We start from the raw sequence: 60,273 nt of genomic DNA on the forward strand, positions 1-60,273 counted from the left end.
TACATAAGATACATAGCAGACAGCATATCATATAAAAGAAACAAACAAACAAACAGTCAGGAAGGAATGTTAATTTTGCTTTCTCCATCTTAAAATGTATGGCAAAAGATCCCAAATGTAGGAGGAGAGCCTACACTAACCAGTTTCAAGTAATCTCATCAGTAGAACAGTGGCCCTTCACACGAATTGCATTACACCTTTACTTGTGATCGAATTGCAAAAATAATACTGTGTACTTAAACCAATACACTGTAAAATATCCAATAACAAGAATAGCTCGAAACGAAACATAAAAAAGACGAGCTGAGAAAGGCGGGTGACATACCCTTGGTGACACAAGTTGCTCCAATAAAGACAGCCTAGTCATATGGATCTCCTATCCTTGGAACTTCTATCACACAACACAAAGATAGCGTAGTCATACATATTACTAATGAAGACAAACAAGAATCCAATCTTCGGAAAATAATGGTTTGCCCAGTACGGTTGTCCACAGAGCAAGAAGAGAGGAAAGTTCAAAAAGCAGAAGATTCTCACAACACCTATTTAAAGGTAGATTCTACATTAATGATCATAAGTAACTAAATCAAGATCACTGGTCATCTCCTGATTCCTTCTTTGGGACTTCCTTGACCTCATCAACATCCTCCTGTCCAGATTAATAACTAGTTAGAAAAAAACACATAGTTCCGCACCGATAAATGAAATAAACTGACCGTCATATCAGACGTCCACAATGTCAAGTTGTCTCGGAGAAGCTGCATAATCAACGTACTGTCCTTGTACGATTCCTCACCTAAAGTATCAAGTTCAGAGATAGCCTCATCGAAAGCCTGCAATTGACACCCGAGTATTAGCTTCAAACAAGATGAACCAGTGAAATAAAAAAATTACTTGTTTCTCGAAATTAACACTCCTTGAGCTCAAATCAGCAAAATTCATGGCAACAAGTCCAATCACTGACGGAATTGTAAGTTTAAGGAAACTTGAAGATTTTAGTAACTCTAAGAAATAAACATCATGTCAAAAATGACCGACAGAAAAGATTAGATATAGCACATGAAATCTATCCGTAGTAATCAAACAAGAACTTTCTGTTACTGCAAGAACAAGTAAATATTCTATATGTAATCACATCGAATATGTGTCATGTCTTAAATTTAGATGTGTTCCAAACATAATATATACAAGATAAATGAAGCTTTTGGTTCACTACAATAGTATAGAGATTCACTGCAAACATTACCAATTGGTCAGAGGGCTTTCTTTTGGGTAGAATAAGCTTCCAAATGCAATCTCAAACAATTTTTAGATCCATTACTACCTTGTCTGTTATTGCCCCACAATAAAGTTGAAGACATTAAGTGCATTTTTCAGCCTTTTCTATAACCAACTCTTACAGCAAAACACCTTTTTTTAGTTGACTTGCTAAAATTGGAAGCAAGATTTTTGCCAAATACAAGTCCCCCGAATAACTTTAAAAGGGCCAATGAAACTTCTGACAGCATGTGACTCATTAGAGAATTTTAGACGAATTGTGAATTTTAACTCATCCTGCCTACTGGTCTACGGAAACCAGTCCTTAGCATTCACCTACATGGAACCAAACTTCACAGACACATAAATGCAATCAGATAATCCACAAAGTATATTACTCTTGCAATAATTACAAAAGAAATTAATACTAAAAAATCGATTATTACACGATTACTAACACTGTTAAGAAATTCTGCAACTAATATTCATGTGTATACAAAGTCAATGCACTAAAAGGGCAATCTGAATTCAGTAGTTGTAGTTTCATATCTCATATTTCTACTACATTTTAGATTGGACTTATTTGAGAACCAGTTTAGTTTTACGGAGGCCTCTATAAAACTTCCACAAGGGGACATTTAGATGTCAATTAACATCACATTAACTCAGATAAAGTAATGAAACATGCATGTAAATCAAGCGAAGGGAAGTCAGAGACAAACCTGCTTTGCAAGGCTGCAAGCACGGTCTGGTGAGTTAAGAATCTCATAATAGAACACAGAGAAGTTAAGTGCCAGACCAAGCCGTATCGGATGAGTTGGGGCCAGTTCAGCTAAAGCAATATCCTGTGAAAGATTTCTTGAATGTCATAATTTGAACCTAAATTTACAAGGATGACTTAGAAGAAAATAATAAAGAGAATTTTAACGTGGAAAATATGCGGCAAACAAACAGCGATGTAATGAGTTATCAGTATTACACTCGCATCCATTTATATCTAAAGCAAAAGAATGGCCTAGTACACATGTCTCCTGCCAATGCAAAATGTGAGAGTTTGATCACAATCTTAGGCCTGCAATCAGACAGGCCATTTACATAACTTGAACTCAGGTCACCAGGTTGTAACATTACATTATGCCAAAGCTCACCCTGACATTCATGCATGTATGGTATCTATGAAATGAAAATGATTTTGTTAAAACCAAGGTAGTTACTGAAAAGAAGCATCTCAATGCAGGTGATGGGAAATTAAAATTAAAAAAAAAACATAAAACACCAAAATGAAGACTGAAAATAAATGCTTCCTCTGCAGAACAGATTCGACTGTAGTTTATCCATTAAAAAGTCTTAGCCTAGACCTGTTTTCTTAGCATTCCACTAGATTACTTCAAAAGAAAGAGAATGGAAATTGAAGAATCAGCAAAAGATTAACACATTACGAGCACACACCTGCGAAGATTTGTAAGCCAACAGAGTGCTCTCAGCTGCTTCTTTCCTCTCAGCTCCAGTCTTGAACTCTGCAAGGTACCTGAGCACAGCCCCAGAACAAAAATCATAATTAACAATAAATTTAAACTTTGCGGCAGAAACTTATTCTTGGCATGCTTCGTCTAACCTGTGGTAGTCACCCTTCATCTTAAGGTAGAACACCTTGGACTCCGCCGCGCTCGCAGAGGGCACCAGGTGGGAATCAAGCAGCTTCAAGATCCCATCGCAGATCTTGCTGAGTTCAGCCTCGACCTTCCCACGATACTCCTTGATCAGCACGACATGCTCCTCGTTGCCGCGGCTCTCCTCCTTCTGCTCGATGGAGGAGATGATGCGCCACGACGCGCGGCGAGCTCCGATCACGTTCTTGTAGGCCACCGAGAGGAGGTTGCGCTCCTCCACCGTAAGCTCCTCCACATTAGCCGTCTTCACCACCTTTTCCATGAACTCCACCATCTCCTCGTACCGCTCCGCCTGCTCCGCTAGCTTGGCCAAGTACACATTCTCCTCGCGCGTCGATTCCACCGGAGACATTTTGCTAGATCTCTATCGAAGAATATACTCTCTCTGACGAAATCACAAACACCAGATCGACATAAAGATGATGCTTAATTTAATCCATCAAAAGGACCGTATCCTAAAATTTCTTCCCGAGAAACGAAACTTCCCAACTTAGCATTGAAGAAGAAATTTAGCCCCAGAAAACACAAATGCTATGGTAAAACGATTCCCAAAAGACAAAATTGTCCGGATCCATCGACGAGGGATCAAAAGAAACGAGAGCAAGCGGAGGAACGGTACCCTTTCCCGGAAACGAGACGCTTAGGGCTCCTCTTTGCTTCCCGTGTCTTCCTCTGCGAGGACGAGTTGCGCCGCTGGATCGGGTCCGTTTGTTTCCGTCACGTTTTTCCGGTTTCGAAGGGGACTTTATGGGGGCAGAGTCGAGGCGACCAGAGAATAAAGAGCAATACTTCTTCTACTCGCTTGCGCTACTCGTTCCGTCACCTGTCTCACTATTGGCTAAACATACCAATAACTTGGTCTAATCGTAGATGGGTTGGGTAAACGAGGAGGAACTCAATAGGTCGAGCGCCCATTTGGGGTCCTTTCCCGGAGGACGGCCGAACACGTGGTTGGAGCGGAATGGCGATAACCATGTGGCCCACCGGCCGCCCATTTGCGCAGCCCGATGCGCTTCGGCCAAATTGACCGACCACGCGAAGAGATAACGTTGCGATGACATCACGAAGCTCTTTATGACGACAACCATTGGGTCCGTCACCGTGTTCCGCGACTTGGGCGAGCCACCGGGATCAAGATCTTACGCGTTGTGGATTAGTCCGTTCCAGATCAAATCCAAACTAGACATCATTATCCGGTACGATCGGATCCAATGTTCAGTAAACGAATCCTACTTTATCGTACGTAATAGGGGTTGGGTGCGGTTAGATCAAATTTGGGCCCATTCAATTGTAAATCTTTGTATCTATAGCAAGAGTTAGATTACAGATAGATTGTGATTGTATCATAAAAAGCTAAATATTGTTGCTGATTTTATTAGCAAAATTTACATATTGATATCATATTGTCATAATATATTTTGGGCATATGGATGATGAAACAAACGCATCCATCAAGGTGAATCCTTCACGCTTGCATGAAAAATCTCAATCGTATCACCTGGTCTCACATCATGCCATCTGAATGATTTATCTTCCTCCATGGCATTCTGCTTGTAGATGAAGAAATAGCCTTCGGGTGGCAAATCGAAGTTAAGAACGCCATGCAGTCTCTGCACCTCCTTCCGCAGCTCGCTCACGTTGTCCGACGCGTTCACCTCCACTGGTATCGTCTTCGCGCCGTGCTTCGGCAGCAGCATCAGCCTCAGCCTCTTGGTGCCCAGCGACGGCCGCATCACCAGATTCATCCTCGAGTGGTCGGCGACGACGTAGTCGGCCAGCCTGCGGTGGTCCTGCAACTCGACGCCGCCGTGGAACAGCACGAACCGGTTCGGGGGGACGCCGCTGAGGTCGCGGACACGCTCCTTGAGGCGAGCCACGGTGTCGGCCGCGTCGGCCTCGAGCGTCAGCTGCCGCCGCGACGTCGGGGTGCTCACGGCCACGGTGATGCGGGCGCGGCCATCGCCGTTCTCCGGAAGCTTGCCGTCGGCGGCGTCTGCTGCAAGCGCGAGATGGATGCGGGAGTTCTGGAGGATGTTGTAGTGCTCGGTGTCGCGGTCGTCGGCGAGCTCTTGGCCTTGGAACACGAACTTTTGGGTGGGAACGGGGTAGCCTTGATACTTCTGCACCTTCTCTTTGATCTCCAGGACCGTGTCGAAGAAGCCAATCTCGATGGTGAAGTACCTGCCGGTGGATGTCTCGAAGACGACGTCCATGTTTCTTTGGCTTCTTTACGTGGGTCAAAGATGGTGCCTTCGTCCTCCTCTTGTAGACTCGCTCCTCCCCTGTGTACTCCATAGCATCCCGAGTAATCCGGTCTCTTGCCTGATCGAATCCTCTCTTTCCTATCTATCAACATTACCAATAAAAGAAAGAGAAAAATAAAATAAAATAAAATTCAAACTATTTCTTCCTCATCTTTTGTCTCCTCGAGGCTCTCATCAATTCATTCGGGATCTGCGGAGAATTGATGTGCAAAACATTAGTCATAGAGAAATTATTTATACGCTTCACACTTCAAAAACAAAGGAAATAAAACCCCCAAAGTATTTTCACGATGAACAAAATTCATATAGTCGATCTCAATTATGTAGAGTATCAAATATGATAGGTACCATGTTCATCACTACTGGGATAAGATTCCAATGAGTAAATTCATGGACAATATATTTGTAATAACCCAGTGTTTCTAGATTAAATGGGTTTTTTTGCATTTTTTTTCATGGGCTGGTATGATTCTACCTGCTTGGATGACTCCACATTTACCTCAACATACACATCTTTGTGCCAGCAAGCTTTGGATCTGCCATCCCTAGATTGTCCAATGTTCTGATACATTCATTTCTAGTATTATAAGCATCAGCTTCATCCACGTCTCCTGCAAGTTAAATACAAGATCTAAGACAACACAAGTATTAGTTTCTGGAACTTCATCCATCTGTGTCAATTATACCTCAGATTCTTCTCCTGATGCCAGTATAATTGCATCTCTTGTATGCTCCCTCAGCCTTAATCCCTGCATGGTGAAAAACCTGATCCCAAGTCTCTCTTTAGAAGGAAAAGAAATATAACTTGAATGAATAAGCTCCAAGAACAAAGTGGATTTGCCACCACATATGAATCTTGAAAAGGTGCTGGAACATGCTCAGCTTCAAGCTCATTGAAATAGTGAGGTTTTGCCATAATGGTAGAAACTGAAACTATTGAATTCCACATTTTATCCCAAATCTATTGACTCCGCATTCAAAGTTCAGAGATAATACACAAACAAATTATCTGGACACATCGAACACAGGAGCAACTACCATGATCATGATCATTCAATGGCAAATGCTTGAGAGTCTTAGCAAAGGACCGAAGTAAGGATCAATGTGCACAGTATCACCCCTACAAGCAGAAAAGATCAATGTTCTTAGTTCTACCAGCTAAGAGGTTAATTCAATGACTCCAGAATCAATCACTCAGGTCATACAACAACAACATATGAGACCTAACGTTAAATGGATGGCTGCCACTTAGCTTTTTAACACAAAAAAGCAGCTTGTACAGATCACAGTAGTTTCATAGTGTTGATTTACTTGAATGCATTTGTGGAATTATAGTGACATGAATTCCTTCGGTAGTTCATCTCATGCATCACATGAACACTCACCTTACTGGCTTGTGCAAAACATGAAAGGAAACCACGACCTGCAACCCAACCCTTCTCATCGGCTTGCTTCCATAACCAAAATGATCAGCATCAAGATCCCCGACTCCGTGGCGGCCGCCCACGTTCGACAAGGGGCGGAATCGAAGGGGACGGTGAGCCTGGGCTTCGGTTTTCGGAGTCAAGTGGGCGGCCAGCAGAGAGGCGTGCAGTGAGAGGAGTCGATGTACTCGGGGATCGCCAACTCGCTCCTCTGCCTACCACCGGGCGCCGAGATCGCGGCCAGTATCATCTGAATGAAGGCAAAAAAACAGAGCAACGATCTGAGCGAAGACAATTACTAGGGTTAGGGTTGAGCGAGAGGGGGATTTATGGATTAATTGCTACCTCAGCGTACGAAGCGAGGCATCGAGTCGGTGGATCTCCTACTGCGGCCATCAGAGTGATTCTGTTAGGTCACTCTCGGAGCGAGAGAGCGCGAAGTTGGGGATGATTCGTCTTTGATTGATATATATATATATATATACTCAATTACGTGGCGTCCTACAGGACACACGTGGTGGTGACCCGAATAGTATCAACGAAGGCCCATTAGTGAGTTGGGCTGAATTCATGGGACTCTATTAGTGGTTTATTAATTGGGATACATAATTTCTTTCTGTTTTTTGTAAATGTTTAAATGGTATAGATGAAATTTTTAAAATACGAATTTCTTATTCTGTATTAATGGTTTATTAAATGTGATTATCATCATAAATCATAACACCCTAATTTAGTGTTATGATAAAAGTATTAGGATTAATAAGTATTTTAGAATTTCTAATTAGATTTTTAACTATTTGAGTTTAAAAATCTAATTAAATTTAATTTTTTTTTTATCAAATTAGAATTATAATTTAGATTAGAGACTTAAGATAGGACATGTCCTTAATTATTAAGATTTGAATACAAATAAGAAGAATCCATACATACTTAGAATTATTCCTATAAACATATTTGAGAGGATATACAAAAAAAAAAAATATGAGTGTAGAAAACTCAAAAAATTTATAGTTAAATTGAATTATAGGTTAGATTAGTATCCTATTACAAAGTAGGATTTAAATGTTTTGTATCAGTTTCTTTCACTAAGGAAAGCCATCAACTTACTTTAAATCCACAATGGAGTCGACACAACTAGGAACCATTTGATCATCATTTTACTGTTCTCATCAATCACTACCAAAGAAGAACAAATCTCTCATCCATGGAGGAACCACAGTGGCCTTTGGCTCTTGGAGGCACCACAGGGCTGTTGTATCTCCACTGAGACAACAGGTGGAGAGGTGGTGTACACACACCATCAGGAAATGGAGAATCTGGTGATGTCAAAGGAAATCCAATTTCCAGATGACACCAAGCTCCATGTCCTTCTCATTCAACTTGAAGATCTTGAATAAGAACAACATCATATACATGTCTATCCATTCTTCCACCACCACCAGATGGACTGACTGTGACTTCTCAGCTCCATCACAGGATTGGTGCTGAGCTTGTTGCAAGTGATCAGATTGCAGTCAATGTCAGATTTCATTCAGCAGCAAGCTCTCTAAATCTCTAACCAACATTCTAGATGACTTTGAATCCCTGCCTTACTTAGTACAAGTGGTATGATATGATCATTATTATACTACTAAAACCTTAATACAAGTAGTTGACATTGGATCACACCTTCATAGGACAGACCTCTAAAACAAACCCTAAAAGAAAAACAGATTAGATTGGATCAGTTTTTTAATGTTGAGTTGATGATCAAAGCTAACTATAAGACAGTTCATAGTAACTCACGTCGTTTTTTTCTGATTTGAAACCCTAAAAGAAAGCATCCAAGTAGGGAGCTAATCATGCGCTATCGCAGGAAAGCAACTTCGTCGACCACAACGACATGACTAATCGAACTCCAGCTTTCCATTGTTACCTCCCTTCTCTGAGCTTTAAGCCTGCTCACATTTCCCAACCTGTTGGCTGCGTCCAATGGGGTTGCCCGGAGAAGCCCCCCCCAAGGCGACGTGGGCGATCACAGGCCTCGCTCTTCTTGTGGCCATCTCTGCGAGTGACCCGAGGCACATGAGAAGGGTCACGAGGGACGAAGCTTACGTCCGTGCTCGTCCTTCTCATCGACTCTGAACTGCTGCTGCTGGCTTCTTCTGCTGCAGGATGTTTGAGAGCTGGCAAGGTTGCAGGACGCCATGAACGGATCAGTCGCTGGCCACCACCGCGTCACATCATTGCATGAGTTTGAAGAAGATAAAATGCTTGCATGAGTGGGTAGCTCTCGTTCTCTCTCTCTCTCTCTCTGTGTGTGTGCAGGCAACTTGAAATTTGTCTGGCAATGCATCACATCACATCATGAGTAGGAAATAATTTTTTGGTAGTATCAGAAAAGAAAAGATTGTGAGATGAGTGCTCTAATCCAATTGAATATTAGAAAATATGATTTCCATCATGCATTTTGATTCACTCACATATCAATCATTTTGTGACAGCATAAGGTTTTAGATTGCATTGATGTACAGTGAGATGATAAAACCCAATTCCGAAATCAAATTAAAGAACATGAAAGAATTTTCTTATTATGCTATTAAATAAAGAATTATAACAATTTATGCCATTCAAGGCTTCACTATCTTATGATGGACGGATACACGATGTGACGAAATAATTGACCTATTAATTTTATTATTATTTATATAAATTAAATAAAAATAAATTAATAAATCATATATTTTTCTTGTTGATTGCCTTTTGAAGCATATGGTTACAAAATTCAAAACAAATTAATGGTTCAAACCAAAATAATCGAGAACTAAACCCTCGACCAATTCGATCAATCATAGAAAAAAATTAATTTTCTTTTGTTTTTGAATGGTATATAATTTTTTTTATCATAAGAATGAAAGAAAATTTTATTCTTATAATTGCTACTCTTTTATTCCCACAACGCATATCGCTATCATCCGTTTTCACTATATTACAAAAATTATACGAGGGTGAATTAAAAAATTCATAACTTTATCAATTTCTTATATAACAATCTAACTTTTATAAATTCATACTTAGGAATTTTTTTTTTCAAAACGATCATTCTATTCCGATCAGCCATCACCCTTTGCCCGACTGACTGTTTGCCTTCATATGCAGGTTGGCCCTATCGATCTTGCCTATATCTCCATGTACGTGATGTCTCTAGGGTCTAATAAGGATGGTAGAGAAAATTTCAAAGTTAAAGATTCTTTCTAGCAATTCACTCGATTATATATATAATATTATTCTTATATTATAATAATTTTTTTTTTTTAAAGAAATGATATACTAGACTCATTCATCAGAGTTTGAAACGTTATCCGATATGTTCACTAGTGGTGTACTAGACTTATTTATCAAAGATTGAGAATTTAAAATCTCATCCAATATATTTTTCTGTAGGCAACAACTAACTTATCATTTGCAATATATATATATATATATATATATATATATATATATATATATATATATATATATATATATATTACTATCAGACTAATTGACCTCACATATTCGACTAGTAATCCATTAATATAATACATGAGAAGATTGATGTCTCATGGATTATGATAACTATGTTTTGAATAAGAACATCTAAGTCAACATTCGGATAGACTTATGACCTTAATAAAGAGAAAAACAAATATAAAAAAAAGTTTTAGGTGAGACTTTCAACAATCAGATAAGGTTCAACCACGTTGGTTAATCTTCCGACTGTTGTAAGGAGCAAACAGACATCACCTCTCTCTTTCAACCTGATGGATTATGTCTCTTTGGCTTTCAATCGAAGGAAAAGATGAGGAGGAAGAAGATGATGATAATGATGATGATGATGATGGATGCCTTGTACATAATACTCCTGAGGACCCCATCCAACCGTTCGATCAAGGAGGCGAGCGGTCTAGATGTAACTAAAGCAAAGAACGCAGGCTCTCCCTCGTATCAGCCATCAGTCCGTGCAGCTGCGCCCGCCTTCTACCAGGGGAGAGGAAGTGGTGGGAAGAAGCCCGTCGACGACAAGGCGGGGCCGCGACGGGGACGCCGACGCTTTGTCCGGTTCTTCCCCTCGGCGGGCCACCAGGTGAAATCCGGTGAATGGACCGCTCGCCCAATGGCGTTCGGGGAAGCGGATGCCCTTCTCGACCTCCACCAATGCCGTTCGAGATAAGCCCCTTTGCGGGCCCCGCAAGCCTCTTCCCGGCCTCTCATAGATCGACACGATGCCAAAAGCGCATTCCACGGGCCCCCACGCGCCCGCTTCCCGTCCCACGAACATATACCACTAATGCCGGTGCTGCACCTGCTTGGGTTGTCTTCCCTCGCTTGCCTCACTCTCTCCCTCGCTCTCTATCTGGTTGGGTAAGGAGAGCGCTGGCTTCTTCTCCGGCGATGGGATGCACCGAGAAGCAGCGCCCGGCCAGCGCGGTGGGCGCCAAGACGGCGCGACCCTGCGATGGTTGCCTCCGCCGACGCGCCCGGTGGTTCTGCGAGGCCGACGATGCCTTCCTTTGCCAGGTTTGCGACGTGTCCGTCCACTCCGCCAACCCTCTTGCCCGCCGCCATCGCCGCGTCCGCCTCAAGACTGCCTCCTTCTCCGGCTTTTTATCTACGACGGAGGATGGGTTGGGCGATCATGCGACACCCGCGTGGCTTCATGGCTGCAAGCGCAAGCCCAGAACCCCTCGTGGCAAGCCGGGGGTTGCCGGAGCACCCACGGCGGCCAAAGTGGAGCCCCTCGTGCCCGACCTCGAGGCGTTATCGGCGGAGGAGAACCAATTCAACGAGGAGGATCAGCTCCTCCACTGCGTGCCCATCCTTGACCCTGTTCTCGCCGAGCTATTATCCCAGCCTCACCAAGACCACGCCAACGGTTCGGACACAGAGGCGAAGCCGGCCGTGCAGCTCTTGGAGCAGGCTCACGTCTCCGCCGTCCCCACCGCTGACGGTCTTGGGGGTTTTCATGCCTCGGACTTGGAGCTCGAGCAGTTTGCGTCGGACATGGAGGTCTTGCTTGGATCGGGGCTCGACAACGACTCCTTCTGCATCGACGGGCTGGGTTGGATGAACGGCACGGTGGAGGACGACAGCGACGGACAGGTGAAGGTGGAGGTGGACTTGGACGTCGCCGGGACGAGCAGCAATTTCAGAATGGAGATGGACCTTCCCAAGGGGGCACTGGACCTCGGTTTCGACTCACAGATGATGGCAGTCGAAGTGGACGAGCATAAGCCATTGCAGCAGGCGGAGACGGCTTCAAACAACTACAGGGCGGAGGCAGCCGCGAAGAGGAAGATGATACTGAGGCTGGACTACGAGGCTGTCATCGCCGCTTGCTCTTCTAATGTGTTGTCGCTGTGGATAGATGGGGTGAGACCGGATTTCGATCCCAACGATTCATGGCCAGACGTACCAGTAAGAGACCGCACCCTTCATGTAATACTAACCTCTTTATTTAGATGGCGATCGATCTTGAGATCTGTGTCACGTACAGGCGATGGCAGGAGGAGCAGCAGCGATGAAGGAGATGCATTATCAACAGGAGGTGGCTCACGCGGCGGACGAAGGAAGGGAGGCGAGGGTGTCGAGGTACCGGGAGAAGCGGAGGAGGAGGCTCTTCTCGAAGAAGATACGGTACGAGGTGCGGAAGCTGAACGCGGAGAAGCGGCCGAGGATGAAGGGCCGGTTTGTGAAGCGGCCGGCGTTCCCAGCCGCCGTAGCCTGTCGATGAAACAGGAGCTGTCGAGCCGTTAGACTTGTAGAATACCTTAGAATCGTTAGTCGTCTCTCCTTTCTTATGCTGAGAAAGGGCAGATCTACTACCACATGCAACCTTAGAGCATGGCTACGTAGTTATCTGGAATTGCCTGCAAGAAGAGTACTAGTTTTTGTGCTGTCAGTGCAAGCAGGAATTAGCGTAGAATTATCAACGGGAGTTGATATGTTGTATAGATATGAAGAAATTTGGGACTCTCTACTACAGTACTAGTACCTGAAATTTGCTGAAGCAACGGTGAAGATTGAGTTTATTTGGAGTAAAGGTGTGACAGGAAAATTTATCTTTATCATTTTAACTTTGAGGTACATTTTATGACTATGAACTGTTTAAAAGAACATTCAGATTTGAAGTTAATGACAGGGTAAAAAGGAACAATAATTATTAACATCTAATTGGATAAGTGCAACTAAGTCCCACAATAATCAGGATTAAAAAGTTACTATGAAAGAAAGAAATACCTACATGATTATAAGAGTGTTGAAGTCGCTAGCTAGCTAGCTTATCCAATAAAAGCTTGGTTGGATCGTCGTATCAAAATCCACCTTCTTTGTTTACCCTTTATAAAAAAAAATCATGTGAACATTAAAAATAAAACAAAAACTTATGATATCATAGACGAACATGTACATTCATACATACATACATACATACATACATACATACACAACTCACAAAACATAAAGATATGTAAAAACAAGGCATTCACGTACAAAATAACTGCAAAAGTCACAAAGAGAGTAATCTCGACTTGCAAGAGACATTAGAGTAAAAGGACATGAGATCCATTCACCAATGATGGTCCATTTGAATGCCAAGGACCAGTTCTCACACTCCTTTCTTTCTCTCTTCCTTTCTTGTACAACAGACAACTATTCCATCATCGCAAACAGGCAAATTAACAGAGAATTCCAATCAAATGGAAGATTTGTAATTTCCCTCTTTGTATAGCTGTTCCAAGTCATGGTCATTCGATGGAGAATGAACAATAACTAGAAAGGACTCACCGTTCCGCTAAAATTGTAGGCAGCCATTGGGAAACTGGCCCACAAGGTGAAAAACACCAGCCTGGAGTTGTCCTGAACCTGCATCTTATGAAATGAAAAGAATTTAAACCAAGAGTCAGCAACCAGTAATAAACCAAAACCAGATTTTCATGAGATGTTTTTCACTTACATTTACAAGATGTACATAAGACGAAGTTCTCTAAGAAATTGTCCAAATGAAACAACTTGCAAAGGAACACAATTTAAGTTCCGGTTTTTGGTAGTGGATCCTCCTTCCAACCTTTGCTGAGTAGATCATAGTTGATTGATGCAAGCTGTGATAGATTCTAATCACCAAAGACAAAAAAAAGTTCAGTATCAAGTTAATGGAAAATGCATAAAATATATATACTAGAATGGTTCTTCTTTGAAAGAATGCAAACTTCAGCTTATTTTGTTATTTTCACTAAGGCATCATACCAAATATTTGCAATGCAGATTTATGAGAAGCAGATTCATGTAAATAACAGTTCAACTTCATGGAACTTAAACAGATGTCAATGTAATATATATTAAAACAAGTCCAAAAATATTTGATTACCAAATTAAAATAATCCAAACCTGGCCCCTCCAAAAACAGTCCAAACCAACAAATTAGAACAAGGTCGATTACCAAGTCAGCATGGCTCTTTCCATCCCCATGTTTCCAAAGAGGAGATTACATATAAATACTGGTGTCAGCTGCTTTTGCAGCAGAAGCCAGTTTCACAATTACATGCAAGATACTATTGGCAATTAGAGTGCTTGATCATATAGTAGGTCACTTTTAGTACCTAATTTTTCAAGAAACAATTTTGCAGAAAATGGTTGCAAGTTGCAACAGCATGCACAGTTTTTTTTTTGGTTAACTACAATTTAGGGTTTTGTTGTCATCAAAAAGACTGAATATTAAGGAAACTTTTACTATATAATTTTGAAGAAAAATTGAAATCTTCTTCCTCTTGATGACAAATGGAAAGATAACAAGTTTATTTAGCTCAAGCATGTCAAAGATCCAGGAGAGCATACAGACACAACTGTTGATATCATTAATGGATAAAGACAGCATGAGCTTTTTGAACCTGTCATATATTTCTTGGTCAAATGAGTTTAGAAACAGGTTAGTCCAAATCCACAACCTCAGAGCTAGTGTCCAAAACTTGGACCCAAACAATACTTGTCTGACCTGAACCCTTCTTATTTTGTTAGGCTAAGTCAATCAGATGGGTCAAGCAAACTACTGCCACCACTACATAAAGAGATCGAGACAACAAAACACAACACACTAGCAAAATTTAATACATTGACCAGCAATGTCTGTTGAATGTTAAATGTCAAAAAGACTACGAGTAACATCTCAACCGAACCAATCATATTTAAAATGAAAATTCCAGAACAAAAGTTTTACTCTTTATCCCAGAGTGGCCAATTCTAGCACCTCACAAATAAATGTATTTACTGCTCAAAATTAGAACAGAAAATGATACCGCTAGCTACTAGCATCTTGTATGATTCTAGGGAAAGATTAAATAGGCAGCCAGACTGGACCATAAGCATGGTACCACTCGAACCCCAAAGAGAGAGAGAGAAGGAAATGATGCATACCAATAGTAGGCAAAACATAAAGGCAGGATGCAGTGGCAACGAGGAGTCGGAGAAGAGCAAGAGAAAAAATATGGGGCGGCAGTGGAAGTAGAGAGAGAAATATAGAGGGAAGGAAATTTAAAAAAAAAAAACTTGTCAATAGCTGTCTGGTAAGCCCAATATGGTGTATGCATTGAGCTCTAAAAGGAGCTTCTTAATATGTGTCCAGGTTATAAAAGAAAATAAGAAACTGCAGAAGCTTTCAGAATCGTTCACTAGACCCCAAAGCATTAAGATGATCAAATCTTCTTCTAGTGCCCCCTGCCCCCCCCCCCCCCCTTTCCTTTTACGCTGCCCCCCCTTAGATCAACACTTTGGGGGGATTTCATCAATCAAGTTCATTCTTTGTGTAGCTTTTCAATGGATGTTACATCTGTCAAATATATATTTATCCGCATCTTCTATGTCTTAGTTCCTCTGCTGCAGCTAGATAATGATGTATGATTTAGCTGATTATCACAGATCTTTTGAACAAATCTATATAATTGCTTTCTTCACCTGTTTTCCACTACCTATTCTATTTGTAACACCACAGAAAGGAATCAACACCAGAAGAAATTAATATGATTGTGCTAATTACCTTGAAAGAGAAGTTACTAAATGAATAATTGACGGATGTACTGGAATCAAACTCAGCAAGACCTCCACACTCATCACCCTGTTTGTCATTATTTACAAAAAAAATTTATCAATGTCCATTGTAACAAAAAGACATTAAATAATCAATAACAAAAATGATTTTGGAAAATGGCAGTAGAAAGATTTTTAGTGTACAAAAAATGACGAAACCATTATTTTCATGAACAAAATCATCAGTTCAAAAAATAAAACCACAATCACACTTGCATACCAGTTCATCATGGGGGTTGCTTAAGCAACTACTGTTTCCACTTATGCTTCCATTATCACTAGAATCTTCAAATTCACTGGTTTCATATATCTGTTCATCTGATGGATTCCAAGAAAAACGGCTAGTGAAGTAGCTGGTATCAAAGGCATTATCCGATGAAGGAACAAATGCAGCCTGCAAAAGTGGCAGCATTAGTACACTTAATTTTAAGTATCCCATACAGCAAATAGTATGATTGTAATTGACATCACCTTCTGCCTTGCAAGTGTGTCCCAATTTATATCTTTGAAAAACACATGTTGCTTGACCTGGAAATTTTGATTTAGAATATAAGTCTATGGACCTCACCATACATTATCAGACATGCAGCCAATAATTGCAGTAATTATATAAAGTCAAGTTAACGTACTTCTGATGCACCATTGGCTCCAAGTCTTTGATGAGGATCTTCAGTCAATAAGCTGCAAGGAGTTGACAACAATAGAAAATCAACACTATGTCAGAACCGTGTGCAACAATCATCTCGAGGACCTTCAAATGAATTAACAAACTACTAGAGGACTTTGATAGCTATGCAAATATTGCTTGACAGGAGCATGCAAGAGAGCAAGCAATTAAACATTTAATAGTCTACATCTTGTATATGTTTATATTACAGTGCAACTGTTTTAGAAGAAAAATAGAAATAAGCCGAATTCTGTAGTGAGATAAGACCTAAAAAAAACTAGTTGCAGCAACCATTTTAGAAGAAAGAAAGTGACACGAGTGATCTGATCAAATATCATATCAACAACAAATAGTGATTTTTCACTAGGCAAGATCTTGTCATAAGGATTTGTGGCAGGTAAAGAAAGAAAAGGATTCATATCAGATTTTACAACAACCAACAGTTTAACAATTAACATGAGAAAAAGGTTTCTGTCTAATGCAGGGACATGACGTTAAAACAAACAAGATTGCAGGCCAGAAAACAGCAAACACTTTTCACTGAGAAACAGGACCAGGGTCACCTGAGCAGAATGCGGAGCAGAGTCCAACAGTACAGCAAGTATTAGGAAAATTTAGGAAGGGATAGGAAAATTGATTTATGTCTAAGTTCCCAGTAGAAGGCCCCCAAGTAACATGTAGAAATTCAACCTAATCAAATTAATAAAGTTTATCTAAAGGGGCTATTCAATCGTAGTTCCCTATTTACTGGATCCAATTAAAACGATTTAGTAAACATTGAATACGTAAAAAGCATAACACTTACATAAAGTCAATTACTATAGAAACAAGGCAGGAAAACAAAGAATCTGCAACTACATGACTCCAGTTCACCTGGACTTATAAGCATCACAGAACCATAGAGCTTCAGACCCTCCACCAGTTTATGAAATTTAGTACAAGAATAAATGACAATGCAAGATTTCCTGCTAAAATTTTGGCAATCTATGCAATGAAAGGTCTATCAATAATATACACCATAATCATTAATATCATAACAGAAATTGCAAACAGACCTCAAAAAATCAGAAATTTCTATCCCCTGAGTTATTCAAAGAAGTGGAAGACATTAATTATAAAAGAGCATACCAAGTACACAAGGCTCTCGCCAATAGAGGGTCTGGGAAGGGCTAATGTATGTAGTCGTACCTTTAAATATTAAAAAAAGACTATTTCCACGACTCAAACCTTGGTTTCCCAGATCGCAAAGGAGCAACCTAACCATTGTACCAAGTCCCGCCATCAAGTAGAAGACATTAATCATGAACAATTTTAATGATGACAAATAACATTGAGATTTCAAGCTATATTAAGTGTTAAGCTTTATTATGTACATTATTTCAAGCTATATTATGATGTCAAACAATGATCAAATCACTATCCTTCATCACTAGAATACACTCGGGAAAACTACAAATTAAGTCCCCGAGCATTAACTTAAGAAGCATTGTGTCCTAGGTATGGTAGGTGCATGTGAAGTCAGGGAACAAACCTAAATGAAATAAATAATTATAAACATTAACAAGTTTCAAAAAACTTCCATATAATCAAGAAGAACAATTTCTGCAGGAAAGTCAACTACAATTTTGCTTAATCTAATTCACAAGGTATATATAAATATAACAGCATGCTTCTCTAAAGAGCAGAATAGGTTATCTCTTACTTGTCAATAAGATCTTGGGCCTCAAAACTCATCTCTTCATGTACTCGCGGCCACGGTATTTTACGATTCAGAATATTGTCAAAAATTTTCTACAAGCATAAACAACCAACAAAGAGAAATTGGTAACTCTCATTTAGGGAAAAAATGATGAAGAAACAAGGTGTTAACATATTCAATTCAGTATATACTCAAATAAGTGTAACCTCGATTTTCAAGATGCAGAAGAAAATTCTACATCCATAATTTGTTAGGAGACCTAATAGTCTTAAAATGTTTTATTAATTAGACTCAAAGAAGCTTATCTCCTATCACATCTGAGCCACAATAAGGCTAGTATGTGGTTTTAAAAGAACCTGTGGATGTTCTGCATTGAAGGGTGGAATTCCAACAATGAGTTCAAAGAGAATGACACCAACTGACCACCAATCTGCACTTGCACCTGCAGACAAAATAATAATAATAATATTATTATTATTAATGTGATCAGAAACAATCAAATAGTATAAATTTCACCAAGAATTGCATAGGTTATACAAACCATGCCCTGTTCCCAGAAGAATCTCCGGTGCTAAATAATCAGGTGTACCAACAGCAGACCGTTTCTTCCTACATTCTCGCTGATTCAATTGCTCAGATGCAGATACCTGGGGTTCATCTTCTCCATATAATGATGTCCCACTAACAGCAGGACCAGATAAATCATCCGTACTGTTAATGAGACCAACCTTGGAAAGACCAAAGTCAGTCAGCTGTGAAGACAAAAATAGATTAGAATAATGAGAACAATAACAAACAAAATGAAGTTTAGAGTGTTAAAGCTAAATGTGATTTAAAGAGACAGATCCCAACATTAAAATTACTGAGATAGCAATGTTCATGCATTCATATCCATGTATGTATGTGTGTATGTAGAGTGAGGGATAAGTATAATGAAAACCTCCATGGAATATTGGATAATTTAGATACATAATCCAAATACAGACACATGGTAATGTATACCATATATGCATGCTTAATTCAATTTGACTAAATAAAAAGACTGCCAGATATGCAATGCCTCAAAACTTGCTGTCCTCATCTAGAATGCCAGATATGCATATAACTACATATGCATGTATCGCATACATTTATGTCATTATAGATAAAAATGGCCCATGCTAGTATTATCATGTTTTCTTTGTTCAGTTTAATTGCTTTACAAACCATAGTATATGTTAATATCACAGCCATCAGAGTCAAGGTACATTGATAGGTACAATTATCTAAAAATAGCAATCAAACTACTTAACACATGCATTAATAAACTCAAAAACAATTACGTGATTATGCATTGATTTTGTCACTTGCACTACCACCTATGTGCCTAGCCTAACACCACTGTACTTGGTAGGTCTGCTACCTAGTGTTGCCTAGGCTATTTAGCAACCATGCATCAAATCTGTGACATAGATATGATAATGTTGACAACTAAAGGTGGCAAAGAATAAGGTGGAAATGGGTCTCAATTGTTCAAATTTGTAGTTCATAATAGGATTGAAGGAAACTGATTTTATATATGGAGAATAACACCATTTTTTGAGAACTAAGCAAAAGGAGTGATGGCCTCTGATAACCACATATAGAAGATTACATTGGCAGTAAAAGAATTGAATCTTCCGAGATGGCAGTGCAACCTTCAAGAATTTTCCCGATCTATAAGGCTAAACTCTTATCCTCCATTTATAAAATCTTGACTGAATCAACCATATTTGAGGTTTTAAATCAGCTAGACTGTCCTACATTGTCAGCAATGTGGATAACAGAAATCTGAATGTAATCCATCTATAGTTGATTGGTTTCAGCAGGTTGGTGGAAGCCATGGGAGAATTCCACCTACATATTACTTGCCAAACTATAAGTAACAGAACCTAGTACCAGAGTTTTTCATCAGTGGCAATGGTAGGAGGAAGACACTTCTAGATTCATTTCAGCTATATAACCTGGATCGTTATTAATGGTTTTAATAGACATGCAATGGATCTTGATGAGGATCGAGATATTGAAATTTATTATGAGAAACCACATTCAAAAGCTAGCAAACCAATAATCTTGATATATCAGCAAAATTTAAGCAGTGAATATTGTTGAGCTCACATAATAAAGAGTTAGTACAGCCATTTGCAGTAGGTTCACCAAGACAAGACAAGATGGGTCTGTTTTGTTGCCAATGCCTACTTCCATCTTGCTGTACAGCCGGAATAATGAAAAGTATGGATGGATGGATATAAAATAGCTAAATGCAACTCTGTCAAACATTAAGTTGATTCTTATTTGAAGTACTTCAAGATCCAACTGGGTCAAGCAGGTAACATATTCACCTGCTGACCTGAGAACTTACACATATGGATCAGTGATACTTAAACCTGACATTTTGAACAAAACCATCACCATTCATAAAATCCATGGGAAAAGGTAATTCAAAAGGTTGCAGATTTAAACTTTCCAGTTGGCTACTTATCTGGTTTTGAATATTCCAAATTGTTTGAAGCATAAGGTATATACTAGTTGAATCTGGAGAGCATATTTTTTCCTTCCATTCGATTATAATGATTCCTAATCTACAGTCAGATTTATAATGGTTCCACGTGTTCTCTACCTTAAGCTGCCTAACCATTGGTCATCAAAATGAACACAGGCCACCACCATTGCCACAATAGTCACCTTAGTAACCCCTCTATGCAAGCATGGCTTGCCTCAGCCACCAACCACCAAACAGGAGGCCCCGGCCAGCTACGACCTCTTGGCACATGCGCAACCATAGGTCAACCACAGATTGACCAGTGATCAAACACAAACCCATGGCCCAGAGAAAAAAAGGTTGGGTCATATTTAAAAAACTCATATGTTCAAACTTTAAAATATATTAGTCATCTGAGAAACCCTAAAGACATGCAAAGTATTTATCTTTAATACCTTGATATGACCATCATGAGCAATTAATAGATTGTCAGGCTTCAGATCACGATGCACCACACGCAAGGAATGCAGGTATTCCAATGCAAGGACCTGCAGATTTATACTCCAGTTGTAAAAGAATAGGCACAAAAATTTAAAAAAAATGAATGCAAGAAATAATTTCTCAAGGAGTACATACAACTTCTGCAATGTAAACGAGAGCAACATCTTCATCCAAGCAACCCAAATTTCTTAGTAGCGAGTACAAGTCTCCCCCATTCAAGTATTCCATCACAAGATATAAATTCTCCCGTGAAGTAAACGAATAAAAAAATCGAACCTTTCAGAAGGAGCATAACAGTCAGAGAGAAGTCATAGAACATTAATTTTCAGATACATTAATTTCCGGATAGAAACTTTAAGAAAATCACTCACCACAAAAGGATTGCGAACCGTAATAAGAATGTCACGTTCAGCCAAAATACTCTCAACAGCATTTTTGCGGATCATATCTGCCTTTTTTAGAACCTGATAAAAAATCAATTAATTTCCACCCTAACATGCTAACAATATATGAACAGGACTTGTGCATAACAAGAATGTAAACATCTGGAGAACATAGAACGAGGTAGGTTTCAGAAACCAAAACTGAATATGGGAAATAATAAAATAACAATAACACGTAAGAATGAAATAGATTCTCATATGATGGATTACCCATGAAACTGTGAAAGTAGAATGGTATTGTATTGTGATACAGTGAAAATATTGTTTAGGCATCCATCCCACTATTTCCATACAAATTTATCAACCTAGACTATCTGTATTTCATACGGTCGAGGTATGAAAGTGCTACATGGGATCAATGGGTCTGTTAAAGCACTCTCAACGTATGCAATGCTAAAAATGAACAGTGTGTGTGGAGAAGGATATAGGATACCAACACTTTGCGGAACAGTTCTTTTCTTAGTCAACAGAGAGGAACAAAAAAACACAAGTTTATGCAATAAAAGGTTGACAAAGAACATATTAACTACATCAATGGGAAAAGGCAACATGGTTTTAATATTTGGCCATGCACAACACCAGTGACCAAAATCCATGTAAGGATTTAAAGACATTCATGTTTCTATATTTCTATGTTCCTTCAATATTTGATCTTCTAAGTTGACCAGTCAATTAAAGGCTTCAGATTAAGTATGGAAGTTACAAGGCACAAAACTTCATAAGGTGTTCTCTGAGGGCAAATATCTCAGCGTAATTACTTACAAACGTAGGTAGGCCCTAGATAGATATTGGAAGCCTGCCTCTCTCAGGGCAAATATCTCAACGTAGTCACTTACAAATGAAGAAAGGCCCTAGATAGATATTGGAAGGCGCCATATAAGACATGATGGCAACAAACCATGGAACCAAAAAACAACCCAAAAGAAAAAAATATTTGTCGTAATAAAAATCTTTAATATGAAGCTCAGGCATATATATATATATATATATATATATATATCTGTGTGTGTGTGTGTGCGCGCGCGCGCGTACCTTTATTGCAAAGAGATCTCCTGTAGTTCTTTTCTTGGCCAAAAAAACCCGACCATATGCCCCTCGACTGATGGGCTTAATAATTTCAAAATCGTCTATAGATGTCCGATCCTTGGTGGTAGGGTGAACAGGACTTGCTCTCAAACTGCGAACTACATCATCCTCTTCATCCATTACAGAACTTGTTGCAACATCCTTTTCCATGTCAAGTGAAGTTACTGAATCACAAAGCTGCAAGTACTTCTCACTATAGGATGGCACATAGCAAAAAATGGAAAACAGTCATGATTATAAGAGGGGGGATTAAGAGGCTACAAAATGATCGATGGAAGTGAGAATATCTCCGGTGTAGATCATTTTTTTTCTTGAAATGTATGAATGAATTATGAATTCTCAAGGAAAAAAGGACAAAAGTCAACAGTAATATGTACAATTGATTGATCTACCTACCGATGAAGCTTTTCTATACATGTTCCAAACGTTTGAACTGTAAGTGCCTCAAGCTTCCGACGGTTCATAACTTCTTGTAGATCTTCCAAACATGAAACTAAATAATTCAAGGATCTTTCTTCATCCACTGGAGTATTTGCTATGCATCGAGCAATATCGGCAAGCTCAATCATCTGCACCATTTTAGAGAAAATAGAGTGCTCATGATGAATGGCATGATCATCAATAAACAACCTGTTAAGCTACAACAAGTGCAGTTGGAGAATCCAAGAGAAGAATCATGCTTTTACAACTACAGTTTAATCTTTGGATGAATGACTTGGCATTGTTCAACTAGTGTCTAGCTCTGGGTTTTGTAGCAATCAATTTCACTGTTTGAAGTGACATTAGACAGACTGTCTTGTTTACACAAAAGTAACAATGACATCAACAACAGCACCCAAGAAAAAACGACGACGTCAACAACTATTCATAACAATTCTTTAATGATATCAGATCATACTTAATTCACAAAGCCCCATATAAAAATTAAGTCTTTTGTTAAGATTAAAACATGCAAACATCAGTGATTTCAGAAAAATACTGCAACTAGTACATTACAGATAGAAGACCAGAAAGTAACTGCAATATATACTTTAACAGCAAAGAAAAAAAAGAAGCCTATACATCTAAATTAAGCGTCATTAGTATAATTACGTTCCACAAAAACTGCTAGTTACAAATTAGAAAAATCAAGAAATCATGCTTTTCCTAAAAACTGATAACCAGTATCATCAGATAAGTACATTGACACAAGTAGATAAAGAAGTAACAAGATTGAACGTAATTAAAGGCACGACTTGCATGGATAAAGCCAAGAGAAAACAAATTCATAAAATTAAGCCCGATACAAGTATGCATGCAAGCCCAATACAAAAAGTGGAAATAATATGAATATAGCATAACTGTACACACATTTGTATGAATGCAAGAATTAGATTCATAATACAAGTCTGCATGCAAAAAAAAAAAAAAATTCCAAAGACCATAGATTCTGCCAAGGTAGTTTATTGTTAAAAAGAATTAAAGAATATCTACCAGTAAAAATGTTTAGAACAATAAGCTTATTGTGCTTAATTAGACAATAACCACCTGCGGAAGATCATCAGTCTCAGAAACTACACTCTTCCCTGCCAAAAGCATGTCTATATGACTAGCCCTCGGTGTCATTAAAGGCGACCGAGGAGTCATGCTGCCTATTGATGAGGTAGCCACTCCTTGATCAGACTTTGGACCAAAACGAGTCTTGCACGTCATCGATGGCAGATATTTTAGGTCATCTAAAAGAAGGGGATTCTCAGCCTCATGAAGACAGTCAAGCATATCACCCAAACCTCGCTGGGGCAAATCACATAATTTTGGAGAAGGAATATCAGATTCTTCAGTCACACTCGAATTAGATATCTTTGCAACATCTGGGCTGCCAGTTACATTAGGTAGATCTTTCTGTGTATAGGAATCAATCATCTTCTCTAGTGTCTCAGCTATTCGAAGGAGACGCTCATCAACACTTAAACCTTTTTGGTCACACCGATCCACGACAGCACAAACTTTTGAGTGTTCCTCCACAAACAAAGTAGGAACATACTCCTCACAGATACGACACATAATTGATCCTTCTTCAGAAATACTCTGCTGATCAGCCCAAAAGCCCCATGAATATTTGTGTTGATGCTTGGAAGAAACAGAAGGATGCACAGAGGCATCAACAGGGCTAGTTTGCTCAGCAAGATTAGAGGAAATCAAGTCTTCCTCTGAACTCTTTTGCAGGTGTAAGGAATCAACTTTCTCATTGAGTGATTCATCTATAAGGGGGCTAGATTTTTTTTCGTCCTTCGATGCAGGTGATGGTAGAGGCTTCCAAGAAGCCATGCATTCCCTTGTAGAAGGTGAATCATACTTTCCGATGTCAAGTTGTGAAAAATAGTCAACAGGCTTTATCTCCTGGCTTCGTTTCCATTTTAGATTATTTTGCTCTTGACTACGGGACATTCTTGAAACAACTGCTTCAACAGAGTTCTCTTCAGCCTTGGTAGGTTTACGATCTTTCATTGATACTGACGATACCTCAGCTAAATGCATGACTTTAGATCTTGGATCCATGGCTATCTCATCCTCAGCAAACCCACTTTCCTTGTGAAACTGAAGTAATCTAGTGCATCTAGTAAGGATAAATAGCATGTGAGTATGGAGTTTTTTTAGTATTCCTGAAGAAAGTTCCTGGCGACGGTCATCCAAATCCTGAACTATACCTTCACACTGAAGCCAGAACTCCCCAGCTGTCATAACACAACAGCTCCTAGCAAGTATCAACAAATCTTCCAAAACTTCTTTCCAATCAGGATGGTTCTCTAGATTTTTTTCCATTATACTAACCAAATCACCAGCAAAAATAGCTAGATCTGAGTTCACCTCTTCCTTTGCTTTCTCAAATTTCACCTGAATAACTTTCAAGATTTCCTGTACAGAACAAGCAGTACAAAAAAAAAACCAATCTTATCCAAAAATCACCAATCTTAAATGATTTTAAAATTCAGAAAGAAACTTATCGAAAGAAGTAATCACCTTCAAATTGAATATACTTCGAGGCTTCCAAAATGGAAATGGTCGTACTCCTTTGGAGCTTAGTTCATGTGAAAAACTCTTTACATCTCCAGGAAACTTCTTCCTGGGAGCACTGGTAGCCTGCATTATTTCTTTAAAGCGGGGAGATTCAGACTCCTTTGGAGTTTCACAAGCATCATATTGTGACTGTAAAAGCAACCAAATAAAGTTATTATTTGCATCTTAATAAAAAATATATTTAAGAGACGATATGTGACAAGATATGAATACCATTTGTGCACTAAATATAAAACGTAATTAATGTCTAACCTCTACTGCCGAAGGAAATGTAGCATTATTTTTTAATTTCTCAAATTTGTTCCATGATAAATTAGCTTCACCTGCAAGGCAAAATTTACTATACATATTAGCAGTGTAGGAACTCTGTCCTCAAAACTAATATCACCATGTATTTTACTGGTTGCAGTGAAAATAATAAATGATCGATGACTTCTCAAACAAGCAAATTTAGCAGCATTCCTATAACTAAGCGATTGGCAGCTCTGAATCATTTTATATAAAAGCAAAGTGGCATTTAAAAAACAGCAAATGAAAATTCAACAAATTCCATAAAAAAACCAATCTCTGCACTTAACCCAGTGAGATAGGAAGCTTCTGTACCACAAGCAACAAAAGCATTGATAATTACATCCAATACTTAGAAAGCTAAATGAAAAAAGTCACTAGAAAGTAAAACGAAAGTATACAACAAAATTTCACAAGGTTCGTAGGATCCAAAGCTAACGAAAGCTCATGAATGGAAGATAAAATCAAGCAACAACCAACTTCATAATCCCTTAAGACTCAATTCATAATCAAGAAAAAGAAATTTCTCCTAAACACCAATAATACAATAAATCAATTTATAGAAGGAAACAAGAAAATGGTTTTACATGTCCAAATGTTCACAAATATGGTGCAAGAAAGGGGACAAGAGAACAGCAGTCCCTTCCCACCTCCCAACCTAGACAGTACACAGAAAACTGGTCAATTTTATATCTTCCGCTCTTTCTTTATTGGTTGTTTAACAACTTATTTTCGGAAGTGAAATACCTCCAAAATTTCATTAATATGATAAGATTAGTGGAAAACACTACCACTAAGACATTGCAATATTGTAGGTACTTCATTCGTTATTTTCAACATAAAGCATCATGAAAAGTTCAACCACATCAAGGCCGGTTTTTAGAGACACGGAATGAAATAGTTAAGTATCTTCCAACAGGCCTGAGTTTTGTGATGTCAGTATTGTCAGAAGTAATCTGCATTCAGCCAAAAAGCAAGAATCATCATGAAGGTTTTGAAAACATGCATGTTTATGTAATAAGCCAAATGTTGGGTATGTCGTCAATTTATCAGGATGACCGCTATAAGTCCACCGGTTTATCTCCATTGTTCACATGATCAATAAATTCATCATAGCTGGCCTAAATCAAGATTAACCCCGAGAAAATTACCATCTCGACAAGAATATTAATGCCACATAGATGTATCCATCTGTACCACAGAAGCTTACCATTATTAATCTGCCACCCGAATGGAGTATCCGCGCTAGCCGTGGACCACTGCTTGGCACCACCACCACCACGATTAACCCAGGAGCTAGTAGACGACTCGGGGACCTTGTCTAGGGCCCTTCCATCCTTCTTTGCACCGCTACTGCCAACACCACCACTCTTTCCTCTGGCCATCGAAGTCGACAAAGCCGATGATGAGGCAGTGCCGTTGGTGCCTCTAGACAAGTTGCTACTCCCGGGACCCGACATCCCATGCTCCACGCGCAGACCCTCCTGCGGCAACGGCCCGGATCTAGTCTTGATCCTGTTTAGGCCGAGTGAGGAGGCCAGGATCGGGGAGAGGGACGCCGCCGCTGGCCCGGCCCCGTCCTTGGCCGCCGCCGGCCCTTTCCGGAGCTTGGCGGGGGCGGAGAAAGATGCGGCGGGCGGAGGGGAGGGCTTGGGGGAGGGGGCATGGACAGCCTCCTTGCCCTTGGAATCCTTCCCATCATTACCCTTCTTCTTCTGCTGCTGCTGCAGGTGGTGCTTCTCGACGGCATCCTTGATGAGGGTGTGACGGGGGGTGGAGGCGGCGGTGTCGTTGGACTTGGCCTTCTTCTTGTCGGATCTAGCTGTGGAGGGGGATCCGTCGGGGCTGGACGAGGAGTCCGACTTCTTGGAGGAGAAGAAGCGCCCCTTGAACACCATCTCCCCCTCTCCTCTTCTTCAAGAAACCGAGGGCTAGTCTCCTCCGCACTGAAGAGCGAAGCCGTGGATGGTCGGAACTCGGAAGCGCCAGTCGTGGGGGCGAGGGTGGCGCTTCGGACAAGTCTTGGGGATTACCTTTCGTTGGTGAGCGAGACAGCGACGAGCAAAAGTAGGAGAGAGTGCGGAGTGCGGAGTGCGGAAAGAACGATACTCGGTGACCTCAGGATTAGGTTAGACTGGGCTTTTGGCTTGAGTGCAGACCTAGGTTTGACACGTGTCCAGGATTGGGTCCCTTCATTGAAATTTGAATCTCGGAACGTTTCATATCCTTTCGCGCAACGCTGGTGATAAAAAATTATTGTATTATAAATATATTATTATGTTTATATTATAATTTTCTATGGGTGATTTTCTTAAAAAAATCTTTCTTTTTTTTCAGATAACAGTCTCTTTTCTTTTTTAAAAAAATATTTTTTATTATTTATAATTTTAAGAATATCCTTCATCTATCGTTTTCACTCACTTCTCATCACTAGATTTGTCCTTCCTCATCGACGATGACACGAAATATAACTATCACTTTTTGATCGGATTGAGGTGAAGAGCATGACAAGAAAGGGTGAACATTGTAATGACGGGACGTTGACGAGATGAATACGATATTATTTGTAAGATTACATAAAAATACTATCGAAAAAAGAATGAAAATAGTGGTACTATTTAAAATATATATTTTCTGATCTTCGATTATATATATATATATATATATATATCCTTCTCTGGCTAAAACCTTCTTGTTGGCCGCAGAATAAACTCAACGAGGACCACCCTGGTCCGCGTCAATGGCGAAGGGGACGTGCGGCAGCCCAGGATAGCTCTCACAGCGAATCGCAAGACAGCCTGAACTCGACGTTCCGAAACAAACCTCGTTCCACGCACGCCGCTGCCCTTGGTCCATAAAAGGCGGCGGCCTGCCTTCGTCGTCGTCGTGACGCCCCCCATTGTCGTCCCAAGCTGCGCGCCATGGCTGCCGCTAACCTCGTCCTCCTGGGCGGCGCCATCATCCTGGCGTGGTGTGCCACCCTGGCGCGGGGCCTGGGTGACGGGGTGGTGGTCGACGGGGACGTCACCTACTTGCTCCCCTGCATGGAGAGCCTGGCACCGTGCCAGACGGAGATGGACTTGGCAACGCCGACGCCGGCGTGCTGTGATCCTATGAAGGACTTGATAAAGCGCGACCACCGGTGCGTCTGCTCCATGTTCTTCGACGACCGTGTTCTGGCCTTCATCAACGTTACACGCGAGAAGGCCGTGGACATGAGGGTGAAATGCCGCATCAACGTCGACCACCATTACTGCGACGGGTACGTTAATGGTGAGCGTCTGCCCTCTCCCCTCTCCCTTCTCCCCTCTCTGCCCTCCAACTTCTCCATTTACCTGATCTTGCGGAACTCAGTATCCATTTGTGCTCTGTGAGCGTGCAGCTACAGAGCGAGCAACAGCATTGTCGCCTCGGGGCATGACAACGATAGCGGCTGCAGCTCCCGCGGAAGGTAAACACACAATAAGCCTTCAACGGTCTCTTTGCACGGAAGAGGAGATGATAAAAGGCCATCGGCCATTGCTAATGCTACGACGCATACTTCCTTGTCATATTTAAGATAAATATTTCAACGTGACATCTCTGTTTTGGCTTTCTCAGGAACAACAAACAGAGCAGCTGCTGAAGGTGGATCGGCGAGTAGGCTGGCCATAATTCTGCTGAGCAAGATGGTATTGTTGATCTTCCAGTACAAGATATGAGTTCCCTTCGCTCCACTCCCAGCATAGAGAGCTTTGGAGTATACATTCGATGTACTGGATCTTCCTTTTCTTCTCTCTCTCTCTCTCTCTCTCTCTCCAATCATTATCCATGTTTCCAAGGTTGAATCCTAGAACCGAGTTACAGAAGAAACAGGAGACAGACCACATCAACAGTTCTTGTGCCGTGGATCAAGAAACGATGCTTACCATGAAAATTCTGGGCTCTGATCGCTACTTGTTAAATCACTACACATCTAAACTAATTTGCGTTATCTCTTCAAAATGTGATCTTCGCTTCGGCTTCTATAGAATCATACATACCATTGTCTGTATGATTGTAAGGTGCTGTCTGCAGATGCTGTGCACAAACTGTTGCTGGGTTTGCACCTGCAAACTTGGGTAGGGGAGAGCTAATGCTGTAGACAAAAGGTGAAGTGACTGCTGCAACCCGGGAATTCATCTATCTATCTTTTGTTTTGATTGGCATGAGATCTCCCTCTGCAGTATGATTCTCTCATCTATTCAGGATAAATCCTTACTGCGTCATAAAAAGCGGGCAGGAGGGATCCACAAGCCAAATCCTAAAACACAATAATAGATCCATTTTAATTGATAGTAAGAGTTAAAACGACAAGGTGCGGTGCAAAATAAGCTGAACTCTGGACTCACTGCCTGTTCTGGTGGTAGTGGTGGATGCCGCAGCATCTGATTCTAGTTATACACATATAGACGACTCATATACATCGATACAAGTTTCCTCTTAAGACTCATAAATAAACAGGATATGTCAAGGCAGGTGCACAAGACTGACGATACTCCATATAGTTAGAGGCCGCTGGCGCCTGGAATGCTGACCCATTGCAGCTGCAGTTCCACTTCACCACGTTCGACATCTTTAAGGCGAAGGACGAGGTCCTGAAGCACCTTGCCATCTGACCAGTATATATTACTCTCATCGGCCAAGCAGTTTTGCCTGCCCAGCGCCACCTTTGTTATCATGGTGCCATTTGGAACGCCTTGCAAGTTCATCCTCACAGCTTCCACAAATGGACGTATGTCAAACTCGGCATTGCCCATAGGATCGTCCTGGCTGAATGTGTCCTTGTCATACACCTCCTGCATAATAACCAACATCAGTGTCAAGATGATTGATGATAACCATTGGAAACAATACCAATTGATATCCAACTTCAGCTTCTCCAGGTAAACACGAGTTGAGAATGCTCGACCCCGATATACAAGCCCAACCAGCAAAGACATTATTTTTTACATCTTTTGTTAGAAAAAAGATGGGGCTGCAACCAAGCAGTATTATCCGAAAATAAACTGCAGTGTTTCAAACTGGATGGCATCATTATTAATAAAAAGTTCTGTTCAAACATATGATACCAGAGAGCAAGAGCCTATTATCCCAACAACAATTTCATCATCCAAAATGCATAAGCTGATAAAATTTAGCAAGAGAATTCAGTAAACTTTCTTCAATATTAGGTTGAGTAAGATTTGAGTAAAATTGAGTAAACTTTCGTCAATGAAAAATTGAGTAAGATTGTGGCGGTGTTGTTCTGGGCAAACACCTTAAATTTTATCGTTGCTTCTGCATGTATCTCGTGTTAAGTCCAAAAGAAAGCTTTGAAATGCATAACAAGACATTGTGGCTTCTGGAATTCCCAGACACGTTTGCCGGTTTGGGAACCTTCAATGGGAAAATATGGATGCTCAAACATGATAGGACTCGCCAGTAATTACTGGTGATAATGCTAGTGCATTTGACACAAACGGCACCATACCAAATCAGCTAATGTTAAAGTACAGCTGCTAATTAATAGATGAACAGTTTATCTACCAATAAACCTAATTGTACTCACAGAGAGTGGTCAAGGTGGAGGTTGGATATAGATCCATCAAACAAATCCAAGGTGTACTCATGTAATTAACTCTCCTTGACTATCGATTATATGAAATAATGACTCATTCATAAATATTCATTTATCTTATTTAGAAGGAAAATAACCACTTCTGCACGTAGTTGCTTACAAAAATTTGAAACAACTGCATGAAGATAAAAAGATTTCAGTATATTGTGTCCAAATAATAGGGGAAAAAAAAATCTCCTGCTGTCACTGGATAGTGACAAGTAGCAAAGTGACAGAGAAACATACAAGTCTCACTGGAAGGGCAGGGTCTTCAACAGAAAGTGTCAGCTCCTCATTCCAAATGGGATTAGTATTACGCTTTATCACCCGAGTCTTCAGTTTCTGCACGAAGATGGATGAACAGACAATAATATAAATATGAGCAACATAGCAGTTGATGGACTAGACACATAAACTAGACATGGCATATGTAAGCAATTATACATCACGTAAGACATACTAGGACGATTTATCATCATGACACATAACCAATGAAGCATCAGATAGAAATTCTAGGCAAATATTACTATCAAGGATCCAGATAGAGAATCAAATAGAAGACATCAAAGACAATTGATTATATCAGAAAGTTCTCTTGCATAGAATTCACAACAGGATATACTAGGATAAAAACTATAGATATTAGTCCCAGAGCTAATACATAGGATCAAGTAATTATAATAAATCAAAATGTAATGAAAAAGTGCATTATACAATGGCAATCACGTGAGAAGATTCAGTATAACTTGAAGAATCTTAGGCGAAAAGAGCTAACATCAAACAGAAAAGAAACTACATATAACAGAAAATCTTTTACAATGTAGGTATATTCCATACAGTACTGCAAAAACAGCATGAGATTCAAGTGTAAGACCGAAAGTAAAAGAAACATACAACTTGTATGCATATGTGATCTCAATCTATCCTCCAGAAGACTGCAGATTACAAAAATACAACACGCTTTGTATGTACAGAATACAAGCCTTTAATATATAAGACACTAATACCAGATGATTATCCTAATACACAATATCAATACTGGAATCACAAAAGAATGTGACTATTTAGTTAAACATCACTTTTGCTCTAGGCTTACTAGAGCTAATGGTGCTTCACCAAGATCCATTTTTCAATGCTGCAATAAAGGGTTTTTGCGGAATTATCAACATGTATCTACCAAAATTAATCTAAAATCATATAATTTCTGAGAGAAGCAGAGAAAACAACAGAAATGATTTCTTAAAAGCCCAAAATAAATTCAAAACAAAAATAGTCAAAATGATGCCAAGTAACAAAAGATCCCCTTAACCAATTTGCAATCTATTTGAAAGTACAATTCAAATCACAGGCAGCTGTTCATGCTGGAGCTTACATACCAAATTCCAAGAGATACTACGACTAATGTCAATTATGTCATGGCTTATCCTGGTCTCTTCGCATGGGCATCCATCTCACAGCTCAGGACCAGAGAGTGTGATTGATGGCCTGATAGCCAAAATTGTGATAACCAAATATAGTCCCACATCTGGTGTGGATTATAGCTTGAGTAGCGTATGACTCACTACCTGTCCAAAAATACTTTTTGAGTGCTCCTTTTTGAGGATTTGACCTATGTGTAAACTAAAAGGAAAGACAGTTGATTTGGTTCAGTTTGTGATGTAAAGTCCCCCATACCAAATTCTGATGTTGACTAAATCTTGATCTGATGCTACTCCAAACTGACTTCAAAGAAACACTAACGGCCCACGATCTAGGATGCCAGACTTTCATCATTAAGAATACACCATATACACCAAATGTTCATTCATCTGCATATGCAAAATTCCAAGCCATGTGTAACAACTTTCACATCTCCTAACTAAAAAGACCCATAATCACCAAGCGGTTCCTCTTGCCAAAACCTAACAGGCAAGGTAAGCAATCTGAAGCAGCAAGACAATCTTTCTAATATTCTGTTGTTCTATATGTTGATGACTTCTTCGTAGGGAAAAAGTAAACAAAAACTAATAAAACATGTACATAGTCACCCCAAAAAAAAAAGGAAAGGGTAAGAACAACAACAAACAAAATGTTGAAAAGGTCTAAAAACAGGCATTTAACAATTTTGAATGTTTCTTTCTCATTAAAAATGTGTCAGTCAACAAAATGAAATAAATCTACTCAACCCACAAATACGTGTGATGTGTGTGTAAAGCACAGGGCTATAGAGAGCTGAGGCACAATAGAAAATTAAGTTGAGTCATGGAGCAGCTTCAGATCGAATCTCAGATTCAATTAGTTTACCGGTGAACAGAACAAGGATTTCTTTTAATTTTTCTTCTTTTTTGTCGGATGCAAGAACTATTAGTTCGTGAGGAACTTCTACGGAGATGAAATCTTTCTTTGTAGCAATGTCCGAGTCACAAAAGAAAAAGACACTGAAAAGAATCAACTAAGTTCAATTTATGTTTCTTCTTCGTAGCAATCAAGAATTAGTTTATGCTCCTACCTACCTACAGATGTCCGAGTGGAAAAGAGACGATCAAGAATCAACTAGTTTCTTCGTAGCAATGGCCAAGCAAAGAAATCAAGAAGCAACTAATTCGGCTCTGCGCTTTCGCGGCCCTCGAGGGTGCACCTACACACCTCATTTCCTAAATCCTAAATCCTAAATCTTCTTGTAATTTCTTTTCCATCCTTCGTCTCTTCTTTCCGGATCCGTCCTTCTCTTTTCTATCTTTCTCGGATCATCGCAACTCCTGACCGTTTCTTGGTTCTTGACATGATCCTCAGACACATGACACTCCCCATCCGAGTTCGATCCGAAGATCCCCGCCATCTCGGTAGGAACCTTCCCCGCACCGACCATCCAAAGGCTCGATCAAGAAACAAGCCTCGGGACGATCGACGCGAAGTCGCACGCCTCGATGCTACAAGAAGGAGAGGTGGGTGTAGGGCGAACCTGTTTGCCCATCTTGAGGATGACATAGGGGTCGCTGCTCCGCAAGTCCCGTACGGCGAGGTTCACACCCCGCAGCACCCGCACCTTGAGCAGCCCCAGCATGTGCTCTCCACCGCCGATCCCTCAACCTCTCCCGCCCCCCACCGTCGTCCGCTCTCCTCCCGCGCAGCAGAATGCGACGAATCGGCATTCACGGAGTAAAAGAGCCGGCGCGGACTGCCCCACCGCCGACCTTCGCTCGGCCGTACCAACTTTCTCTATTATTATTATTATTATTATTATTATTATTATTATTATTATTATTATTATTATTATTATTATTATTATACTATATAACATTTTCGTGTTAAGATGACCTTTGAGTTATTTTCTATTTTCACGCTTATTTTTCTTTTATTTTATTTTATGAACGTAAACTTGATGTGAGACTTCCAATTTATCCCCCCCAAAAAATCTTGAATTATTTTATTTATACGATCGATTATTCTATTATTTCTATGGATTTCGTATTAGATAGGAAGAGAAGTTCAAATGGAAACAATATGAGTTCTTAATATCACAATATTAATCTTACAATAAGTTTGATATATATATATATATATTATAATAATAATAATAATAATTGACTGAATAACTTGTCCAAAATCTAAATCCAAATTAACGTTAATACACTTATTGTTTAAAATCATTTTTAATATGAAACAAAATCGAGATGTTATGGTATGAATCAAAATATTAGCCAACATCGTGATTGACCAGCAATTTCCACTCCCTCGACGAACGGATGCAGTCGACGTCGAGGATCGAAAGCAATGCAAGAGGACGACGGTGGTATTTGGGTGCACAGAATCTATTGGATGACACCCCCCATGGAGTTGTGTGGATCGCATGGACTGGCCTTTTTCCATACGCTTCGGAGGAGATAAATGTTTGAATCGATCAAGAGAGAGTCGTCTCATTTTGTTTTTATCTATCTGCAGACCTTAAGGTAGAGAGAGAGAGAGAGAGAGAGAGAGAGAGAAGAAGAAGAAGAAAAAACCTACAACATGACTGAACCTTTAATACTCGGAAGAAGTGAAAGATGTTATGTCACCACTCGACGATCCAAGCTTAGGCATCCAAGGAGGCTGATAGAAATGGTGAAGCTAAGCTGGAGGAGGAGGAGGAGGAAGAACGAACCTGGTTGCCCATTCTGAGGATGACATAGGGGTCGCTGCTTGTGAAGTCACGGACGGCGAGGTTAACCCCTCGCTGCACTCGAACCCTCAGGAGACCCAGCAAGTGGTCCGCCATCTCTCCCGTCAGCTTCACCACCACAGGGGGAAGAATGATGCAGCAGTGAGGAAGGAGTCTCTCAGAGATAGATAGATAGATAGATAGATAGATAGATAGATAGATAGATAGATAGATAGAGAGAGAGAGAGAGAGAGAGAGACCACCACAGGGGGAAGAATGATGCAGCAGTGGGGAAGGAGTCTCTCGGAGAGAGAGAGAGAGAGAGAGAGAGAGAGAGAGAGACTGCACCAGTTGTGCTTTCCCCCTGGGAGTATCAACCGGTTGTATAGCTGAGGTAAGGAGGAGAGGAATAAACGAGAGAGACCTCGTAGCACATAAAAAAGCACAGGGTTGTGATACAAAGGCAATAATAATAATGATGACTTACGCTCGGCAGGATTCCAACTACCTTTACATTAAAAATAACTGTAAGATTCCAACTACTACTAATAATAATCTCATAAAACAATACAAAGATTGAATTTTTGTTATTTGTCTGATTCATCTCTATTCGATAAGAATATTATTTTCACGACTTCAATTGTGATCGCAGAGAAATAATGTTATTACAACATCGACTTGCTCCCTTAAAGTAAGATTCCAAAGGGGGATTGTAGTTAAGAATTGGTCAAATAAGAAAGAAGAAAATTGACATGAAAGAAGAAAAATACCGTAAGGTTGGAAACCAAGTCTTCGCTTGACCATTTCTACATAGAAAATAGACTGATGAGGACAAGATGGATTGTAGCTAAGAATTGGTCAAATAACACCGTGTGTTGGGTCATGCCAATAGGGACACTTGGACTACGACAAAGTCCAGCATTTGTTGTTTTCTCTCTTTCCTGTAGACTATTTGAATTCATGAAGAGAGAGAGAGAGAGAGAGAGAGAGAAGATACTGACAGCCGTAAAGAAGACGAAAAAGAAATCCCAGTTGACCAGTATTCTTATCTTCGACAACAGGACCGGATGTTTGAATCTTTATTAAGAATAATGACTAATAAGATGTTGGAAGAAATCAATTTGTTCTCACTTTTCACCCACTTGTGCTTGTGGGAGAAAATCATATTCGGGTTTAGAACATTAACGCTGCCTTTTTCTTTTTTTCCCTCACAAATTCCTTATGCATGCTTAGATGATTATGATAAGAAAATTTTGAAAGATCACATGCGGTACCGTCGAGCATGTATGAGCTCGTTCTAATGAAAAAATAAAATTCAACGAAGATTTGGTTCATCCCACATATCCGTCATGGTCATCCTATATTCTTTAGACTTGTATATAATCAACGTAACATACATATTTCACTAAAAGATTTGAATTTAGTTCAAAACAATCAATATGTAGAATCAGTGATTGCTGAGATTCGTGTTCGAACGTCCGCTTTCCATTTTAAAGAGAAGGTACGAAAATATATTTATTCTGAATAGAAGGGAAAAATTCACTGAAGTACCATGCACCTGAATATACATATGGTAATATTCATCTATTATGAAAAATATATTATTTATGGATATTAGCGAGAGATCCGTGTAGATCTAGTATCTTTTTCGCTCCACAAGGATCAAGATCAAATCACGCCTTCACCCTTAGCCTTTGATCTCAAACGTCTGCTAGCTCGTAGTAATTTATCTATCAACATGGTGGCACTGATCTAACAATTATTTATCCTCGAGATATATTATATTGATGTATCAGAATTAATCATCCCTCCTAACGAGGACTAGAAGCAGAGTGGGGTTGTCAATTTTGAGCACCAAGAAGATTTCACACGACACCAGATAAAAGATTTCAACAATGATATATAATTTAGTTGTTTAGAAATTGCAAATTGAATTGAATACTTTATATATGAATTCAGATGAAAATATGACTCAACATAAAACTTGATATGAGTAAATATAGGACAGAGAACATTTTTTATAGATTCGAAGAATATTTCACCGAAAGAAAAAACGATTTTTATAGAAAATACTCATAATTTTCCAATCAGTATTCTCATTTTAACTACTTCTATTTTAAAAAATATTTAAATTATCCCTCGTTAATTTGGTCGTAGATGAAGAAGACTCGAGGAACATAAGCTGAGCTAGCAATTTTGTTCGAGATCAGCAGACGTCAAAAGTACTTGGAACAACGGAGAGAATAAAATCGAAGGCAGAGAACAATGGAAGAAGAAGCATACGAGAGGAGGGGATCAGTATGCTGCATGGAATGGTCAACGTCCTTCACAGCTGCATCGGAAGCTGAAGCACGGTCGCCGGTGCTCGCCCCCACGCTTCAACTTGCTCTCCTCGTACTTGCCCGCCAAATCGTCGAACACGTAGCCGGCACCGACGCCGACGGCCAAGTCGATGGTGTAGTGGCCTCTCGAGGCGAGCAGCCTCACGCTCTGCAGCAGGTTGAGGGAATCGAAGACCCGGGCCATGCCCCACCTCCTCGTCCTTCTCATGTCCAAGGATGCGATCACGGCCCCTGCGACATGGCCGGAGAAGAAGAGGAAGAAGGACACGTTGCCCACGGGGAAATCCACTCCTGAACCCTGAAAACCCTGCACCACGGATCGAGACCCCGCATAAGCTGGACCAGCAGAGACCGAGAAAGCCGAGGGGGAAGCGACCAAGAAGAAGAAGAAGAAGAAGAAGAAGAAGCGTACCTGAGGCAACGGGAGCTGGGTGGAGCAGCCGAGAATCCCCCTGCAAGTGAACATGAAGAGAGCCGCGATGGTCGGACGTGGCCTCCCCTCCACCAGGAAGGTCCACACTATATACACGGTCTGCATACCCACGAAGACCTGGGAAAAATATACGGCCAATCTCCATGAAACCATCAACCACTACAAATCCAAGAAGGCATACCTCTCCTACTCCGCCCCTGACATGACGGCCTAATCTATTTAATTAATAAGTAAGGAGGAAACTAAATCCACTAATGTCAGATATTGACATGTTAAGCTCGATTGAATTTTCCATGATGAAACGAACACGATCGAATCGTTGATACGATACATCTACCACAACTGGTGATCATATGATGTTGAAACCAATTAGCCATTGACGATATGATACGAGCAATTACCAAGATGCTACAGAAGCCACGTATTTCATACGTTTCATCTGGACCAAATCTAAACCTAGTAATGTATAATGAGGCCAATTGACCGTTCATCTGATTCTAGATCTAATTCCATGAAAAAGCATGGGACGGTGAGAAAGAACCAACATGGCAGATTAAGATTGGGTGAAATTGTAGACTAGAGATGGATACCGTGTGGAGATTGCAAGCGATTTCCAGACTATGGATTTAGTGTGCAAAAAATTGGGAACAGAAGAGAAGAAAAGATACATGAAAGAAGGGGACACGTTATCAGACTCACAGTGTTGAGGGCAGCAAGCAGGGTGTTGAGGGCGGGCGCGGTGGCCAGCGCGCGGTTGAGAGGCTTGGTGGCGATGAACCCCAAATCCAGAGGCGGGGAAGTCGAGGGAACCATCGGGATGGTGTACTCGACGCCCATGAAGAACAAGAGCGAGAACGCGAAGGCGCAAAGCAGGGGGTGGCGCCTGGCCACCCCTGCCGGGCCGTCGAGCGACCATCCGGCGAAGGACGGCCCCTGGGGTGGCAGCAGCGGCACCGGAGGCGGCGAAGGCGTCCCCATTCTGTTGACGTCCTTCACGCCGGGAGATGAAGGTAGTGGTGGTGGCCGCCGAGGGTCGATTTCGCTGCCGTGGTCATGGTTGGCGATGCCCAGAGTCACCCTAGTTCCTTCCGCGGCCTTCCTCTGCACACAGAGATGGGTGGTGCTCCCGCCGTTCTCGGCCGTCATTGTTGGACATGGCGGTCGCGATCCGCCGCTGCTGTCAGCTTTATAAGGATGTGGCAGGAAGAGGCTCGGATCTCTCGAGGCTGGGGGACGGCAAGCATGTGGGGAGCGTGGTGGATTGGTAGGGCATGCGTGCGAGCTTTGGGTCGGTCGCGGATAATAAAGAAACCAAAGGGAAAGCGAGGGGTGGGGTCGGGTTAGTAAACAGGCGACCAGTGGGCGAGCCAGTGGAAGGGGAGCGAAGAACGTGACGGGGGTCTAACGGTTCAAAAGGAGCTCGCAGAGGAATGCAGAACGGCGAGCTGTGCGTCACCCTTTACCCGTTCCGAACCGCATTCAATTCTCGCCTACCAGCCACGACCAAGTCGTTCAACAATCCTTTAGCCGGCCGTTGTTTCGGACGCAACTACCTCGCCCGTACGAGACGGTATCACCCCGCAGAGATCCACCGCTCCAACGTGGCGGGACGGACCCACACGGTTAACAAAACGCCGACCGCAACGCCAAGGGACGAGCTGTGGTGGTGGGGTGAGGGAGTGATTGGTCGAGGGCGGATTAGGAATCCACTGGATCCGCTCCAGCCATGCACAGCCAATAGAAAAGCTCCGATTCTGATACATTCCTTCCCCTCCGGCAAGGATAAGATAAACTCCAGAGCAAAGGGTGTCCAACTGTTTCATAGTTCAACTTATTAGCTTCATCATACGCTCACTATAATCAAAGCTCTTAATACAATATCTAATTTATGAACTATTGTTTACAGACCTACTGTGGTTTCTAATATAATAACAAATAGAGATCATCTCATTGGCGCTAACTATAACACAAATTATCTACTTTCTAAAAATATGCATGAATTCTCAAAATAAAGAAAAAACAGAAAAAGAGTAGGAAATAAATTACAAATTAGCATTTGAAGTCATTTCATGGCGAATAAGCGATGAGGAAAAGCAACAACCACGTCATACCTCAGACGCCAAAGGAGAAGTAAAGCAGAATTCACGCATCAACAAAGATCTGGTAGTCGACCAAAGTTGAAAAAAGAACTCCGAATCTCTTCAGATCATGACTGATATCAAAATCAACCTGGGTTCAAACAGATGCCAAAAGAGAGGAAGAAATGCTTTAGAGAAATAAAAAGGATCATCTGTCCATTATAAGAAAAGAATCAAATTAGATTTGTCCTAATCCAGCATAACAAATAACAAATAGGATACAAATTACACCTGATCATAACTTTATATTCCTAATACATAATTACTATGCAAAAAATAAGTTGCTTCAGTTTTGCATGCAAGTGGCACAACAAAAATCTTTATTTCCAACATTGTTTTTGAAGGGAAAAAAAAAAGCCATTATGCTGTTATGTTGTTTTCTGAATTTACGTCGAAGCCAAGCACATTCAGCGGTAGTCTGCAACAGTTGCTCAGATCTGGTTAATTGCAGTCATTACATGCGATGGAATAGGCACTGAAGCTTTAACCCACCTGTAGAAAGCCATTAAACACAGTTATATTGTGGTCCAATAACCTTAAGTATGCTGGTTTTCAGATCCAAACTTGAGTTGCAGGGCTGTAATGTCAATCAAAGTGAAAGTTGGACACGAATACAAAGGACAAAACAATGCCACCGTCAGCTCTGGGTGGGTTTAAGCTAAACCACAGAATGATATCTTCAGTGCCATTAAGCATTCTGCAAATTGATGGTGATTGAGTCATTGTAGGCGTAAGTGGTGGTTCAGAAGAAGCAATTAAAGGTGTGGGAATAGGAAAAGTGAAGGCAAAGACTTCATTAGAAGTTTATTCAGTGGTGCTGGAACTGGAAGCTTTGTGGGAACTCACATCTTGAGTATACACAGAAGAATGAGGCAAGCACTTGGATATATGAGGCGCAGTAGTTTTGACTTAACCTAATATGCTTGGATTTGCTGCTCTGTGGAGTCATGAATGGGAGAATATCATGGCAGTACTACCTTACAAGGTGAAATTGATAGATTAAGGAAATGCTTAGAAACAAAGAAGCTCAGCCTTTCTGACTTACTAGTATTTAAATCAGCTACTTCCAACTCTTCACAAGAACATACTAACTTGAGCTACAAAAATACTACAGGAAAAAAGAAATAAGTATCCGATTCAGTAATAGTTAACACAAATGAATGCATCTTGCAAACTGCATCAAGGATAGGCTGAACACTGGGCATACAAAAAATAGATATGTGCTACACCTGTCTTAACGGAAAAGGATAAAGAGTAAAGTTTTCATTTCTATACATGAACAACAGGACCTGTGAAAAAGTGAGATCTCCAGTTTTTTGTAAGCACAAAAATTGAAATAAGATAAGAACTTAGGAATTCGAAGGCTTTCTCAGATGAAATTTGGTGTCACAGAAAAGCCTGGAGAGAAATTCTTGAAGCGATGTTGTACAAAGGAAAAAGCATTTCATTCTCAGGATTCAACATAATACATTGTAAACTTAACCAGCCATATGTGTGGTTCACACTAAATCATTTGAAAAGGAAAATATATTGTCCTTCTAAAGAATGTATAACAATGACTACAAAATTGGAAAAAAACTTAATAAAAATAGGTAAAACACATAGTCCTAATGGTCATACCTAAAATATGTTCAAGTACGAGATTATGCAATTATTAAGAGATCATTTGGCTGCAAGCATCAAGCATTCAGTACAAGACCACCAGATCCCATGTATAGTGGAGTGATAACAGTATTAGCAACAAAACATTGCAATTTAGCTAAAGAACAATCATGGTGATGATAAAGAGAATGAGTCATAATTCATATCGATTGGAACCATACGTGGGCCACATATGTGCAACCAGCATAAGTAGCCACATTCTGCAGATCCAGCTACCGGATGTAATTGAGTTGCACGTCTTGGGTGAGGCAGTCAAGTCCCTGTCTATTCAAATGAAGGTGCTTACACCTACCATATCTTGGAGATTGGGGATTCATCAATGCATGAGAAAAATGAAAAAGAGCACCTTGCTTGAGGCAAGCATGCCCAACAGACCCAATCTCTGGAGAGACAAATCATAACTTGGTCAACCTTTTGATGTAACACCCCGAATCCTAGTCTCGCATCAAAAGTAGGTTGAGACATGAATTAGTTGATAAGAGTGATGAGTTTACTATGGCTAAACTGGATTAGGTATTTTGAGGATTAAACATTTTTGAGTTAGTGATTCAAATAAAGCTAATGGACCAATTATCCTATTGGGCTCAATCGTGACAAATGATACCAAACCAACCTAGTATTGTACATGGTAAGGGGCTCGGATGGACAGTGCCAAAGTACGCATCATGACATAGAGCCGCCATGGGTTAGGTCTCACATGCCCTATGCAAAGGTCTAATTATTCTTTCTCAAAAATCACCCTCGAGCTGGATGACAAATTTTCCAAAGCATTTGAAGTTGCTGATGACATTAATTATAAACAAACAAGATTTGAGGTGCTAAAACCTGCGGCAGGAGTTGATCCATTGTACTTTTCAGGGACTTAATAAATGCACATATTGAAGGAAATGAATCATCTAAACATCTGTCAGATTTTTAAGCAAAAGAGGAAGCATGATAAGCTTAGAAGACAAAGTACATAAACCTGGAATACAAAAAGTTTTACCTCAATGCTCGATGCAGGAACCTCAAATAGATTCAATTGCAACGACTGTGTTCTCGATGCCGAGATGACAAAATCCGTGAGAAAATGAAAACTCTTCTTCGTTCTTCCTCCAGACATGGATTAAGTGGCCTGATTTCGTAGGTCTTTGTGAAGCCTTTCCCAAGATAGAGCTGATTTGTAATAATGGTGTGGGTCTATCTTCAGTAAGAATCTATAAGACAGGATGCCGATACAAAAAGGAAATACCCCGAACCTGGTTTGTACGAAGACGATGTCAAATGTCCAGGCATCGCGCAGGGGCATGCGATGCGACCAATAACCCTAGGAAAGAAATGAATCATACCGGAGAGGGATTCGGAGGGTGGAGGGTAGTCTTGCTTGACGCAGGCGCCGATTCCCACCAACTCTGCCGCTGCCTAACTCCTCCTCCTCCTCCTCCTCTCCTTTGCTCCTGTCCATCGCGTCCAAGATCGCACCCCACGACGCCCTCCGCTTCCTTCTCGCCCCCACTATGCAAACCCTACTCTCCGCCTACGCGATCGATCGAGCCAAGCGATTTGTGATCCACAAACGGAGGCCTGCCCTCTATTTTACGAAATTTGCGCGGTAAAACCAATCGTAATGCATCTTTTCAAGCAAAACCATTATATGTGAAGACAAGCTAAGGGTGAATTCTGCATCACTTAAAAAGTAAGACCTCAATGGAAATGTTGTGTTCATGTGTTACACCCATGATCAGTTACTTTATATATCAGTATTTACATTTTTAAAAATTATATTAAAAATTTTTATATTTATAAAAACAAAATTTTAATCCTGTTATTCATACAAAACCTTTCTCTCTTGATTTTTAATATTATAAAATTATTTAGGGATCTCTTGAAAATATAGAGATCGATATACTAAATATAATTAATTACTGAGGATAATTAATAATTAATCCGTTATCTTCTTTATTTCTATAGTAAACACTCCCAATGCCTTGGGAATTTTAAAGATAGAAATTCTTTTTCACTACTAACACTTTAAGTAACAAAAATTGAGACAAATGGGTGAGATATTCTTTAATTAAATTATTTTAGTTCAAACAATACAATCTTATTCAAAAAATATAAAAATATATATATATTTTTTAAAAAAATTATGTCATTATTATGCAGTAAGATATGTTAATAAACAAAAAAGAAGTTTGCATCCCAAAATCTACGAGAGCAATTAGTTCTGCGTCGGTAAGCTTATAGCATTGAAATCGGTTATTACAAGAATAAAATCATATCAAGAATATCATTGTAGAGATTTCTAAAAATATACTTTTAGGAACCAAATAATTAATAAGATATGAATTGTAAACTTTGATTATAATTTTTTTTTGTTTAAGGAGCTTTGCTATATTATTGAGACCATATCATATCGTGGATTGACTATCGGTATGGCCTATTGATGAGGGAAATAATGACGACTGGGGCTGACGTCATCTGTCCCACATCATGCCTCAGCACATGGTCAAACGGATCGAAACGCTGACCGAGGCACATTAATATCCTGCAAAAGCCAAGTCCAACACGCTACGTCATCGCTACTGTCAGGAGTACCAGCCTACCCCCTGTCAGGAGTACCAGCCTGCCCCCTGCCAGAATACTCCCCTATAAATACCCTCTCATTCGTTAGAAGGGAGTGGGAGGTGATAAGGGCAAAAATGGTGATGTGACACGCCATGACATCAGCCATGCTTGAACAGCACAGTGCCCGAAGAGCTTTGACTTCATGCGCTCGACCGAGGCTCGCCCATACCCTACGGCAGCCCGGTTCTCCACGTAACCCCAGTGGCTATGTCAGACGCCACGCGAGGTATTGTCCTGCCCCTGCAAGCGGGCACATCATGTAACATCAAACTCCTCTATAAATACCCCGGAATTCTAAACGGACAGGGGAGAAGCACAATACACTTGGAGGGGAGGACAAGCATAACACACTTGGAGGAACTTCTACTTCTCTTCCTCCAAAACCCTCTCCACATCATCGCTAACTTGATCGTCGGAGGGGTCGGGCCGAGCTTCCGACCCGACCTGCGTGCAGGAACGAAGACGGTGTCACCTCTTCCCGGCGCTGCGGCGGAGCTTCCTCCCGACCCGAACCGCCGACCTGCCGACCTGCCGACCCGAACGACCTATCCCGAACCACAGTGCTCGGCCGCCAGGAGACCCCGAGGGACATCTCCCGAGATCCCCGACATTCGGACCCCCGAACTGAGTCACGTCGGCCCCGAGGCCACGGCTTGAACAGATGCCCCCCGCATCATTTTGGCGCTAGAAGGAGGGCCCGGAATGACGGTACGTTAGCCTTCTCTTAGGTTGCTCCACTGCAGTCGACCTGCACCAGCAGCAGCGACTTTTGGGGCTGGTCTCGGCTCCTCGGCCCCACACGCGCGGCTCGGCCCCACGCGCACGGCCAGCCAACACGCCTCGACCCCTCGGTCCCACGCGCGCGGCCAACCCGCCTGCGTCGGCCCCACGCGCGCGACCAGCCCGCGCGCCTCAACCCCTCGGTCCCACGCGTGACCAGCCAGCACAGCTTGCTGCCTCGACCCCATACGCGGTCAGCCCGCTGCCTCGACTCCTCGGCCCCGTGCGTAGCCAACACGCTGCCTCGGCCCCTCGACACCATGCGCAGCCAACACGCTGCCTTGGCCCCTCGGCACCATGCACAGCCAACATACTGCCTCGGCCCCTCGGGCCCATGCACGGCCAACATACTGCCTCGGCCCCATGTCGGCCGCCCTATCACGGACTTAGCTGGTTTTGCCTAAGTCGTGCGGCATCCTTGCGTGTCGATTCGCAAAGGTCAGCCTCCCCGAAGCCTCCCATGGTCCCTTAAATCCCACAAAAGAGAGAACAGGACAGAGAAAATGCCTCAATCGGGATCCACAAGCAAACATCTCCGAAAAACACTTTATAGACAATGCAAATTACAAACAGACTTTACAAGCTCTGAACAGTTGCACAACAAAGGGTAAAATGGTCCATTACAGACAAAAAATCTCTTACACGTGTCCACATGACACAACCTTTATTTACAAGCCTAAAGCGGCCACCGACCCAACTAAAGTGAGACTATCAAGCCTTCGACCGTCCCCCTATATGTTGTACAAAGCATGAACATACCAAAAGACACGGACATACATAAGCATTACATCAAACACCCTGTTTAGAAGTTTGTCCGTGACATTCTCCCCCACTTATTCCTTCGACATCCTCGTCGAAGCCTTTGTCGACACTGCAACTCCTTGCCTCTGCTGAGTCTTCAATCTTCTGCTCCAGCTATAATGCGTCCCTTGGCTCCCAACTGCTCTCCACTGTTGTTTTCGAGTCGTCGAACCTTTTGATCCGCCATGCTGCTTCAACTCACCAATGACTCTGACTCCGGTGTGGGGTTGGCTGAGTTGTGTTGATCCTTCAAATGAAGGAAAAGACCATCCTTACTACGCCAGTCTCTCAAATGCCTCATGCTGCTTGAACTGGGTGGATGCTTGTTGGAGCTTTTAACGAGCATCGTCTCGCAAACTTATGAAGATTTGGGTCCTTCCTCCACAAAAATTGCTCATTGATGTCACATCCAAGTAGGTTCGCATCACTTCCGCTTTCGATTGACATTTCGTTGAGAAATGAAGCGGACAATCTACTCTCAGTAACACTTATCACCATTGGTGAGGATTTGATAATTATTGTCTTCCATTATCTTCGAAGGGTCTTTAAACTTTTGCAGAGCTCCTTTACTGGATAGATAAGAGAATTGGGGTACTCGGTTTCGCCCATTCTCTTAAGGGTTCAGAAGGCAAAGGTTACTTGACTTCGCCCGCCTCCTTGAGGTTATACTCCATGCATCAAGCTGGTTACTGGCCTTCGCCTGCTCTTTGCTCACACTTCTGAAGCACTTGAAGTGTTTGCACTCCTTGCGTTGAGTTAGCTAATGTGATTCACCTTCTCAATGCCATTGAACTTCTGGAATGCAGGAAGTTTTCACCCCAACTTGGAGTAATTCTCTAATAGATTTGGTCGCCTCTGGGATTGTACCGTCTTCTCCATCAACCCTGCCGCCTACTCCCCTGAGCAGCGAAGGTACAGCACCACGTACTGACTACTTTGTTCCTTGGTCGTGCACTCTTACATGACCCGAAGTCCTTCACTTTCGGCTATCTTGATGAGAAACTCATTGACACCGGTCTTACGAAGTTCCTTGGCCTCTGCCCTTTAGCCTTGTCTCGGTACTTGGAGTTTGCCTTTGCATGCTCCACCTCCTCGGCCCCTTTTACGACCAAGCACTCTCCCTCCATGAGAGCAAGGGATCAATGACTTTCACGGAAGTCCCGCCTCTGCGGTACCATGGCGTTGCCATGCCCATGGCTCTACTATCCGTCGTCTCGCATCTGCATCCTTTTTCTTCACAATCAGTAGATATGCCTCTGTGGTACTCCTCCGAGTCCACCTCCATTCTATCTGATGCTTGATTTTGGGTAGCTAAGTCCCTATGGACTCGTCGTCGCTTCCTTGCCCCTTTCGACCCCCTGCTTCAACACCTTTGTGTTCTCCAAGCAGCACCCTTTGGTCGATGGAAAGACAGACTGCAACTCCCATACACGGCCTCTGCCATCACATTGTAGGGTTTGCACTGATTCTGTTCTCCTTAGCTTCCTTGGTAGCAACGTTCGCTTCCTCGACCTTGTCCTCTGACTTGTCGGGCTCCCTTAAGCGAATATGAGCTCTGGAGCAGTCCAACTCTCCAGCTGCTTCGATCATACCGCTGTATGATCAAGTCCCTCCCATGGGACTCACTGGTACTTGCATTCGAACTTTTCCCTTGGTGGAACACAGCCCCCATATGCTGATGACCAAGGCTTTCATCCGATGCAAAATTCGATGCACGCACGGAAGACCCGCCTCTACGGTACCATGGCCTTCACTCCTTGAATCCATAGCACTTCTTGCCGTCATGTTGTTCACCGAAGTGGAGCTTCCAGTAGCTCCCGATCATACCTCTGTATGATCTAGTCCCTCACGGGGCAAGGTTGTGTGTATCGCATTGCCACGAACTGTTCTGCCACGATCCGCTACACCATGTCGCCTCCTGGTGACATCTTCATTGCATTCTGATCCTTGTGGGATGAACTCGAATTGTGGTCCCTCCATGTGTGGCCTCTGCCAATACATCGCAAGGTCTCTTCCACCTTCGATTTTGTTCGCTCCTTTGGCAATCGACCTTCATCCACCCACTCTTGGGTCACACCAAGATGAAGTACCGCTCTATGACAGTCCGTCGCCTAGTAGCTCCCGAAGTCCCCCGACTTCGCTATAATTAATGCACCATTGTCTGGATCTTGGGCCTCTGTCCCTACCAGCACAATCTTCGCTGCGCACCGCCTCTTTTATAGCAACTTGAATGACAACACTGTGGCATATTCTTCAAGAGTACCCGCCTCTGCGTCCTCTTGCCCCGTGCTAAGGCCTTCTGAACCCAACTTCGCCTCCGCAAATTGAGTCGCCTTAGTTCCTCCATCAAATGCTCATTTGAGACAAAGTGCATGTGCCCAGAAGTTCCCTTCGTCTTTGGCACCATGCAAGATGAGTCCACTCCGTCAGAATGAATGACCCATGGAACAACATGATCCTGCTCTTGCCTCTACAAGAGTTCATATCCTTGACCTCTGTCCAAGGAAAGCACTATGCCTCTGCTCCATGTTCCATCTTCTATGCTGGCTCCCTTCATACGGCTTGGGTACTTCGCCAAGTTACACCCAAGTTGCTCCGCTCCTCGTTTTTGCATTGAGTTGATGGTGGCCCTCGCGCCCACCATTCCACGGGTTAGCCCTCCCTTGAGTCTGTTGGGAAATCATCGGGGCGACATCATATGCGCAGCGGAAGAACAAGAAAACAAAAATCCCCGATTCCCAAAAAGATGTTCGTCGTCGTGCGAAGATTGGTGTGCAAAAATCCGCAAAACACAAAACTGCGTATAGAGATTGTGTTACCTAGGGAGATCGTATATCCATGTTTCCTTGCACATCCTTAGGAGAGGGTGAAGGAGGTCAAGCGTCCTCCTCTCTAGCGGTGATCCACACAGCAGGGTTGCGACGACCCTCCTCAAAACTCCAGGCCTCTGAGGTGGAGAGGGAGAGGAGAATAGGAAAGGCAAGCAAAGACTCTAGCCTATGAGGTTGTGAATCCCTCCTATTTATAGAGATCCCGTGTCAAACCCTAATGGGTCCTTCCCTAGTGGGTATTGGATCTGCATCCAATAAGACAAGGGCTCCGTCGGATATCTCATATCCGAACCTCTACTCATCGCAATGCCTACCATATGTGTGTGACCCTCTAGGCCCAATATCGAGCTGGCAGTGAGTCATACCTGTCAGAACTCCTTCTAACTCAGTGAATTATTATCTCTGTAATAATTCACTCGACTCATTGACTACGGACGTACTAGGCCACTACGCCGTAGTCCCTATACGATACAGGGGAATCCAATCCATTGGACATGTCTGTCCTCAATTACCATGTACCTATAGTCCATCATCCATCTAATATCCTAGAGATCGTATATCGAGCATGGTGTTGTCAGACCCATACGGTTTCTACTCGAGTCTCGCTCTAATCGAATTCTCCCGGAGAACTCTTTCTCTCTCAACCCGAATGACCCTGGCCAGGGATTTGTCTGAGCAAGAACACATAGGATATTCCTCTCATGACGCCGAGAGTGGATGATCCTCTGTCGACACTCAATAGCCCTCGTAAGGTCGACTACCACTCCCAATGACCAGCTGTACTAGATCTGGGATAGCCAAACCTATAAGTCTGGTATCAAAGAGTGGAGCACTCATACAGGACATCCTTGGTGTCTCAAGTCTAAGGACCAGATACACCACTAGGACTACGAAATCGCTGTCTGACAATAAGGCATCATCAACCATCCAACATTCCGTAAGCGGATCAATCAGTGAACTCATTCTCCAATGAGCACCTGTACTGTATCCCCAGTGTCCCTACACGAGCAGCTATGAGACCAGCTGCATCCATCATATGGACGGGTATACAGCACACCAGTCTATCCGGTTATCACGATGTCCCTCTCGAGTAACCTATGACCGGGATTATTTAGGATATGTGTTTAAAGGTGAATCGATCTCATTATCGTGATCTCATCACGATCCGATTCCCATTGCACAAATCCAAGGACATCAAAATATATATATACATTTATGCAATAGTTATAAAGTGATATACGCCAAAATATAATAAGCAAAAAGATTCTGTATCAAGTCACACGTGCCATCACTCACGTGATTGGCTTGCTGGGCACCTATGACTAGCAATCTCCCACTTGACCTAAAGCCAATCACCTATATGTCTGATCTCCATCAGACTCTTGTGACGCTCAAAGACAAAATGAGACAACTGCTTTGTCAGTGGATCTGCAATGTTATCTTCGGATGGAACTCTTTCCACTACTACATCTCCTCGGGTTACGATCTCTCTTATAAGTTGGAACCTCCTCAGAACACTTCTGATGAGACCCGGGTTCCCTTATTTGAGTAATCACCCCATAGTTGTCGCAATATAAGGAAGTCGACTTGTCGCTATCTGTATCGACTCCCAAATCTGTGATGAACTTCTTCACCCAGACTCCCTCCTTTGCTGCATCACCTTTGCTGCATCTGATGCAGCAATGTACTCCGCCTCCATGGTCGAGTTAGTAGTGGTATCTTGCTTGGAACTCTTCCAGCACACTGCTCCTCCATTCAAGGTGTACACATACCCTGAATTCGACTTGCTATCATCGACATCAGACTGAAAACTTGAGTCAGTGTAGCCTTCAACCTTAAAGCTATTACCTCCATATACTAGTAAAAGATCCTTAGTCCTTCTCAAGTACTTAAGGATACACTTTACTGCTTTCCAGTGCTCCAAGCCTGGATCCGCCTGATACCTGCTCGTGACACTCAGAGCATGCGCTATATCAGGCCTAGTACATAGCATGGCATACATGATAGACCCTATTGCTGAGGCATAATGTATCATATTCATGTTCGTCCTTTCTTCTAGAGTCTTTGGGGACATACTCGTAGAAAGCGATATCCCATGTCTCATCGGTATGAGACCTCTCTTGGAATTTTCCATGCCAAACCTTTTGACAATAGTTTCTATGTACCTGGACTGGGATAAGCCAAGCATCCTCTTGGATCTATCTCTATAGATTCTAATCCCCAATATATAAGATGCTTCCCCTAAGTCCTTCATGGAGAAGTGTCTAGATAACCAAGCCTTTACTGTGGATAGCATTCCTATGTCATTCCCAATGATGAGGATGTCATCCACATATAACACCAAAATAGTGATAGCGCTCCCACTTACCTTTCTGTATACACAAGGCTCATCTTCGTTCTTAATGAAGTTATAAGATCTGATTGCCTCATCAAATCTTATGTTCCAACTTCGGAAAGCTTGCTTTAGTCCATAAATGGATCTAAGCAACCTACACACCTAATCTGGGCAGTTCTTGGACACGAATCCCTCAGGTTGCATCATATACACCTCCTCCTCGAGGTTCCCGTTGAGGAATGCGGTTTTCACATCCATCTGCCAGATCTCATAATCATAGTGTGCTGCAATAGCCAATAGAATTCTGATAGATTTTAGCATTGCTACGGGTGAGAAAGTTTCGTCGTAGTCAACACCTTGCCTTTGACGATACCCCTTAGCCACTAGCCTTGCTTTATAGGTCTCTACCTTTCCATCTACTCCGATCTTTTTCTTAAAGATCCACTTGCAACCGATGGGTACAATACCTTCGGGCGCATCAACTAGGTTCCAAACCTTATTGGAGTACATAGAATCCATATCAGAATTCATGACTTCTTTCCATTTCCCGCAGTCTATACTCATAATAGCCTCCTCGTAGGTCTGAGGATCAATATCCTCTACATCCTCTGCTCTAATATGTCCCACATATCTCTCAGGAGGATGGGATACTCTATCAGACCTGTGTAAAGTTGATACTTGTGTATTAGGTACCTGAATAGACTCTGGCTGTAGAGTGGTGCTTGAGCTTGGTTCTCCAACCTCGCTCAATTCTATCATTCTCCCACTGTCTCCGTTAAGAATGTGTTCCTTCTCAAGGAACACTGCTCTCTTAGCTACAAAGACCTTTTGGTCCTCGAGATGATAGAAATAATACCCACAAGTTTCCTTGGGGTATCCCACAAATTTGCATCGCTCTGTCCTTGATTCTAACTTATCGGGGTTGTATCTTCTAACATGGGCAGGGCAGCCCCAGATCTTAACAACCTTAAGATCAGGCTTCTTCCCTTTCCATATCTCATATGGTGTAGACACTACCGACTTAGTTGGAACTCTGTTCAGAAGATAAGCTGCGGTTTCTAGGGCATATCCCCAGAATGAGATGGGTAGGTCAGCGAAACTCATCATGGACCGTACCATATCTAATAATGTACGATTTCTCCTTTCAGAGACACCATTGAGCTGAGGTGTATAAGGAGGTGTCCATTGGGATAATATCCCATGGTCCTTGAGGAACTGAGTAAACTCTATACTTAAGTATTCACCTCCTCGATCTGATCGAAGAGTTTTGATACTCTTTCCAGTCTGGTTCTCCACCTCATTCTTATACTCTCTGAATTTCTCAAAGGCCTCAGACTTGTACTTCATTAAGTACACATATCCATACCTTGAGAAATCATCAGTAAATGTAATGAAGTAGGAGTAACCTCCAATGGCATGAGTTGACATGGGTCCACATACATCACTATGTATGAGTTACAACAACTCATTGGCTTTCTCTCCAGTTCTACTAAATGGAGATTTGGTCAGTTTTCCACGAATGCAAGGCTCACAAGTTGTATATGACACATAGTCGAATGGATCTAGATATCCATCATTTAACAACTTTTGAATCCTTCTTTCATGGATGTGACCTAGCTTACAATGCCACAGGTATGCACTGTTCAACTCATCTCGTTTCCTTTTAGACATATTTACATTCATGATTTGTGGAGTGGTGTCTAACATAAATAAACCATTATGCAATGTTCCTTTCGTGATGATCTTATCATCTAATAATATCGAACAACCATTGTTCTCAAAAACAAATTTGAGAAATTTCAGTTTCTGTTTTTTGTCTAAATTATGAAAATACCCTTAGGAATTGAGAAATTCCCTACATGTCCCTGATTTCAGAAAAAATATTAATTAATTAAAAGGTTTAGTTGATTATTATTATTTATTATTATCTAGTAGTCCTACATGATGATGATTATTTATACATGTGATGTATGATGTGTGGATGGATGATCATGGACCGTGTGATGTGTGTACTTGTGATTATTATTATTGAGGTCTGCGAACCTCCATTATATTTCTCATTTATTGTCGGGCCTGCGTGCCTATGATTAAGTTGTAATCACATGAGGAGGCGCAGCGGGAGCGTGGATGCGATAGCGGGACCCACGAGACGGACGATCGTGATGCATGGAGATGCATCAAGATGTCGACGGAACCGACGAGGACGAGATGGACGATCACAAGGGCATGGAGATGCACCGTTGCACACATAGATCTTGATGTGAGTGATTAGGCCTACTGGCTCGGGCCTAATCATATTAGGTTGTGGTCCATGATCATATGATGTGATTGCTTATACACATACTAGATATGTATATATATTTGTATGCGATGCAGATATATATTAAATATGTATATGTGTGACATGTCATATTAGGAGACCAAATTATAGAAACATCTCTCGATAATATTAAGTCGGTAAACGTGAGGCAATTAGATTGACCCACGTGGCCTTTCATCGTTATGAGTAGGAACCGATTCTCGGTGTAGGTTGAGTTGGTCGAGTCCCTCGAGACTCACCTATATCGCGATTCGCTATCTTGCTTACGACATAGAGATGTCACCGGTGACCTGAGGGCATGGTATGCTTGGTCGAGTCCCTCGAGGGTATATCATCAAATCAGACTCATCTTGTAACGAAGGTGTTGACTTAACCGAGCATCATGGTTGGTCGAGTCCCTCGAGGCCATGGTGATTCGGAGGCCGAACAGGACGGGAATCACAAGGAGTTGTGATCGGCAAGAGTTGCCTACCTTTTAGGCTTAATGTGATTGGTCGAGTCCCTCGAGGTTACACTAAGACGCTGATTGGATCCTGATCCCCACTAGAAGTCTGCTGGAGACTTCCGTTTCACGTGCTGAGGGTGTCGCGTGACTCGTTAGTAAAATAGTGGGAGCATATTAAGATAGAAGTCCATATCTTGATAGTTTATTTCTTGCAAAATCTGCATGTTATTCATTTCTGCTGCATCTTTATTTTCAGAAAATGTCGCTTTCAAATCCCTTACGTGGCATACTTGATGTCAACCGCCTTATTGGTCCAAATTATACGGATTGGCTCCGTAACTTGAGAATTGTTCTCACAGCGGAGAAAATCGTGTACGTCCTTGATACAGTGATGCCTACGCCCGAAGAAGGGGCAAGCGAGGATGAGATCGCTCGCTACATGAAGTACATTAATGACTCCACTCTTGCTTAGTGCTATATGTTGGGCTCTATGACTCCAGAGTTACAGAGACAACATGAAAAGATGGATGCCAGATCCATTCTCCTACATGTCCGAAAATTGTTTGAGGAACAGGGAAGGACTCAACGATATGAGATATCCAAGAGCCTTTTCCGCGCTAGGATGACTGAGCGGACACCGGTTCAGAACCATGTCCTAAAGATGATTGAGTGGATAGAGAAACTCACAGGTCTAGGAATGGTCATAGAGGATAACTTGTGTGTGGACATTGTGCTTCAGTCCCTATCAGATTCCTTTTCACAGTTCATAATGAATTTTAATATGAACAAGCTTGAGGTGACTCTCCTAGAGCTCCTCAATATGTTGAGGGAGGCAGAGAGTACTATTAAGAAAGAGAAGCCAGTTCTCTACACTGGTGAGACCAGAAAGAAAAAGAAAGCAGAAAGGTCCCTTAAGAAGGGAAAGGGCAAGGGCAAACAAGGTAAAGCAAAGGTTGCTAAAAAAGACCCAGCAAAGGACAAAGGCCAGTGCTTCCACTGTGGTAAAGATGGGCATTGGAAGAGAAACTGCAAAGAGTACCTTGCAGAAAGGGCGAAACAAAAACTTGATGAAGCTTCAGGTACATTCATGATCAATCTCCATTTGTCAGACTCTTATAATAACACATGGGTATTGGATACCGGTAGTGCTTATCATATATGTAATTCGTTGCAGGTTCTGGCAAGGCCTAGGAGACTACAAAGAGGCGAGATGGACCTCAAGATGGGTAATGGAGCAAAAGTTGCTATATTAGCTGTTGGCGAGGTCGCCCTACATCTGCCTAGTGGAGCTTTTATTGCATTAGATGCATATTATTTTGTTCCTTCTATTATCAAAAATATTATCTCCATTTCATGTTTAACAGTTAGTGGATATAAATTTGTTTTTGAGAACAATGATTGTTCAATATTATTAGATGATAAGATCATCACGAAAGGAACATTGCATAATGGTTTATTTATATTAGACACCACTCCACATATCATGAATGTAAATATGTCCAAAAGGAAACGAGATGAGTTGAACAGTGCATACCTGTGGCATTGTAGGCTAGGTCACATCCATGAAAGAAGGATTCAAAAGTTGTTAAATGATGGATATCTAGATCCATTCGACTATGTGTCATATACAACTTGTGAGCCTTGTATTCGTGGAAAACTGACCAAATCTCCATTTAGTAGAACTGAAGAGAGAGCCAATGAGTTGTTGGAACTCATACATAGTGATGTATGTGGACCCATGTCAACTCATGCCATTGGAGGTTACTCCTACTTCATTACATTTACTGATGATTTCTCAAGGTATGGATATGTGTACTTAATGAAGTACAAGTCTGACGCCTTTGAGAAATTCAGAGAGTATAAGAATGAGGTGGAGAACCAGAATGGAAAGAGTATCAAAACTCTTCGATCAGATCGAGGAGGTGAATACTTAAGTACAGAGTTTACTCAGTTCCTCAAGGACCATGGGATATTATCCCAATGGACACCTCCTTATACACCTCAGCTCAATGGTGTCTCCGAAAGGAGAAATCGTACATTATTAGATATGGTACGGTCCATGATGAGTTTCGCTGACCTACCCATCTCATTCTGGGGATATGCCCTAGAAACCGCAGCTTACCTTTTGAACAGATTTCCAACTAAGTCAGTAGTGTCTACACCATATGAGATATGGAAAGGGAAGAAGCCTGATCTTAAGGTTGTTAAGATCTGGGGCTGCCCTGCCCATGTTAGAAGATACAACCCCGATAATTTAGAATCAAGGACAGAGCGATGCAAATTTGTGGGATACCTTAAGGAAACTTGTGGGTATTATTTCTATTATCTCGAGGACCAAAAGGTCTTTGTAGCTAAGAGAGCAGTGTTCCTTGAGAAGGAACACATTCTTGACGGAGACAGTGGGAGAATGATAGAATTGAGCGAGGTTGGAGAACCAAGCTCAAGCACCACTCTACAGCCCGAGTCTGTTCAGGTACCTAATACACAAGTATCAACTTTACGCAGGTCTGATAGAGTATCCCATCCTCCTGAGAGATATGTGGGACATATTAGAGCAGAGGATGTAGAGGATATTGATCCTCAGACCTACGAGGAGACTATTATGAGTATAGACTCCGGGAAGTGGAAAGAAGCCATGAATTATGAGATGGATTCTATGTACTCCAATAAGGTTTGGAACCTAGTTGATGCGCCCGAAGGTATTGTACCCATCGGTTGCAAGTGGATCTTTAAGAAAAAGATCGGAGTAGATGGAAAGGTATAGACCTATAAAGCAAGGCTAGTGGCTAAGGGGTATCGTCAAAGGCAAGGTGTTGACTACGACGAAACTTTCTCACCCGTAGCAATGCTAAAATCCATCAGAATTCTATTGGCTATTGCAGCACACTATGATTATGAGATCTGGCAGATGGATGTGAAAACCGCATTCCTCAACGGGAACCTCGAGGAGGAGGTGTATATGATGCAACCTGAGGGATTTGTGTCCAAAAAACTGCCCAGATAAGGTGTGTAGGTTGCTTAGATCCATTTATGGACTAAAGCAAGCTTCCCGAAGTTGGAACATAAGATTTGATGAGACAATCAGATCTTATGACTTCGTTAAGAACGAAGATGAGCCTTGTGTATACAGAAAGGTAAGTGGGAGCGCTATCACCTTTTTGGTATTATATGTGGATGACATCCTCATCATTGGGAATGACATAGGAATGCTATCCACAGTAAAGGCTTGGTTATCTAGACACTTCTCCATGAAGGACTTAGGGGAAGCATCTTATATCTTGAGGATTAGAATCTATAGAGATAGATCCAAGAGGATGCTTGGCTTGTCCTAGTCCAGGTACATAGAAACTATTGTCAAAAGGTTTGGCATGGAAAATTCCAAAAGAGGTCTCATACCGATGAGACATGGGATATCGCTTTCTACGAATATGTCCCCAAAGACTCCAGAAGAAAGGGCGAACATGGATATGATACCTTATGCCTCAGCAATAGGGTCTATCATGTATGCCATGCTATGTACTAGGCCTGATATAGCGCATGCTCTGAGTGTCACGAGCAGGTATCAGGCGGATCCAGGCTTGGAGCACTGGAAAGCAGTAAAGTGTATCCTTAAGTACTTGAGAAGGACTAAGGATCTTTTACTAGTATATGGAGGTAATAGCCTTAAGGTTGAAGGCTACACTGACTCAAGTTTTCAGTATGATCTCGATGATAGCAAGTCGAATTCAGGGTATGTGTACACCTTGAATGGAGGAGCAGTGTGCTGGAAGAGTTCCAAGCAAGATACCACTGCTGACTCGACCACAGAGGCGGAGTACATTGCTGCATCAGATGCAGCAAAGGAGGGAGTCTGGTTGAAGAAGTTCATAACAGATTTGGGAGTCGTGCCGGGTAGCGAAGAGCCGATCTCCCTATATTGCGACAACAACGGGGCAATTGCTCAAGCGAAAGAACCTAGGTCTCATCAGAAATCTAAGCATGTTCTGAGGAGGTTCCACCTTATCAGAGAGATCGTGACCCGAGGAGATGTAGCAGTGGAAAGAGTTCCATCCGAAGATAACATTGCAGATCCACTAACAAAGCCGTTGTCTCATTTTGTCTTTGAGCGTCACAGGGGTCTGATAGGGATCAGACACATAGGTGATAGGCTTTAGGTCAAGTGGGAGATTGCTAGTCATAGGTGCCCAGCAAGCCAATCACGTGAGTGATGGCACGTGTGACTTGATAAAGAATCTTTTTGCTTATTATATTTTGGCGTATATCACTTTATAACTATTGCATAAATGCATATATATATTGTGATGTCCTTAGATTTGTGCAATGGGAATCGGATCGTGATGAGATCACGATAATGAGATCGATTCACCTTTAAACACATATCCTAAATAATCCCGGTCATAGGTTACTCGAGAGGGATATCGTGATAACCGGATAGACTGGTGTGCTGTATACCCGTCCATATGATGGATGCAGCTGGTCTCATAGCTGCTCGTGTAGGGACACTAGGGATATAGTACAGGTGCTCATTGGAGAATGAGTTCACTGATTGATCCGCTTACGGAATGCTGGATGGTTGATGATGCCTTATTGTCAGACAGCGATTCCGTAGTCCTAGTGGTGTATCTGGTCCTTAGACTTGAGACACCAAGGATGTCCTGTATGAGTGCTCCACTCTTTGATACCAGACTTAATAGGTTTGGTTGTCCCAGATCTAGTACAATTGGTCATTGAGAGTGGTAGTCGACCTTACGAGGGCTATTGAGTGTCGATAGAGGATCATCCACTCTCGGCGTCATAAGAGGAATATCCCATGTGTTCTTGCTCAGACAAATCCTTGGCCAGGGTCATTCGGGTTGAGAGAGAGAGAGTTCTCCGGGAGAATCCGATTAGAGCGAGACTCGAGTAGAAACCGTATGGGTCTGACAACACCATGCTCGATATACGGTCTCTGGGATATTAGATGGATGAGGGACTATAGGTACATGGTAACTAAGGACAGACAGGTCCAATGGATTGGATTCCCCTGTATCGTCTGGGGACTACGACGTAGTGGCCTAGTACGTCCGTAGTCGATGAGTCGAGTGAATTATTACAGAGATAATAATTCACTGAGTTAGAAGGAGTTCTGACAAGTATGACTCACGGCCAGCTCGATATTGGGCCTAGAGGGTCACACACATATGGTAGGCATTGCGATGAGTAGAGGTTCGGATATGAGATATCCGACGAACCCCTTGTCTTATTGGATGCAGATCTAATACCCACTAGGGAAGGACCCATTAGGGTTTGACACGGGATCTCTATAAATAGGAGGGATTCACAGCCTCATAGGCTAGAGTCTTTGCTTGCCTTTCCTATTCTCCTCTCCCTCTCCACCTCAAAGGCCTGGAGTTTTGAGGAGGGTCGTCGCAACCCTGCTGTGTGGATCACCGCTAGAGAGGAGGACGCTTGACCTCCTTCACCCTCTCCTAAGGATCTGCAAGGAAACAGGGATATACGATCTCCCTAGGTAACATAATCTCTATACGCAGTTTTGTGTTTTGCGGATTTTTGCGCACCAATCTTCGCACGACGACGAACATCTTTTTGGGAATCGGGGATTTTTGTTTTCTTGTTCTTCCGCTGCGCATATGATGTTGCCCCCATGATTTCCCAACACCTCATCCATCTAATATCCCAGAGACCGTATATCGAGCATGGTGTTGTCAGACCCATACGGTTTCTACTCGAGTCTCGCTCTAATCGGATTCTCCCGGAGAACTCTTTCTCTCTCAACCCGAATGACCCTAGCCAGGGATTTGTCTGAGCAAGAACACATGGGATATTCCTCTCATGACGCCGAGAGTGGATGATCCTCTGTCGACACTCAATAGCCCTCGTAAGGTCGACTACC

At 41.8% G+C, this 60,273-nt stretch overlaps 6 protein-coding genes across 12 annotated transcripts; 1 reads left to right on the plus strand and 5 right to left on the minus strand.

Moving 5' to 3' along the window:
• Positions 1-434: 434 nt before the first annotated feature.
• On the minus strand, positions 435-3,704 carry LOC135625365 (14-3-3-like protein). Its single transcript, XM_065130082.1, has 6 exons — positions 3,547-3,704; positions 2,873-3,312; positions 2,707-2,785; positions 1,980-2,102; positions 717-833; positions 435-649 (listed from the first exon to the last, which is right to left on the minus strand). Exons 2-6 carry the CDS (start codon positions 3,277-3,279, stop codon positions 593-595), a joined length of 783 nt encoding a protein of 260 aa, XP_064986154.1. The 5' UTR covers positions 3,280-3,312; positions 3,547-3,704; the 3' UTR covers positions 435-592.
• A 576-nt stretch (positions 3,705-4,280) lies between these two features.
• Positions 4,281-7,068, minus strand: LOC103969328 (ubiquitin-like protein-NEDD8-like protein RUB3). Of its 3 annotated transcripts, XM_065131138.1 has the most exons (6): positions 6,961-7,068; positions 6,577-6,865; positions 6,230-6,311; positions 5,878-5,940; positions 5,691-5,802; positions 4,281-5,381 (listed from the first exon to the last, which is right to left on the minus strand). In XM_065131138.1, the coding sequence occupies exon 6, from the start codon at positions 5,138-5,140 to the stop codon at positions 4,379-4,381; it is 762 nt and encodes a 253-aa protein (XP_064987210.1). In that variant the 5' UTR covers positions 5,141-5,381; positions 5,691-5,802; positions 5,878-5,940; positions 6,230-6,311; positions 6,577-6,865; positions 6,961-7,068; the 3' UTR covers positions 4,281-4,378. The 3 variants fall into 3 exon arrangements, with proteins under 3 accessions (XP_064987210.1, XP_018675017.2, XP_064987211.1); XM_018819472.2 differs by lacking the exon at positions 6,230-6,311; XM_065131139.1 differs by lacking the exon at positions 6,230-6,311 and having other exon boundaries at positions 5,878-5,956.
• A 3,885-nt stretch (positions 7,069-10,953) lies between these two features.
• On the plus strand, positions 10,954-12,665 carry LOC135625364 (zinc finger protein CONSTANS-LIKE 16-like). Its single transcript, XM_065130081.1, has 2 exons — positions 10,954-12,051; positions 12,131-12,665. The coding sequence occupies exons 1-2, from the start codon at positions 11,029-11,031 to the stop codon at positions 12,365-12,367; spliced, it is 1,260 nt and encodes a 419-aa protein (XP_064986153.1). The 5' UTR covers positions 10,954-11,028; the 3' UTR covers positions 12,368-12,665.
• A 143-nt stretch (positions 12,666-12,808) lies between these two features.
• Positions 12,809-28,050, minus strand: LOC135625363 (probable serine/threonine protein kinase IREH1). 4 transcript variants are annotated; one of them, XM_065130073.1, is made up of 19 exons: positions 27,163-28,050; positions 25,917-25,987; positions 25,608-25,793; positions 24,135-25,502; positions 23,004-23,176; positions 22,554-22,800; positions 21,450-21,542; positions 21,214-21,354; positions 21,033-21,125; positions 18,619-18,829; positions 18,434-18,519; positions 18,081-18,169; positions 16,341-16,392; positions 16,183-16,239; positions 15,932-16,105; positions 15,662-15,739; positions 13,589-13,745; positions 13,420-13,497; positions 12,809-12,971 (listed from the first exon to the last, which is right to left on the minus strand). In XM_065130073.1, exons 1-17 carry the CDS (start codon positions 27,848-27,850, stop codon positions 13,662-13,664), a joined length of 3,891 nt encoding a protein of 1,296 aa, XP_064986145.1. In that variant the 5' UTR covers positions 27,851-28,050; the 3' UTR covers positions 12,809-12,971; positions 13,420-13,497; positions 13,589-13,661. The 4 variants fall into 4 exon arrangements, with proteins under 4 accessions (XP_064986145.1, XP_064986142.1, XP_064986143.1 ...); XM_065130070.1 differs by having other exon boundaries at positions 13,420-13,503; XM_065130071.1 differs by lacking the exon at positions 12,809-12,971 and having other exon boundaries at positions 12,992-13,497.
• Positions 28,051-30,235: 2,185 nt separating this feature from the next.
• On the minus strand, positions 30,236-36,039 carry LOC135580856 (GTPase activating protein 1-like). Of its 2 annotated transcripts, none has more exons than XM_065130083.1 (3): positions 35,690-36,039; positions 31,816-31,911; positions 30,236-30,769 (listed from the first exon to the last, which is right to left on the minus strand). In XM_065130083.1, the coding sequence occupies exons 1-3, from the start codon at positions 35,801-35,803 to the stop codon at positions 30,479-30,481; spliced, it is 501 nt and encodes a 166-aa protein (XP_064986155.1). In that variant the 5' UTR covers positions 35,804-36,039; the 3' UTR covers positions 30,236-30,478. The 2 variants fall into 2 exon arrangements, with proteins under 2 accessions (XP_064986155.1, XP_064986156.1); XM_065130084.1 differs by lacking the exon at positions 35,690-36,039 and adding an exon at positions 34,511-34,695.
• A 1,815-nt stretch (positions 36,040-37,854) lies between these two features.
• LOC103969332 (phosphatidylcholine:diacylglycerol cholinephosphotransferase 1) lies at positions 37,855-39,826 on the minus strand. The gene is made up of 3 exons (XM_009382834.3): positions 39,161-39,826; positions 38,441-38,578; positions 37,855-38,335 (listed from the first exon to the last, which is right to left on the minus strand). Exons 1-3 carry the CDS (start codon positions 39,605-39,607, stop codon positions 38,003-38,005), a joined length of 918 nt encoding a protein of 305 aa, XP_009381109.2. The 5' UTR covers positions 39,608-39,826; the 3' UTR covers positions 37,855-38,002.
• Between the last annotated feature and the right edge of the window lie 20,447 nt (positions 39,827-60,273).

Source organism: Musa acuminata, chromosome BXJ2-10, assembly GCF_036884655.1.
Source record: "Musa acuminata AAA Group cultivar baxijiao chromosome BXJ2-10, Cavendish_Baxijiao_AAA, whole genome shotgun sequence".
In the NCBI taxonomy this organism is placed as follows: domain Eukaryota; kingdom Viridiplantae; phylum Streptophyta; class Magnoliopsida; order Zingiberales; family Musaceae; genus Musa; species Musa acuminata.

Excerpts from the sequence above, each read along its gene's own strand:
- LOC135625365 (XM_065130082.1), bottom strand. The coding sequence starts at position 3,279 with ATGTCTCCGGTGGAATCGACGCGCGAGGAGAATGTGTACTTGGCCAAG. Across the intron at positions 834-1,979 it reads CTTGCAGCCTTGCAAAGCAG|GCTTTCGATGAGGCTATCTC; the intron begins GTTTGTCTCTGA and ends TGTCAATTGCAG. Across the intron at positions 650-716 it reads TGTGGACGTCTGATATGACG|GAGGATGTTGATGAGGTCAA; the intron begins GTCAGTTTATTT and ends TAATCTGGACAG.
- LOC103969328 (XM_018819472.2), bottom strand. The coding sequence starts at position 5,140 with ATGGACGTCGTCTTCGAGACATCCACCGGCAGGTACTTCACCATCGAG.
- LOC135625364 (XM_065130081.1), top strand. The coding sequence starts at position 11,029 with ATGGGATGCACCGAGAAGCAGCGCCCGGCCAGCGCGGTGGGCGCCAAG. Across the intron at positions 12,052-12,130 it reads ATTCATGGCCAGACGTACCA|GCGATGGCAGGAGGAGCAGC; the intron begins GTAAGAGACCGC and ends TGTCACGTACAG.
- LOC135625363 (XM_065130073.1), bottom strand. The coding sequence starts at position 27,850 with ATGGTGTTCAAGGGGCGCTTCTTCTCCTCCAAGAAGTCGGACTCCTCG. Across the intron at positions 18,170-18,433 it reads TCAATGCAGAACATCCACAG|AAAATTTTTGACAATATTCT; the intron begins GTTCTTTTAAAA and ends TTATGCTTGTAG. Across the intron at positions 13,746-15,661 it reads TTAGTAACTTCTCTTTCAAG|AATCTATCACAGCTTGCATC; the intron begins GTAATTAGCACA and ends TTTGGTGATTAG.
- LOC135580856 (XM_065130083.1), bottom strand. The coding sequence starts at position 35,803 with ATGGCGGACCACTTGCTGGGTCTCCTGAGGGTTCGAGTGCAGCGAGGG. Across the intron at positions 31,912-35,689 it reads TCCTCAGAATGGGCAACCAG|AAACTGAAGACTCGGGTGAT; the intron begins GTTCGTTCTTCC and ends ATCTTCGTGCAG. Across the intron at positions 30,770-31,815 it reads CTGCCCTTCCAGTGAGACTT|GAGGTGTATGACAAGGACAC; the intron begins GTATGTTTCTCT and ends GTTATTATGCAG.
- LOC103969332 (XM_009382834.3), bottom strand. The coding sequence starts at position 39,607 with ATGACGGCCGAGAACGGCGGGAGCACCACCCATCTCTGTGTGCAGAGG. Across the intron at positions 38,579-39,160 it reads TGCTTGCTGCCCTCAACACT|GTCTTCGTGGGTATGCAGAC; the intron begins GTGAGTCTGATA and ends TATTTTTCCCAG. Across the intron at positions 38,336-38,440 it reads CCCAGCTCCCGTTGCCTCAG|GGTTTTCAGGGTTCAGGAGT; the intron begins GTACGCTTCTTC and ends TCCGTGGTGCAG.